Raw genomic sequence first — 71,073 nt, forward strand, 5'->3', positions numbered from 1 at the left:
AGTAGTCAATCTCAAAATTATTGCAATGCTCAAAATTATTTGTGTTTAAGGTTTTCTTCAAAACAGAGCTTACTCACTGATACCTAAAACCTCTTACTATTTTCAAAAGTAACTTATTTGTGGTTACCTTGAACTCCAACTATTCTAACAATTTTTCCTCAAAGTATTTGAGATATCAGGAGCCTTCAGAACATGGAAACAGGAACTACAGTTTTGTATTCTTTGCATATATTTAATACATTAGACAATCAAAAAAATACTTAATATACTCTCCACACAAATTCTATACCCTGTCCTCAATGGATATTACATACTTAACAAACTGTCAACAAAACTAGCAACTATGAAGAAAAATGTTTGGGTTGTGTCTCTTGTAAAACATTGAAGAATTGCAAAATATAATTATATAATTAATATAATAATTAAATACAACATAAGGCATGTCACACTGTAACAGTAGTTATTACTGCAGCAAAATTGCATTGTCCTGAACTGAAATACTAAATAAGGTATGTCTGTAGCTGAGATATTGTCCAAAAAATGAAAATGTGGCAAAGGGGTGAAGCTGGGAAGGCAAATGAAAAATTGTGAGTAGAAACCTTCAGCCAAGGACATTAGTAGCCAACATACCAACAAGCCAGATGGAGGTTTATCATAAGTAGTCCCTCCATTAATTATTGTATTGTACATTGGGCAGCATTTGAGATCAGTTTTTAATGTCACTCTCACCAGACTCTATAAAACGAGTTTGTTTTTCTTCCTTGTTTGCGGCTCAGTAAATACGTATCATTAGCCACTGTCACTTTGGTGAATAATTGTTAACCATCTGTGACATGGACCTTTTATTAGAGGTACCCAATAGAGAAAATCAGGGCTTCCACCTCCTTAACCATTCAACCTATTATACATGCTACAATAATTATTATGAATATGTTATAGTGCAAATGAAAATTCTTTTTCTATAGGGGCTTGTGTTGATTTTGACCTTGGAATGGGAAGTGGAACAATTCCAGATAATAATATAAACGCTTCTTCAGTAGAAAGTGCCAGCACACCAGTAAAAAATGGTCGACTAAACTACTCATCGAGGATCGTCATGGTGTGCAGGAACAAGTGACACCAACCCATATCTACAGATTAATCTACAGACACTTCATATCGTCTGTGCTGTTTCCACTCAAGGGAATTCTCAAGCAGATCTGTGGGTGAAGAATTACACACTACAACTTTCCATCAATGGAACAACTTGGACAGACTACAAGAAAGGTGGACAAATTAAGGTACCTGTATGAGACATACATATTGTGTATAATTCAAGACATCATTGTTCAGAGAACTATTTTCTTACACTCACTTGGAACTGTGAGTATTTCTAAATATAGAATAATGTTGAAGACTTAATCAGAGAATCGACCTTTTTACTTCAAGAAAACATTTTTTGAGGAGATATAAGGATTTGTCTCCTTTTTCTTTTAAAGGTTCTAGATGGAAATCACGACCGAAACTCAGAGGTCAAACATGCTGTTTATGGAGTTTTAACAAAATATCTCCGATTTTTGCCTCAAACTCACCAGGGTGGGGTGTGTATGAGAACAGAATTGTTTGGAGTAACACAAAAGCCAAGTGAGTTTGAAACTTAGTAATTGTTTGCTTTATATGTAATTTTGCACTGGGTTATATTCAGTATCTAAAAAGTACCTAGTACATCAACCTTATAGATTGTCCCCTCATCTATAAAGTAAGATTCCAGCCTAATTAATTCTTAACCTATTAGCTGGGCCATTTTTGTAATACTTGTTATTCTGACTAATTAGCTTTCAAGATACAAATTACTTTGAATTCTCTCATCCATTAAAAAAGTAAGCAACAACAACATAATACCATTTAGTTTTGAAAAATATTGAAATACAAATTACTCAGACAAAGAGTTGACCCTTTAACTCTCAGAAGTGATTAACATATAACTTCTCCCTTTAGTATCCAAACATAGTCCAGCAGACAGGTGGTGAGAATACTCAAACTTATCGGGTACGAGATATTTTCTTGATTGAACAACAAATTCTCATAACCAATTTACAAGGAAATCTGTGGGAGCTAGAGGGGAGGATAAGCAATCAGATCTTGGGAGTTAAAGGGTGAAGATGCTAGAAGTTAATGATGAAAAGATTGTTCATGAAATGTATTTGAAAATGATTTTTCACGTTTAATTATGGATCATTATTTTGCAGTGTGTTATACCCAGGCCATTGGTGTAGCCAGGACTGGTACCATTCCAGACAGCAGCTTCTTTGCCTCGTCAAACTATAATTCAGTTTATACAGCAAAATATGGCCGCTTAAATGGGGTAAAGTCATGGGCACCTCGTGGCAGCAATAATGCTAATGATTACCTTCAAATTGACCTGCTGTTTGAGTATGTCATCTGTGCTGTAGCTACACAGGGAAATCCAAGAGCCAATGAGTGGACAACCAAATACAAGTTAAGATTATCCCTTGATAATGCAAGTTTTATCACCTATCAGGAAAACAGTGCTGACAAGGTGGGTTTAGATGCAGCTATAAATGCAGAGGGTGTAGTTCTTTCTTAGGCCATTAAGTGCTTCTGGCAGATCAATTCGAAGATTTAACTTCTTCCTCAGGCAATTTGGAGGAAGGTGGGAAAGGGAATTGTGTTCAAATTCCTCATCCAAGTACAGGATCTGATGGTCAGTTTTTTGTAAAAGGCAAAATCAATAATGGCGACTTAATACACACTGACCAACATTTTTAAAAGACTTAGACCTTGTAGTCCATTTCTGTTGAGCCATTTTTCTTGCAAAAATGAACTATTTACTAGACAGAATTGACGCCTTCATTCCAAGAGTTTGTTGACACTTTAAGAGTTTGTTTGGTGATTCAGCATTTCCAATGACGAGGATAGAAACAAAAGTGTCTACTTGGTGAAGAATTAGCATCAATTCTCTTTTCAGTGAATCACAGACTGTTTTTGAAACATGTATTGTTCTCTTAACCAGAAACACAAATCTGTGCGCATGCAGCTACTGTTACTTGTACGTATAATTACAGCTCACTTTTAGCATCCTGCATGTATTTGTTGTTAAGTTTGTGACATCTAGAATTATTATCATGTATGTCTTAACATACCATAGTGACTGTAATTTACCTGTTTCTTGAAAATCCATGAGATATTTCCTACCTTATTGCATCAGGGATAATGCATTCAGCTATCCACACAGGTATATGAATATATTATTTTTATTTTGGAGTGCTTCCTCCTACCCACCGGGATGATTTTTCTGTTTCTCATACACAGACACTTATTGGTACTTTTCTAATAAGATACATGAAAAAACTACTCAATTCTGAATGGTTGAGATAAACACAGTTTTCAGGTAATTCAATGCAAACCAGACTGAATAATTCCTTGAACTTTTTAGCCGGACTATGAACTTTTTTGCGCCTCAAAGATGCAAAAATATCATTGTATATTATTGTTTTGATTGTACAGGGTTGTTTTGACCAAACACACAATGTAACTAGCAAGGTTTGAATAAATTATTTTTGCACTTGATGCGCACACTTTGCTTCTGCATAATTATGATAAGCTATCTCGTATTTTCATATAAATTACTAATATGTAATTACATGATTTTTCTCGTGCAATTTGGAATAAATATGCACTTCTAAATTTTTTCAAAGACCACAAATTGCACTTGCCCTATTCGCACAATTTTGTAAGTCTTTGAAAAAATTTACTCATGCTTGTTTATTCCAAATTGCACAGGAAATCATGTGATTACTAGTACTAATAACACATTTTCATACAACAATTGTTTTCAATCCTGCGTCTATATGTAGGGAATAACTAATACTTTATTATAGAAGGTACCATAATGCTGCAGTAGATTACTTAAAGCAATTTTGATTCAATAATTAACACTTAAATGTCACATTTTGTGCCACAAACTACAGGTCTTTCCTGGAAACAAAGATAAAAATAGCATCATAACAAACAGTCTAGAGGAATTTGCAAGTGCAAAGTTTATCCGCTTTCAACCTACAGCATATAGTGGATATAAAGGTCTGAGAGTGGAAGTTTATGGGATACTTTTTAGTAAAGGTATTTATTTGCTCTCATGTTTGCCTCCTGCATGCTGTGATGACAATGAAGATGCAATAATAAGGAAAATTTGGAAAACATTAAGGAAAATTTGGAAATATTACAGAGCTATATTGGAGTTAAACATCATCCAATATTTACTGACCATATAACAGCTGAAAAGTTCTAAGGGTGGAAGTTTATGGAATAGTTCTTACTAAAAGTACTTTCTTGCTCATATATTTGTCTCCCTCGGAGACAAAAATGATGTCACAATAACTCATTATTTGAACAAGACAAGGGCAGGTACATGTAAGTTAATAGAGCTAATTAGGAGTTAAATACTCTCCAATCATCACTAAGCCTTGGTTGCATGAGAATTTGTTTAAGTATAATTTTAGAGCTGACCAAAATTTGACCACCACATCCTTTTTTTTTTTTTGTTCGGTTTGATATGAAATGTCACATTCCTTCTTCTGGAATGCTACCATTTATTATTCAATTTTTTGTTACACTGAACAAAGTTGAGCTTAGATCATGATTTATACCAGGTGTGGTATAATGTGTTGGTATCATTATGGATTCTGGAAGGCTAAGGGTTGTTGTGGTAACAAAATGCTAATCTAATATTTTACAGAGGATCTTTGCACCTGAATAATGAACATCTATTGTAAACATACAGTCCCTACTCTGATGATCCCCGAGTCACTGCTCTGACAAATTTCTAAATGTTATCTAAGTTCACTATGATGGTTGAGTATTTTTTCCTTTCTTAACTTCACATTAAAAATCAGTTAAGGAGTAAAGCATGCATCTGGCAATATTGATTTTAGTTCCATCACAACCTCCTACTGCCTTCAAGTTGACTGCAAGCTCTTCTACCAGCATCACAGCTTCCTGGCAGTTACCACCAGTCTTTGCCAGACATGGAAGAACCATTACAGGATTTAAACTGTTCTACAAAAAGAAAGGTTCTGGTGCGTCAGCAACAAATTTGACTATAAGCAGTGGATCAATATTAAGTAGAACTGTCACTGGGCTTGATAAGTTCGAACAATATGAATTTCAAGTGTTGGCTTCTACCTTTGACGGTGATGGACCAAAGAGCCCTGTTGAGGTGGAACGAACAAAGGAAGCTGGTATGTGATAGGTGAAGGTGAAAGATAAAAGATTATCACAATTTTTGATGAAATAAATTTTGTTAGACCTGCAAGGAGAGAAAAGATCCTCCCATGTGGACTACATTTGTAAACAATTTCAGAAAAGAAACCAGAAAAAATTCAGGCTTCGATGGGATTTGAACCCGTACCTTTCAGATGCCAGATGGGCTCTACTACGGCTACCAACTGAGCTATCAAGCAACACATTGGAAGCTAGAAAATAGATAGAGGTTTCTTAAATGTTTGGTAGCAACATTTAACAGGACCAGTTATTGGCATTAAGTTCTACATTTTTCCAATTGCAGCTCCATCAAAAGCCCCAAGCAGCTTCAAAGTGACTGCCATTACTTCTACAATTATTACAGCATCCTGGCAGTTACCACCAGCAGACTCCAGAAATGGAATAATTATAGGATTCAAATTGTTTTACAAAAAGAGAGGCTCTGCTGGAGCAGCAACCACCGTGACCATTAACAATGGAACAGCATTAAGTAAAGATGTCACTGGGCTTGATGTTTACACAGAATATGAATTTGAAGTGTTGGCCTCTACTTCAGCTGGTGATGGACCAAGGAGTTCTCCTGTAGTGTTTGTTAGAACCACGAAAGATGGTAAGAATTTTAAAACAATGTTCAAGCCTTTTTTAACTGAGTCTGCATGGTTTAGCAACAGCAAAAAAACTTATGAGCTGATTCTTAGATGAGAAAGCATATTCTAACAGAACTTTAATATGTTATTGTTTGATTTGAACTTTTCCAGTTTACATAAGTACATTTGCATCAACCAAGGTAGCTATTTTGTGGTTTGTAATATTCGTGGTGCTGTAGTACACATGTTGGGCAAACAGATTCAAAAGCTGAAATGTTTTTAGACCTTGAGAAGTAAGAACACTTTGCTTTTATATGAATGTTTTCCCTTTTTTAACATCTCACGCACGTGAAGGAAAATGAAAACTGACCAAAAGTGATATTTTTAAAAGCTGTGTATTTGGTGTGTGATGAAATCGAAAGTACATTCTCTCTGTATGGCCAATTCAGAATACCTAATATTAGGGCTGAGTGAAATGGCTGCTTTGCTTAAAATATTGGAAGACAAGTGTAGGGGATATCTAGGGACTACCATTGTGTCCAAGCAGGCCTCAGATGAAATATTGCTCTCATAGCGGTCAAATCCCCAGAAAACAGCCATGAGCTCCCATTCTAGGCCAGGGTCTTTCTTAGCTGACCATAACACTACATGTAGGACATGTAGGCCTGGGGCAAAGTATGGCCCCAAACTCTCCATGGTACCAGGGCACCCTTGTTTGAAGACCACAATTTAGTTATTGCTTATGAAAGCTTTAAGACAACTGCACAATGCTGATAACCTTTTGCAGACAAGTACATTATTGTACTTGAAAACTGTTTGGTAACATTTAGAGATGATCGCGACAACACTACAAAGGCATGGATACTTAATGAAGGTTCATATTACCTCAAGGCAAACTGTACAAAAGGTCTGAGGAACAAAAGAGGATAAATACAACAAAATTGAATGGTTGAAAACAACTAAATAAGTAGGGCTGAAAAAAACCTGACACCAAGCATTACAAAGGAACCTAGGAATGCCAAAAAAGGTTTGCTACTAAACTCTTAGGATCTCAAAGATACATATATTGTGCCATTGTGACTTTTGACCCTACATTTGTAAAAAAAGACTGTTGACTCAAAGAGTTAGGCAAATTGTGGCCGTTCACTTTTTTAAATTTTCGTTTACCTTAAGTTTAAGAGGGTTGCTGAGACAAAATTATGAAATGCTCGTGTTGAGAGCTCTACCCTCTTAAACCTATCTAGTGTTCATTACAGATCATTTGTTCCTGTCAGTTGTAATGCTTTAAATCTTTTTTTAATGTTTAGGTTGTGTTGAGTATAGTCTTGGGATGGAAGATGGAAGAATTCCAGACAGTGGAATAAGTGCTTCTTCTTCCAGCACACCAGCCAAGAACGGTCGACTGAACTACACATCAGGATCATCATGGTGTGCAGGAGCGAGTGACACTAACCCATATCTACAGATTGATCTACAGAAACTTCATATCATCTGTGCTCTGTCTACTCAAGGAAATTCTAAAGCAGATCAGTGGGTGAAGACCTACACACTACAATTATCCACCGATGGGATAGCTTGGACAGACTATAAGGAATTAGGTGGACAAGTCAAGGTGTAAAATACATTCCGTATTAGAGCATTATTTCCAAAACAACTAAGATTTAACATGCATTGATTTTTACATCTATATAAAATCCTTACAAGCATGCAGGAGGCAGTGACCAGTTCTTGCCCCTAAAAAATTATTAAATATAAATGTGTGATACAGGTTGTGATACCAACAGAAATACTGATATTGATGAAAAAAACATAGCTTTCACGCCCTGATTCTGAAGAGTCTGACCATTTTTATTAAGAGCTGCCCATAGTTTCAAAATTTCAATGTTTATTTAATTAATTTTATTTTAAAGAAAGATGGTAACATTTTAGCTATGTGAAGAAAGTGAGAAAGATATTTTTCGTCTTCTCACAAGCGTAGGACAAAGCTAACAAATCTGCGTCCTCATGAAGAATCGAACATTAGACCTTTAGATTCGGCGCTCAAATTCTCAAATCAATTAAGTAGCGGTTGACTATGTTGGTTAAAGATGAAATCGTACATTTCCGTCATTACCACCTATGATGCTCAAATTATCAGCATGTACATCATTGGATTTCTTCTTCTTTAAAAAGGAATGTCGGAGAAGAAAATGAATTCACTGATATTATTTTAATGAGTAATTGCACTTAAATTGAAAATGCGTAGTATCCTCTGTGGGCTAAGCAAATACAGTGTCTTCAGCTAAGCCTTCAGCAAATGATTTTTCAGAGCTGTGAGATTGCTGCCGAGGAGCAGTAAGAATTTTTTTTTTACACTGCTGTGTAAGATTTTTTTTCATATATGGCAAACCAAATGCCGTTATTTTAAATGAAAAAGAGTATTGCTAGCCCTCAATCATCTACTTGTTGAAAATGGGAAGAATAGATTTTCACTCAAAATTTCTGAGGGCACTTTACTACTTGCGGTGACCATGTCTTAAAGAGCGCAAAGATGTTTCCTGCTCCATTTTCATTTTCACCCTTATCAAACAATTTTCAAGGTTTGACTCTTGGCCCTTAAGAGTACTAGCATCTTGTTTCTGGTTACAGTATCACCCCTGAATTAAACACTAAGGTCACACAAATAACGGAACTGATCACAAGCTCTTTGTCATGTCGTACCTTTGGAAATGTAAAGAGAATTGTTTGGGGAATATGTCCACTGATGTTAAGGTGTAAAGGGCTAAGAAGGAAATGATGATAGAAACTCATTTGTTATAAGCTGTGTGAATATCATTATCCCTAAATACAAATTGAGAAAATGGGGGATTATGAGGTGTGACTATTTGTTTTGTTTCTTTTAAGATTCTGATAGGAAATGATGACAAAAACTCAGAAGTAAAGCATGTTTTGTGTGGAGTGTTGACTAGATATCTACGAATCCGACCACAAACTCACCAGGGTGGGGTGTGTATGAGAATAGAAGTGTTTGGGGTGAAACAAAAGCCAAGTGAGTTTGAAATTTAATGTTTCATGATTGCTATGATCTGCCACGTTAATGGACGTTCTTAGATACTCTCTTAATCTTTAAAGAAGGGTTTTAAACCTGATACATTCGTAGATATGTTCTTTTAATGCTAAAAAATAAGCTTTTTGGATACATTTAGTGGCTAAAATGATACAAACAACATTGTATATAAATTATAGTCTAATGATACAGTTTATACAGTCATCAAAAACATCAAACCTCTCATGATAACTTTTAAGTTGCATGCTTAACTATTTATTGTCTCTAATTCGCCAAAGAAAGGGAATAGCTGATAGAAAATGCTAAAATTGAATTCATTTTTGGTGCCTAAATTCTGTTTTAAACTTTTTGAAAAGTCTCTATTCGATTGATATGTACATTAGATCAGTTGTAATTTTTGTAATGTGAAACTCAAATTATTGGGATTAATACCAACTAAGTTGAGGCAATATTTGGTATTCAAATGCTGTAGGATTCAGTTTATTAATCATTTCAATAAATAAGAAACCGTATAATCGTTTGTATCACGATGTAGTCACTTGAGATGTAGATTGTAACATTCCGACTGCTTACTGCTAGTCTTCATTAGGCAATGGAGGCGACTGCTCATGCTTTACCATTTGTATCATGGTGTTCTAGTGTGATTAGGGGATCTTGATCTCCATTGTTCTGATAAGCACAGGTTTCCCAAACTCCTCCCCAAGTAGAAGGCCTGTGAGGCAGTTCAAGTCCACATCGGTTTTACCCTATGTAAAAGGTGTATCAGAGCCTCTTGGCCGTTACCCACAACAACAAGGCACCCGCGCAGTCTTCATGTCCAACACAACACTTAGATTGCATTTACTGTGTATTTCCTGACAGATCGCAGCATTCATTTGGTTATTTTGCAAACAGTCAAGGCTTCATTTTCTCGTATTTTTCCATCACTCTTTTTCTGTATTTCTGTTTTAATATCTTACAGATTGTTTAGAAGTGTCCACAATGTATTATATTGAAAAACATACATGAAATATGCATAGATAGAAAGGTAATCTTTTAATTGTTACCTTTTAGCATGTGATTCACAGCCAATTGGTTTGGCCAGTGGTGGTAGAATTCCAGATGACAGCTTCTCAGCCACTTCAATATATAGTTCCACATATAAGGCTAAATATGGTCGTCTTAATGGAACAGGGGCATGGGCACCTGAGACTAATGGTCGTGATGACTACCTACAAATTGACCTTCTCTATGAGTATGTTATCTGTGCTGTAGCTACTCAAGGAAATCCACCAACTCAATCGCCAGCTCAAGAATGGACCACAGAGTACAAACTAAGATTTTCTTTGAATGGTACCACTTTTTTCCCTTATAACGAAAATAAGGCTGACAAGGTTGGTATGACATGCTCTCGTATGCAAGTATTCATAACAGCCAAAATTAATGCTTGTGGTACAAAACTAGAGCTGCTCACAGCAATAACAAATTTGCTTATACATGTCGTAGAATATTAACAATATTTACCAATGCTCGCATTACCCACAATATACTTCTGTTGCTTGCAAACCATATCGGCATTACTTTTAAGAATTAATAGTGAAATTTTCTAATCAATTACATGTACATGTAAGGATTAAAATGGAGCACACACACCCAAAAGCATGTAGTCTATTAGTTAAATATATGTTTTCATAGGAGTATGATTGTACAAAGATGTAGCAAACACTGACCAATTCTAACTGTTCAATCACGTACTGAAAAAAATTACCACACAATTTAAAGATGAAGAATGAAATGGTTGTGATCTCTCTGACATTCATTATCTGACCTGTGGCATTCCTCAAGGCACAATCCATGGTCATCTTCAAATGACTTGCTGAAGTAGCTCAAGCTCTTTAGTTTTTAACCTAGGATGTATACAGACAATGGGGACTTAACCTACAGATAACAGATTTCAGTTGTACACATTACAGATTCTCATGTTGTGTTCTTTTTCCAAGTTACAGATTTTCATTTTGCAAATTGCAGATTTTCATTTTATCTCATTTGCCAAATTACAGCTAACCATTAAATACATCAATATCACTTTTTGTATAACAGGCCTTTCCAGGAAATTCAGGAAAAACTGACACAGTGAAAAACAGTCTAAAGGAATTTGCAAGTGCAAAGTTTATCCGCTTTCTGCCAACAAAGTATAATAGGTTCAAAATCTTGAGAGTGGAGGCTTATGGAATACTTTTGTCTAAAGGTATTTATTTGTTCTCATTTTTGTCCCTCAGATACAAAATGAAGTCACAATAAGTAATTATTAGGACAATTAAGGCAGAACTGGGCAATTTGCAATTACGAGGGGGATGTTATTGACGAATATCAAAAGTAAATGTTGGAGATGGCTGTGAAATGCCTATCAACAAAGTTGCGAAGCCTAACTCATAACGAACATCATGGAGAAAATATTGTAAATGCGTAAACAAAGTCACCACCTCAGATGATCCTTCGCACTACTCTTAATCAATATAGACTACCCATTAGGTTTACCGTGGCCGTTAATGACATGTTCTTTTTAAACTTCACATCAATTGTTATCTATGAATTCAAGCATACATCTCTTGTTGTTGATTCAGTTCCGTCACAACCTCCCACTGCCTTCCAGTTGACTGCAAGCTCTTCTACCAGCATCACAGCTTCCTGGAAGTTACCACCAGTCTTTGCCAGACATGGAAACATTGCAGGGTTTAAATTGTTTTACAAAAAGAAAAGTTCTAGTGGCTCAGCAACAACCTTGCCAATCAGCGATGGAGCAATATTAAGTAGAACTGTCAGAGTGCTAGATAAGTACACAGAATATGAATTTCAGGTTTTGGCCTTCAATTCTGATGGTGATGGACCAAAAAGTTTAGCGAAAGTGAAAAGAACAATGGAAGATGGTATGTAACAGTTCAGGGATAATGAAAAGAACTGTGAAAGATAGTTCTTGAATTTGCATCTTCATTGCAGGTTTATTGGATAGCAATCTCATGATGAGAGGGCTAAACAATTGAATAGTTTGGAATCAGTTGGTTACTTTAATTCATCAAAACACGATAGCATTTATATTCATGTGGCAAGTTAAGATGTGATAGAATTTTTCAAAAAATTTTACAGCTAATAAAACTAATTAAAAACACTACTGCCCAATTGCAGCTCCTTCACAACCTCCATCTAACTTCAATGTCACTCCAACCTCCTCTACTGGTGCAAGAGTATCATGGCAACTACCACCAGCAAACTCCAGGAATGGAATAATTAAAGGATTCAAATTATTTTACAAAAGGAAAGACTCGTCAGACTCAGGCACCATTCTTCTTATCAACAGTGAATCAATTTTAAACAAAAATGTCAATGGGCTTTATAAGTACACAGAGTATGAATTTCAAGTGTTGGCTTTTACTTCTGCTGGTGATGGTGTAAACAGCTCTGTTGTTGTTAAGAGAACAAAAGAAGATGGTTAGAGAAACTTTTTGGTTTATCTTCTTAAAACGTCTTGACTTTTTAATTAAAGGTCAGATACACTTGCACTTCTCATACAGTTTTCTGATTTGGTGTGAAAAGTGAGAATATATAATTATGAAATATGTGATTTTAATAACTATGATTTAACACACCGTCATATCAGTGAGTCATGAGTGGTAAGGTAATTATTTGAAGATAACTAACATAATGTAAGCATTCTGATTGGCCATCAAATCATGACTATTTACTCAAGAAATTATAAGCATGCAATTATGTTGGCTGTTTTTATTGGTTGCCTTCCTTCTGGATTTAGACCTAGATGGTGTACCCTTAGCTCCGTTGCAAATTTAGAATAATTTCTGGATTTGAGTCTGCCTTTTTTCTTTCATTTGTTCCCGAGTGGCAGTAATATTAAACAAACAAACAAAAACAGAAAAACAAATGAACAGAAACCAATATAGCTACAACACTGATATTCTGTGTCAAATTTGAGTTCCTCACTGGAAGAGGCATCCTACAAATTGAAGTAAAAATATAGTTTGATTCTTTATGTTTACCTCAAGACCACTTACGATTATGGCGTATTTTCAACATAGATTACAGGCTTCGTATGCAACAATTTCAGTATGCTAATTGGTTGAGAACACACCAGTTTATTTCATACAGTGCAGAAAGTTGAAATTAAGTGCAAAAACTGGAAATGAAATTGATTCACAGGAATGTCGCAAATTGCGGACAGGTTAGCAGCAAGTAGCAACTTCTAAATTCAAAGTTTGAAGGAGAGTGCTCAAAACAAACATCTAACAAAGCAAAGACAACTGGCTAAAAGTCCGGAAGACTTGGCTTCCCAAAATGGCTATGACAGAAGTATTGAAACGTACGAAATTCTCGAGAAGTTTAGGTGACAGTTCGTACCAAAGACGGAGAGACTATAAGGGTGTTAGCCTTCGTGTACTGGTTGCTGCTATTAAGTGATTATTTGATTAAAAATAATGAGAAGATGACGATTATCGTTAGGATTACTGTAATTTTTTTTTATAGTCATATGCAACTTCTCAATTACAGTTCCTTCACAGCCTCCTAGTGGCTTTACTCTGGCTGCAACCACTTCTGAAAGTATAACAGCATCCTGGCAGTTACCACCAAAAGACTCCAGAAATGGAATCATCATAGGGTATAAATTGTTCTACAAAGAGAAAGGCTCTTCAGGGGCAGGAAGCTCGAAGCTCATTAACAGTCAGGCAACTCGCTCTCAAGAGGTCACTGGGCTTGATAAGTACACAGAATATGAATTTCAAATTTTGGCATTCACTTCTGTTGGGGATGGACCAAAAAGTACAGTTATTCGTGAGAAAACAAAGGAGGCTGGTAAGAAATAGGATTTTATCTAAGTCCTAATTCCATGAAACTCAGAAAAACATGGATGCCACAAATGTCTCTGAGATGGTATTCCGCCTAAAGAGGGATCAAGCAGTCTTGAGAAAACTTATATAACTTAATTGTTTGCTTGTCAGGTCTGTGATGTGATAGCTATATCTCAACACAATCAACATTCCAAAGTCAAAATTTTATTTCAGGTGTTTATGGCTTCCTAAATTTTGTAAAAACACACCTGCCCCCCGTACATGCATGGTTGTAATGTTACAACACCTCATTGTTAGCTATTAATCGTATGATTTTCAAAAACCGTGAAGAGACCCGCGTAAAACTCTTTTCGCGAGCAATAACCACGCAAAATTTAATATAATGACTAACAGTTAGGGAAAGCGCTACGTTGCCAAAAGGTAGGAGAAAACAGGAGTCGCTGGGGTAGGAAAGGGTGAGTCAGCTCCTCCCGAGGATCCGTTCGAAGAAATTGACCATATCCTTAAGCTGTAAGCGCAAATAGACGGTGTCATGTACTCATGTACGCACTGCTTTGTTGCAAAGGTACATGTTAAACTGTTTTCAGTTTTGTTTTGTTATAGTAATTTGCTGTTCAGTGCTATTGGAAATTACTGTTACGGAAAATTAAAATCAGTTGTGCTGACTCTGAGTATAACTGTTTATTATGTAATTGCATTTACAACTAAAACATGTTTAAATCTGAATTTGCCTCCTTCCCAGGGAGGCATTAATATCTTTCTGGAAGAAAACTTCTAAGTTGTAGCTGCAGGTTAGCTATTTACAGAGGCTGTAGTAAAAAGGAAAATAACACTCAGTCAGATGCATTATTTAAAGATACTAATTGAAATATGACTGCTCTATTGCAGCTCCTTCGCAACCTCCCTCTCAGTTTAATGTCACTGTGGAATCTTCAACCAGTATCACAGCATCATGGCGGTTACCACCAGAAGGCTCCAGACATGGAATCATCAAAGGATATAAACTGTTCTATAAAAAGAAAGGCTCAGACTCAGTAACCTTGACACTGAACAATATAAAAACATCAGAAACAGTTACCGAGCTTGAGAAATACACTAAATATGAATTTCAAGTGTTGGCCTTCACTTCTGCTGGTGATGGACCAAACAGTTCCACTGTTTTCAAGACAACGATGGAAGATGGTGCGAATCAGAAGTGATTTAACCAACATTTGAACATAAAAGTGATGTTACCTATTTAGGGTGATTTCTTTTATGTAAGGTTATCAATTGTATCCTTCATAATATATCTCACACTTAAACATGTGTGAAGATGATACCCAAACTATTTCTTGAATGATATATATTTTTTTGAATCCCAAGTAATCTTTTTTGAAACAGCATGCAGTTATTGTTGATTTGTTCACTCTTAATTAGTGTTAACAATTTTCCTTTATTCTTCCAGCGCCCGATGCACCTACCTCCTTGTCATATACTGATCTGTCACCAAGCAAGTCACATGGTCCAAGAATAACCCTGACCTGGAGTGAGCCTGCAGAACCAAATGGAGTAGTCAGAAGTTACACTTTATTTTACGGTCACGATGGAGTTGCACCAAGAGAGATTTCCGGAATAGACAAAGATGCATTAAGTCACACAGTCGATGTGTTAGGTGGAGTGACGTATCAGTTTAATGTTAGAGCTGTGACTATTAAACCTGGACCAAATGCCACGAAAACAGTAACTACCAAGGAATACGGTAAGCTTTACTTCTTGGTCTTTGAAATGACTTCTTTTCAGAAGTCAAGAACAAGAATGACAACAATGTTAGTTTTACCATACGAAAATAAGTTTTAATATATTCTGTAAATTTAAAAACAGACAGTAGCTGGTCACCCAAAATAACTTAAGGGCTAGTGGGTGACTTCTATTCACTAATTGGAATAAAGACAAAAGTAGGGAAAAGAAGCCGCTACTAGCTCAATTATTTTTGCACGTATCTTCATTGATATTATTATCTATGGTATAAATAATCTAAAAATTATTCACATAAACTACTTTACATATATGAAGTAATAAAAATATCAGGAAATAAGATGAGAATTGTAGAAAATGAATAACTAAGTATAGATGACTGCCATTTGCTGTGAATCAATTAACAAAATGTCCTTTTCTTTGCTAGCTGAAGACTAAATCGATCCTAATTGTTCAACTAATCACTACCGAGAAGGAAATGTCTTAGATTTTAGACTTTTGCAGGTACATTTTTAGGTGACAAAGGTTCAACTGCGACTTAAGTTTATTGTTGTTTTATTCTTGTTGTTTTTCTTCACATTGAGATAAATTAATTCCCCTCTGTGAATAGAATAGAACCTTCTTCACCCTCTCTAGTGAACAAGCCGACTTTTAATATTTCATGCGATATGTCGAAGACATGTATTTTGGGACTGTAGTTGTGTAATTTCGCGTCAGTTTAGCTTTTCATCCTAGAGTAGTTTTATATTGTTGATTTTTTTTGTTTTTTATCAAATAGAGCCCAGTCGTGGACCAGCAGACATATCTTCCTCTGCAGTGAGCTCTGAAAAATTCAATATAACTTGGCTTGGACTGCTAAGAGAAGTAGCCCATGGCATTATCATAAACTATGAAGTCAGACTCAGTGTAGTAGAAAACTGTACAGAGATCAAATCTTTCTATGATTCAACCATTAACACGACCACTACTAATGTTATCGTGACTGGACTCTCTTTGTGTGCCAAGTATGAGGTGTCTGTTAGAGGCTATACTGCTGTGGGGCCTGGACCCTACAGCAACCCTGTAATGGTGCAGACGTTGGGTAAGAAAGTCTGTGGGCAGTTGTAATGAGTCAATTTGTAGGGAGGAAGTAGAATTGAAAGGTGGTAAAAAGTTGTAAGAAAGTGTGGGAAACAGAAAAGTTATGTCGGTTTCGAGCGAAGGCAAGTGATTAAAGAGTTTTTTGAGTGTGTGATAAAAACGTACATGTAACTTCAACATTTTCCTCTACAGTAAGAACTACTGCTGCTGTTGCTGTCATCACCTTACGACTGTTACAGGATGGCTGCTAATTGCGTCAGCTTTGTCTTTTTTTATCTCAGTTAGTTTGTACATACAATTACAAAGGTCCACGGGCAAAATAGGCTTACCTCCGCAGTTGTTTTCAGTGTTTTCAGCTTTGGATGCCTACAATTGGAAAAATCATGTTTATATATATATATATATATATATATATATATATATATATATATAAACACATAAAAAACTAAGTGTTTTTCAAAGCCTGACTTGACAGAGCCTTCTTTCCCTTCTCCCCAGCTGTGGTTTGGTCTAAAGAAACGCCATCTTCGCCATCATTTTCGGCAAATTCAAATGAAGGAGGAATTTCAGTTAAAGTCACGCTTCCACGTTTTCCTGGAAATGCGAGGTACGGCTGACTATGCAATTTAACGCTAAGTTTGGCTGTATTCCTCTGTTACAATATTCATGATGTAACATAATGTTAATTTTCTTTTTAACTCGTGAATTGCGCGCATGCGCAAGAGCGAGTTATAGATACGATGTGGGGAATGGAATTCGCTCGCTCGCTCGCTCGATTGGTCGATTCCTGTAAACTTTTTTTAGATTTTAGGCTTTTGAGTGCATTTTATAGTTTTTGGCGAGCAATAAACAGACGAAATGGCGACCTTTTTTGCTAAGAATAGTGGTGGGGTGAAAAAGAAGCCAGAGATAATCTTAAAAGAGTTTTTTTTTTTCGTTTTAGTTTCAACAAGCGGCGCCAGCGACTGGCAGGCATGCAAGGATTCACACTGAAATAACAGAACAACCTTCGTTTTTCATAAAATTGTAATTTACAATCCTTGAAATTGAAAACAATCCGAAGATTCATTGAAAATATCACTTACTGCGAAGCGCTCGGAGTTTACAGATGTTCAAAAGCTTTTTCTGTTATAGCGTGAGATTGAGGACAAAATTGATCATTACGTTTCGTCGCGTGTGTTTTTCCTGTCTGAAGCAACAAAAGATGCCGGCGACTGACGAAATAACAAGTTAACACGAAAATCAGATAACACCTAAACAAACAATTTTAGCTACCGATTTCAGTGAATTTTTAAAGACAAATTTTCTTTTAAGTTTTTAAGACAATTTGAAGATTCAACATACATACAACGTACTAAAATGCGAAAGTTACACACCACGAAATTGATAACTAGGCCTGAAATGAAATTCTATCTTGTTATTGATTATACGTTGCCTAGCACGTGACTTAGATCTACCCAGGCGGAGATCCAAAATGACGGTGGCAGGCTTGGCTTAATTATATCACTCAAAACTCGTTCCCGTTTGTCTCATTTGATAAAGAGGGAATCGTTAATGTTTTCATTAAGACAGTATTGCCTTGATTTTCTAATATTTACAACGAAAGACAGTAAATTTCACTTTTCACCCACATTTACTTCCAACCTTTTCTTTTGAACCAGAAACAAAAATGATAGACGTTTAAAACACATGACATCATCCACCTTGTCAAATGTAATAGCATGATCATTTCAATTGTAATGCCTTCTTATCCCAACGTTACTTTGTTTCTTTGCTACATTAGCGAACACTGAACTACTGCTCGTACTCTAGATATGACAATCAACCACAAAATTCCCTAAACCAGATAACATTAAACATAAAAAAATCATGTGTCAATTCACGAGTTTGCTCACAGAGCACTTTGATTTACGGTTATCATCATGAGACATCTTGTGCATTGCTATGTGCTGATACGGAAAAGAATTTAAGTAACAATTGACACTATATAAGATACTGTTTACATCAAAAATATCGTGTGACGTACCTTGCAGGTTTTTCCAAGTTATCATCATTACATATAGCTCAAACTATACTGGTGCTGTTAACCCACCGGGAAGATTTAGAACACAAGACATGATGACGTATGAAGAAGCGCACAAATCTGCCGTTCCTGCTGCTTATGTCGCTTTTCAGTTTGGAGGAAATGATTTTGATAAAAATCGAGAGTTTGTTGTCGGAGATGGAGCGGAATCCAGCAGTAAAGAAAGGAGTAAGAGAAGAAGTGGTGATCAGTTTTATTACAACAAACCATTGCAGCCGAATACCAACTACAAAGTGTTCCTCAGGGCTTTTGACTCCAAGGTATTCTAACAAAACTTTTGTCATAAGAGAGGGATGTCCTATTATTTCAATGTAAGAACTGAGTGACAAAACTGACCCATCTACGTACTCCGAATCTGCACCCAGATATCTCAGGAACTTTCCCCTCCCAAACTATTATCTTGCCGTTTTTTACCAGCTCTTTGGTTTTAGTGAATGCAGTGCAATAACAGTAGCTTTTAACAGGCCTGTAATACTCAAGAGATCTGGGTTACTATGCCATACCCAAATGCAGCAAAAAGTTGCATATGAATAATTGGTTTTTTGTGGTTATATTTTGCAGACGGTTTATGTCTCTAGTAACTTTGTAAACATCGACACTAAAGGTAATGTTGTTTTTTTGTTTTTGTTCGTTTGTTTTGTATACTTTTCCTTTGTCAGAGGCATCTAACATTCAGCAACCGAAGTTAACTCAATGTAGATCTATAACTTTCATACTGTGTTAATTGTCTTTCTTAGTTTGTAAGTTTCCAATCAACCGAGGGGCTTTTAAATTATATTTTGGTCGGTAAGGGATGAGCTGCAAAGCCTTAATGCTGTATTTGTGCCTGCTCTTTGTTAAGGAAAAAATACTCCATGTTTATAAAAACTCAGGTAAACCTATCATCAAAGGTCTCCCAAAGACAATCATTACAGAAATTGGCGAACTGGCAGTGTTGACTTGTGAGGTTAGTGGAGACGCTAAGGCTTCTGTTACCTGGACCAAAGATGGACTTGGCAGTATACCTCGCGCTCAGTTCGAGAACAACAAGAAAATACTCATTATAAGAGATGTTGTTCCTGGTGACAGTGGCGTTTATGAGTGTAAAGCAATGAATATGTTTGGAGAGAGCCGTACAGCTACGATAGTTATTGTCGCTGGTAAGTAGAAAGTTTACTACTGTTGCATTGAATATTGGGAAGCAATAACATTTTCATTTCCTTTTGTGAAATAAATCTGTGAAGGAGTAAGTGTTTTTTTGTTATTTTAAATTATGTAAATTTTCCAACCTCTGCCTAAATAAATAACTAATCATGGTTCTTTGAAGCACCACGATAATCACCATTGCAACTAGTCTCAACCTTACCCCAACCACTTATTACCAAGGTATTGACGAATTCGTATGTGTACTGAGTACTAAACAGATGTTAGAAATTTGTAATAGAGGGGTGCAAAAACTAAGGCAACACTCACAACAACTAAAAAAACCACCGTTCAGGGCATGTACAGTGTTGCCACATGTTTGTCACACCCTTGTTCCGTTGTCTTGAGCATGATTTTCTCTAAACTTGTTTTGTTATCATTACGTTTCCCTTTTTTTTCACAAAGTTCCACCCAGAATTATCGAAGAATTTTCCCCTTCTTCAGTGATGTGTGAAAAGCAAACTCCGTGTTTGCTCTCATGTCAAGCAACAAGTTATATTCCGTTTAACTACTCCTGGACTAAAGATGGCCAGGTTCCAACTGATGATGGCATCAAGTTAATGAATAACAGTATCATTGTCACGCCACGGGATGCACAAGATTATGGGCAGTATGTGTGTCACGCTACAAACAGCTTTGGTTCAACAGAGTATAAAATCACCCTGCTTTCTCCTAAGAATAATGAAGATGATGGCGTTAAATACCCTCAAAACGGTAAGTATTCCTTAATCTTCGAACGTACTCAAATGTTTTCTTTTAAAAAAATTTGGAAAGCTTAAAAATTTGAAGTCCAGCGTGGAGTTTATGGGCTTCTAATTACTGTTGTCTGGTATAACCATTCATGTATCAAAAGCAATATTATATGGTGGTCCCATACGCCGACGTTTTTCTGTGTGAAGTTACATTTTCTTTCTTTCATTAGAAAGTTATAATAGTGTAATTATAGTGTAGCCATTCCATATATCATAATTGGTCTGTTACGTTGTAACTTAATCAAAACAGAGCTATATGAACTAAGTTTAGAAAGGCTCAAAGCAATAATATGTCTTTATTTCTCTAATTAATTGTCCTGCTGGTTCGAGGTTAATGAAGGTCATATATGTTAATTGATAACAAAATTTCGAGTTCATAGGCATAAGAAATATCTGGCATTTAATGAAGTAAGACCAAGCGACGAGGCAACAGAAAGTTTGGAACTGGTTCATGTTTCGGGGTTAAAAAACAACGTCGTATTCCTTAGGGTAAACATACTTGAAAAAAAAAACACATCATTGCAGTGAAACAAGGCAACTAAGCAGTCTTGAGTGTTAATAGTTGGTTTGAAAGTCGTTTGTTTTCTTTCACAAGATACACAAAGCATCTTCCTCGCTAGTGTAATCGCATTGTCTTGCATTGTGGTCGTGTTGCTCATTATAATATGTGGGCTGATATGGCAGCGGAGACGAGCTGTTCCTAATAGGAGGACACGGAGTGAAAAAAAAAATGACTTTGATGGCGTCAAATCTTCACCTGATCAAGAGCTACGTGATCAGCACGCTTCAGACCCAGATTTATACATGGAACTCAAACTCAGGCCTTCGAACCAGGAGTCTCATGTTCCTACTGAGTATCAGTCGTTACATGAAGAACCCGAGAACCCCGGATATTACAATATGGTGCTTCAAAAAGATAATGGAGGGAAACAAAATGAAGAAGTGTATGAGGAATTATGCTAATCCCTCTAGTGTATGAGGAATTATGCTAATCCTTCAACTAATTTTGTATCCTTCTAGTTTAGATTGTTCATCTTGTGTCATACACTATGCTTAGTTAAATGCGCATGTTGATTTGTTCTGTATGATCTAATGGCAGACAGATGCATAGATGACGTCACCATAAACAACAGCTTGCTTCTTCTTTGTAAAAAACAAGTAGATTCCATGTTGCCGTGAGTCTGTTCTGTAATAAGTCACAGAAGACGTCAAAATGTGCTAGAAAGATTAGTGCCAGACTCGACTGCGCTTCGTGTGCCACACTTTAGTTCTCACCACATTTTAACGTCATCTGTGATCCATAACAGAACAGACCTACGTCTACATGGAATCTAATTGTTAATTAGAAACGGTACTTCGGTTTGTGAAAGACTTTGTTATTGTCTCGCTTAAAGAAGCACTTAGTAATTTTGCAATGAAATGCATACGTTTGAAGTCTTCTCCTCCTCATTATCGTCATGATCACTCTTACAATCGTAGTGTCGCATTGAGTGCGGTTATCTAACCTAGCTGTAAGGAAGATATACGAGATACAATGGTAACACTAGCTTATTCAATAGATCCTGTTTGTTGTAAAGTAAGGCCTCGAAGACTTCTTCAACGTGCAGTAACCTTTCATTTGGTCCATTTGAAATCAATTTCCTAATCTGTGTTATATTTTACATGTATCGGTATAATTGTATCTTTTGTTATTGATGTATGTGAAATGCCTTACGATGGAATCGCGTATAGCCAAATCTGAATATTTAGCTATAACCTCGAATGAGAAGTAAACGAAATTCGTAACTGTAGGCGAGATCCCCAAGTCAAACGAAACCTCTAAAAAGACGATGGCACATGTACATAAACTTACTTTTCTTAATGAATCCCTGTTATCAAGTGAGATTTAATCTACAACATCTTACATCGGTAGCAGCACGAGAATTCGAATTCAACTTTAAGTGTGCTCTGAACCAGCAGTAAAAATGAAAGAATTAATTATGTCATCTTTTAGAGTCCCTAGATGTAAACAGAGAATGAAGCGTAACAGTGTCATATTTTTTTTTACCAGTACTGAAAGTTGTTCCTTATATTTTACCCCTTGAGGAGGGTTCTCTTTTCTGAGTCATTTATTGGACATAGGGAACGTTTTCATTATATTTTTAAGTAAATTCTTCTTAACTGTAAAGACAATATATTGCAGTTGAAAAATGTTAAGCAACAGAGTATTATTGGTAGGTGTTTGTAGATAAGAGAATGGAAGGTAGTAAAGTATTTTTGTTCCATGAGATATTTTTAACTTATAGAGTATTTACTGATTAAAGAAAATGCTTGGAGAAGTTTTTCCGATGCAATAACATTTTAGTAAGCATTAAAAATACACAGAACTTTAGCAACAGAATAGTTGTAGGTATGAAATAAAGTGTTTTCACAAAAAGATGTGCCTGACCTTGGTATGTCATGTCTCTTTTATCCACTTCTTTTCATGCAATAACATTTCGATGTCAAGTATTTTTTGTCGAAAACCAGACATGTGACACAAAATCCGTTCATTTAATATTCAGTCTTAGCCAGGGTTCAATTCAGTTACTGAAAATATTCACCGTCGCACTTCTACTTGCCACACATTTTGCCTGCTACGCAGCTTGTTGCCAAATACCGTTATTAGTTCGGATGCAGTATCATCCAGTCACAACCTTTATTTTCTACGTTTGATGAGGTTCCCCAGTTTGGATTAACTGCATTGATTGATATCGCCATTCAGCTAGATATGCATGTGAACTTGCACGAGCGGTTAGCGCGAGCGGCACCGCTGCAAAGGCCCAGTTTTTCTGTTGTCTTAGTACCACTGACCACTGCTTGCTAAGAACTGTGACAGAAGGACATTAGTTATACTCTTTTGTTCAGAATAATTGATGGATATAAACTCTATTGACTTATAGAAGCGAGTTTGAAGGTTATGATCTAATGTGGAGTTTGTCTGATTATCCTCTGGATAGCGATTTATTTGTTAGACTAAGTTATCCGCCCTTTATACAACTGGGCCCAATGTGTATTGTGACTATCCTTTGGCCTGTAACACTTCAAGACATTGCATTATTTCTGAAATATGATTGTGCACTCTCTTCTTGCTTTTAATATCACATTGAGTCGGAGAAAACCAAGCTAGATCCACTTTTTCTGTTATCATAGTACTACTGACCTCTGCTTGCCAATCACTGTCACAGAAGAACACAAGTTATACTCTTTTTTTCAGAATAATTGATGATAGAAAGGCTATTAACGTATGTAAGCGAGTTTGAAGGTTGTGACCTATTGTGGAGTTTTTCTGATTATTGCTGCATTTAATACTCTGATACTTTTCCTATGTCGAAAAGTAGCATCATAACAAAGACAGTTTTAACAATGACCGATATGACACAATCTACTGAGCTTCAAGTTTTAAGAGACCAAAGGATGGTTATAAAGTTACTGTAAAAATTTCCTTGTGTATTTGTGTTGTTCTATCTTGATATGAACTCAAAGTCCGGCAAAATTTACCTGATAGCGACTATGAAATGTACATGGTGCGCCCACTTGTCGCCACCGTTAATTGGCATAAATCACTACAATTTTTAAAAAAGTCTAACATAACACTCTTACCTTGTTTATTTATGACTTTATTAGCCGTTTCGATTGTTATATTACGCCTGGGTATTACTTTTTGACAGGAGCTTAGGTTTAGCGTTGTGTTTTCCCCTCTCTCATTTATATCATAAGCTAGTCACGCAATAATTGATACCGACACAAGTGAATATTAACCATGTATTAAGATTTTTGTTTACGTTGAATTTAAAATATTAAAATGTGTGCTTTCTTCACTAATCGTTGTTTCAGCGGCAGCGAAGCAGTTGAAAGCGGGTTGTTGCTTCAACGTTGCTGAAATTTTTGGTGTTCAGACAGGCGAGCAAAGCGTGATGCTCTGGGAATAAAAACTTTTAGGGGCCTTTTACATGATATCCGAATGAGTTTTGTACAAGAACGAGCTCATACCGGTTGCCACATAATAACCAGCGTAACATTTATTCAAAATGAGTCATTTCTGAGCGAGTTTATTGGGGTTTTCATTACAGAACGAAACACTCATTCTGGACGCCCTTTTCTACCATTACAATGTAAACGCGGCACGGCTCTAATATTTGTATGAATCCTCTGTAGGAGCAAGGGAAGCATTGAAAAAGACAGAAAAGGACATAAACATTTGTTTTATCAGGCTAATTTTTACAGTCACTTTATAACCATCCTTTGGTCTTTTAAAAGCTTGAAGCTCAGTAGATTTTGTCATATCGGTCATTGTTAAAACTGTCTTTGATTTGATGCTACTTTTCGACATAGGAAAAGTATGTCGGACAAAAATATTCACCAAAAAATTAATGTTTTTTTGCCAGCTTCAATAACGACAGGGGATTAAGTTTAGATGATAAAAGAAAGGATTATGTTCACAGAAATACTGTTGGTCTGGTACATTCGTTACATGAGGTAACACAACTCTGGTAATATTCATGGTGAAAATTTGCATATTTGAGCGGTCGAACGAAAAAAGTTATTTCTCGAAAACTAAAATAAATTTTTACAAAAAAACTACACCAAAATCATTAGAACATATTGGGCTACAAAATATGAAAGTAGGAGGGAAAACAAATTTGGGTGATTTGCCGCTGTTTGTTTGATGAATGCTGACATTAGCTCTTAAATTTCAAGAATTTATTTCTTAAACTATAGCTGACCCTGCCTTTGTCGAGCGTCTTATTTGTTACCCCCCTGTGGACAAGCACGTATTCAAAGAGATTAATTGCGCAACAAAGACCCTCTAGTATCAGGCTCTAAGAGTTTCGTGTTTCATTTCGCGTCAGTTTCACTTCGAGCGTACACCAAAGATTTTATTTGGTACTGTTTCGTTTTTCTTCCCACCCCCCTCCCGCACTGGCTGATTTTGCGTGATGTCATAGAGTAGTAGAGAGGTTTATTAGGCATATTATTGGCTGATGTTTACTTTTCGTTCGTTGTCTTCAAAAACTTCTCTGTGTGCGAAAAAGCGAGTTGTGTTTTATTTGTGTCAGCGGGCGTAGTTAGGGAATTCGATATAATTTTTATGTCGGTCGATGATTTAGTGGTTTTTTTCTTCCTCTGCCTTTTCCTATATAGACATGGGTATGAAGAGATCTGAGAATGTAAACTAACTGCCATCTCATCTTTGACAAGGCAGTTAGATTTTAACTCATAAACTGGTTATGTACTGAAACTGAAATATGAGCTACAGCCCATAGCATTGTGGGCAATATCAACATATGCAGTCTTCTGTCATCTTGATAACGGACGAAAATGCTCGGCTTACGAAGAGTCTGATTGTTTTGCAGGAATCGCGGGCGATATTACTACAAATCACAAAAAAGCCAATTGTAAATAGTAAGGAGATAATCTTTTTTCGGATGAGCTTTCAGTAACAAAAGACCGGTCAAGCAAAACGATTGTGATACTCGCATACCGTGACTCACTCAATCGAGATGACGCAATTTAATCTTTGTTTCCGGGTAACTTTTCTCGCTGTACTTTTTCCACTGACTTCAGGTGAGTACCATATCATGTTAATATTATAAGAAAGGTTTATTTTTACGTTAAAATTTACATTCAGGGTACTTGGTTGAAGATTTCTTTCACTCATGAGTGCTGTCGCCTCAGGCTTTCTCTCACGGTCTTAGGTTAATCCTCAATGCGGACGACATCAATATCAGAAAGAAACAAGGTTCCGTCGGGATTCGTCTCTTTTTTTATTTGTTCGTTTATCTTTGCCTGAATGTAGCGAAGCGTAATGAAACAAAAGATAAATGGTTTCTTGAATTCCCGAGCACGAGTGCATTTGTCGGCAGTGTGTTTTAAGTGCCGGCGTGAGATTATGGGAAAGAAGTGTGATATGTAAACTAGCAAGTATATATTCGCTGAACAGTAAACAAGTTTCATTGTGGATTTTTACAAGCGGACAGTTAAATTCTTAGCTCGTTCTTCCTATCTCGTCCATATGGCGCGGGGCCGTCGTGGTCGCCCTGCTTCAGTTCGTTCTCATGCTTCGAGAGTCAACCCGGACATTGAAGTCCCTGTTGTCCGGCCGTCCAGGTCAAGAGAACTTCGAAGTTCAGGCCGTCGTAGTTCTCGCTAACATGTTGCAGCTTCAAGCGGTTCTGGTCGTAGTGCTTCGCCTTCGCGAAGGAGTGTCCGCGAGCGTTCGCACCGTAGAAGTCGCTCGGCTTCTCGCAGCCCTGAGCCCCCAATGTGGGCGAAGGAAATCTTAAAGGCCTTGGAGACGAAAACGCAAGAGGTCAAGGTTGTCAGAGAACAGCTCGACTCATTAAAACGCAAGTCTGTGGAGGAGGAGCCCGAGTTCAGATATAAGAGTAACAAGAAACAGTTCAAGTTCAACTCTGACGTCAAGGATAAGTTCAACCAGATTCTAGAGAGGGCTGGGGCGGATGACGCCATCACTAAGATTGCCAACGAAGGTATGTCACTCCTTGATAACAGAAATAAGCTTATTTCTATTGCTGACCGGGATGGCTGGGACGTGGTAGAATATTTTGAGGCGGACCCCCTCACTAAAAATGACGAAGAGGAAAAGAAACTTCGTGTCGCGCGCAAGGAAGCAGAGAGGTCTCGGGAGAAACGAAATCGAAAAAATAGTCTGAGAAGCAAAATGGGAACTCGTTTTAAGTCTCAGTCTACGTCTTCCAAAAGCGGCCCCGGTGCTAACTTTGGCCCATCACATAGAATCGTGGATTTCCGCCCAGATGTCGGTCAGCTTTTGGTTAATCCTCTACCGGAGAAAAAAGCTTCTGTTTATCGCTGCTTTGGTTGTGGCAAAGCGGGCCATTTTATCAAGGATTGTAAAGTGTCCTCTTCCGCTATGTGACTAGCTGACTCTGATTTTGACGAATTTTCGGATCGCGGCGAGGCTGAACTTGACACGGGCGTTTCCTCAGTATTTTGGATTCGAGGCCGCTTGCGCAAGTTTTTGCATGTTTGGCGTTCTATTGGGGCCTCTTCTTTTGTTCTTAGTGTTATTGAAAGCGGTTATAAGTTACCATTTGTTTCAATTTCATTGAGGTATTTCTTTAGTAATCATAAAAGCGCTGTTGATAATAGAGCTTTTGTTTGTGAAGCTATCGAGCTATTGTTGTTGGCGGGTAGTGCGGTGGAAGTCAAGCGTGACCAAGTTCATGTTTGCAGTCCCTTAGGTGTAGTTCCTAAAAAGAATGGCAAACGTCGATTGATTCTCGACCTTCGCTTTCTTAACAAGCACCTAGCCAAGCGTAAGTTTTAAGTTCGAAGACCTTCGAGTCGTGGCGGAAATTCTTCAGCCAGGTGATTGGTTTTTTACTTTCGATCTTCGTAATGGCTACCATCATGTTGACATTTTTCAAGAGCATTGGAAGTATTTGGCTTTTTCGTTTACTTTCGATGGTAAGCCACGCTATTTTTTGTTTTGTTCGCTTCCTTTTGGTTTAAGTACGTCTCCTTACGTTTTCACCAAATTGTTAAGACCAGTTGTTTCACACTGGCGGTCACAAGGCATTAGGATTTCTGTCTATTTGGACGACGGTATCGGCACCGATTCAAGTGAAGATTCGTGTTCTCAGGAAGTGCAACTTGTGCGAGGCGATCTTTATCGCCTTGGCCTGCTAGTGAATGAGGAGAAGAGCAATTTTGAACCACGCCAAAAATGGGAGCACTTAGGCTTTATTTTGGACCTTACCAAAGGAGAATTTAGTATCCCACCAGGCAAGATTGATCACCTGTTTAATCTGATTTCACTGCTTCTTGGCGATGTTTCACCCACGGCTAGGGATGTGTCTCGTATTACGGGTACCCTTATTTCCATGGAGCTCGCTTTAGGTCCAATTGTGCGTTTGCGCACCCGAGCCTTGTACGCAGTCCTTAATAGCGTTCATTGCCTTAGCTGCAAGGTGGCTTTAACGCGTGAAGCTGTAGAGGAACTTTATTTTTGGAGAGATAATTTCTTTCGTTTGTGCGGCAAGCCAATCTGGAGGCCCTCCCCGAAGATAGAGCTTTTGTCTTATTCGGATGCCAGCGATGTGAGTTGGGCGGGATTTATTGTTCAATTTGGTACGCACATCGCTAGAGGGAACTGGTTGGGTTCCGAGGCCCTATGCAGCTCTTCTTTCCGCGAGATTCGTGCAATTAGATTTGTTCTTCAGTCGTTTTCCGGTCTTTTGGCGGGTAAGGAGTGCAAGCATAGATCTGACAATCAGAGCGTCTGCAGTATTTTGTCCGTCGGCAGTAGTAAGCCTCATTTGCAAAAAGAAGCCGTTGCCATTTACAGTTTGTGCCATGAAGCCGGTATTCGCTTTTCTGCGGAATGGATACCTCGCCACTTTAATTTCAAAGCTGATTATTGGTCGAAAGTTGTCGACACCGATGATTGGATGCTCAACCCTGTCCATTTTCGCCAGTTGGATATTCTGTGGGGACCCCACACTGTAGATCGTTTTGCGAGTCATAATTCCTTCCAGTTGCCCAGGTTTTGTTCTCGGTGGTGGTGCCCTGGGACCGAAACTGTTGATGCTTTTACCGTCAGCTGGGGAGGGGAAAACAATTGGTTAGTCCCCCCAGTGTTCCTTATTCCGAGGGTTATCAATCACATGAAGCTGGGTAGAGAGCAGGGCACTCTCATTATCCCCTTTTGGCGGTCTGTTCATTGGTGGCCGTTGGTGTCTCCAAGCCGGGGTTGTCCACCCTTTTGTTCTTGACTGGCAGGAGATTCCTTTACATGAATCTACTTTTCTCCCTGGTTCCGCAGCCGCGGATCTTTTCGGACATGGTTTTCCCTCGTGTAGAGTATTTGCTTTGAGAATTGTGTTTCCTTAGCTTTGCTGTAGAACGTTTTTTTCGGGTATTAGATGAGTACCTTGAACGAGTTGTTCATCCTATTTATTTGTTTTTGTTCTATCTGAGCCTCTTTGGCCTAGGTGTGGGCCTTTGCTCTTTGCAAGTCAGTGGACTTGGAACTGTACTAGTACGCACGAGTTTTGCAGCTGAAGCAAGCTGAGAGGGCACTGCCGACACAGTAGTGTGTTCGTTTTTAGAGTCAAGTGGACTCCTCTATCCTTTGTGTGGATTTGCTTACCAGTTGACGCCGAGTGGGCCAAGCCTCCTTGTGCTGGAGTGTGTGCTGGTGCTGTGTTTACTTGCCATGTGGGCAGTTTCTCGTTGCAGACGATGTGTTTCTTGCGCGTTTAGTGTTCTGTAGCGATTGGATGTTGTTCCTGTCTTTTTAAAGGCCATGTTTTGGACATTGTTGTTTTTCACTTTAGGCTTGTCGCCTTACCAACGGAGCAACGCGGAGATTCAGAGGCTTGTAGAACTGTTAAAGACTGTCATACTTAATGGCTGTGCCGTTTCAACCGTGTCTTCGTATGCAGGGGCAGCCAATCGATGGATTGACTGGTGCAAGTGTTACTCGTTTCCTCCTTTACAGTCTAACCCAACCGCAGTTGCTCTCTACTTAACAAGTCTTTCAGACCGAGGCTTATCTCGCTCGTCAATCCTTGGAGCAGCTTATGGCATTGCATGGCTACATAAGAAACTTGGATGTCCTAGTCCTGTCGACGATCCGCTCGTTTCTCAGACCTTGGCTGGCTTTAAACGCCTCCTGGCTGGTCCATCTAGGAAAAAGCAGCCTATTGAATCTCATCACGCCAGGGCGCTGATTCGTTCCTATGGTCACCCTCGTGCTTCTCTACCGAACCTACAAATGGTGTCGCTGGTTGCGCTTGGTTTTTGTGCTTTCCTACGTTGGTCAGAGCTGCGTGACTTACGTGCCTGTGACTTAAGGTTTTGCGCCACCCACATGTCTATTTTCCTAGACAGGCGTAAGAACGATCAATTCCGTCAGGGATCTGTGGTTAGAGTTGCTCGTTTACCTTCCAGCTCTTGTCCAGTGAAACTGTTAGAGTTATTCCTTGAGCGCGGAGAGCATCAACCATCTCAGTCTTTATTTTGTCTCTGCCAGAAATTGGGTGCCGGGTACAAGCTGCGACAAGCTGCTCTGTCATATTCTCGGGCGCGGGAACAGTTTCGTCAAATGATTTCCGAACTTGGTTTGGACTCGAACGAATTTGGTTTACATAGCCTTCGTTCAGGTGGTGCTTCCCAAGCAGCACGCAGCGGAGTTTCTGGGAGAGTATGGCGTAGACATGGCGGTTGGCGCAGTATCCAAGCCGCAGATGGTTATGTCGGTGAATCTTTGGAAAATACCCTTGTGGTGTCTAGAAATTTGGCTCTTTAATTTTCAGTATGTGATTTGCTTGATAAACATTGCGCGAGTTGTGTTGTTTGTTGCGGTATGGAGGGATTTACATTTGCCTGATTAATTCTGATGGCTTAACGTTGCTCGATGACACAGAATCCTTGCCGCAGGTGGATATGCTTAACAATTTTTGGACAGTACCCTTATGGTATCCAAGCGATTAGCTGTCTATTATACTGTAAATATGTTTTGCTTAATGAACATTGCCTTATATTGTATCCTTATATGCTTTTGCCACTGATTGTGAATTGTCTGCTTATCCCGCACCGCATTTCTGGTTGTCAGTTTTTTGGGTACGGGGAATTCAAGAATTGTTCATTTATCTTTGCCTGAATGTAGCGAAGCGTAATGAAACAAAAGATAAATGGTTTCTTGAATTCCCGAGCACGAGTGCATTTGTCGGCAGTGTGTTTTAAGTGCCGGCGTGAGATTATGGGAAAGAAGTGTGATATGTAAACTAGCAAGTATATATTCGCTGAACAGTAAACAAGTTTCATTGTGGATTTTTACAAGCGGACAGTTAAATTTTGTTCTTCTTTATTGTTTGGTTGGAATCCTGTAGTCCATTTCCTCGTAACGATTTTTAGTTGTGCTTTCCTGATGATTGACAGTCATTATAAGTGGTTTTGTTTATTCAATTTACTTTGGCCGCATCGTACGTGTAGAGTTTGTTTAATTTTTTGGTGTCTAAACAGTGTAAACAGTTGTTTTTGTCTTGTGATTAGTTGGTTAGTTCAATAAATGGGCTAAGAATTGTCTGCTTATCCCGCACCGCATTTCTGGTTGTCAGTTTTTTTGGTGCGGGGAATTCAAGAATTTAAAATGTCATCTTAAAAAGAATAGTACAGTTGAAAATCTATTTGCTAGTACATCAAGCTCAATTTGGAAGCATGGAGAACTATACAAAAGTGAAATTAGACTTTGAATTATTCAGCTATCAGAAATTCAAACGGTTCTGAAACTATTGTGTTTCAACGAAGAAATCGAGTGGTAACGTCTGCTTCTATTTCAGGTTAAAGCAATGTTGGAATTTATTCCACCTTTCCTATCTACTCAAAAGCTTTGAATTTGGACCAGTCTGTACATTTTTGCCTCCCGTCCCCATATTTTACATTTATACTGAAGGTCAACTTCTCTTTGCTCCAAGGAAGGGTCAATGACACAGGTTTCTCAAATTCACCGCAGAAATTTATTTTCCTTTATTTATATCTTCTTATCTGCAGCACAACAGTTTTTGGAAACTTAAATCTTTCCTCGTTTTCTTTAAAAATGGACACCTTGAAAAAATGGCACCCAATGTTTTCAATTTGCAGTTTTAATGATCACATTTAGATTACTTCCCAATTTATAATAGAATTGATACATATTTTTAGAGGCAGACCAACTCTGATAGTTACTATTTGTTACATGGACTTTGCATGAGATATACCTTATTGAGAGATTCAAGACACGTATATGTTTCTCACATCCAACCATTATCCCTGTTACTATAATTATTATGACTGTTATGGTGCATATGTAAATTTTGTTTCCATAGGGGCTTGTGTTGATTTTGACCTTGGAATGGGAAGTGGAACAATTCCAGAGAGTAATATAAATGCTTCCTCAGTACAAAGTGTCAGCACACCAGCCAAGAATGGTAGACTAAACTACACATCAGGATCATCATGGTGTGCAGGAGCAAGTGACACTAACCCATATCTACAGATTGATCTACAGACAATACAATACAATACAATACAATATTTATTTGCCATATACGACATTTACACATGGAAAAAAAAAATGAAGAAAATTGATGACAGAAAATAAATGGCGAGAAAACCTGAAAGAAACCACGAGGCTTATAACAAGTCAGGTTTTCTCACTTAAAATAACTAATCTTATATTAGAATTACAATATGGACTTATGGTAATTAACTTTGACCGCGCACACGTACACACACACACACACGCACACACATATTAAGTAAGTTAGTTAAGAATTACTGCCTTACAGAAGCTAATACTTAGAGAGAAGAAATTCCTTAAGCTTTCTTTTAAAAGAAGCGGAGGAGGGAGAACCAGTTATGTCAGAATTTAACGAATTATAAAAGTTTGGACCTTGAAAGTAAATTGAAAACTTCCTGGTGTTCGTTCTGCACAGTGGCAAACGGAAGGACTGAGCATTCCTAGTATTATAATTGTGGATTTGACTATTCAGTAAAAAAAAGTTATTGAATTTGGAAGGGAGTGTAGAGTTCTCGAATGAAAACATAAAAGTACCTAATTGAAACGAATGGATATCATGAAATTTTAAGAGTTTAAGTTCCTTTAAAATAGGGCCAGTATGGGCAATGTATGTAGAATTGCTTACTATTCTTAACGCACGTTTCTGTAAGGTTACAATTCTTTGAAGGTTTGACTTATAGGTACCAGCCCAAGCTAAATTGCAATAATACAAATATGGAAGGATCATAGAATTGTATAAAGTACGAAGGGAGTGAGTAGAGAGAAAAAACCTAGATTTATGAATAATACCTATAGATTTGGATAATTTATTTGCTGTTAAGGATATATGCGATTTCCAGGTCAAATTGTCATCTAATAAAACACCCAAAAACATGGTCTCAGAAACACGAAGAATAGGCTGCTCATTTATGAAAACTTGAAATTCAAAGGATTGCTTCTTTTGCCAAGGCTTGAATACCATAAAATTAGTCTTGGCTAAATTCAAGGAGAGCCGGTTTGCTGCAAACCAGGTTGACAATTTGTTTAATTCTCTATTTAATGTGTTAACACATTAGACACTTCATATCATCTGTGCTGTATCCACTCAAGGGAATTCTCAAGCAGATCATTGGGTGAAGACCTACACTCTACAATTATCCACAGATAAGACAACTTGGACAGATTATAAGGAAGCTAAACAGGTTAAGGTATGCCACATGGGCTGGTTGAGAATTATATCATATCTTGACTCAATCACTGTTCCTAAGTTTTGATAATATTGACACATTAATATAAAAAAGTCTGCCAAAGGAGTTATAGGTATGCAGAGGATTATTTGTACAATAAATATTAAACAGGTATTCTCCTCATGTTATATGCAAATATCGTGAATTTTGAGTAAATATTTTTCATTCAGCAAATGATATTTTGCATGCCTGAATTTTCAGTCAAGGCCTCTGAAAGAGTATCAGGGAGAAATGGACAGGGAATCTAACAAATTGTTTTGAACTATGTTTTTCTGCCAAATATTTCTGGTGCCATGAAATAGCTTGTCAGAGGATTGCAGAACCAATGATTTCTAATTACTGAGAGATTGTCGCTCTCAATCAAACAATTGAAGTAATGAAATTATTGTGACAGTCACAAGTAAAGTGCAGGTGTAGAAATTATATAGAGTTCACCTTTGAGGGTCACTGTGCTATTTTTTATAATCCAGTGGTTGTATTATGATTTATTCATGTATGATTAGTAACACTGTCCATATGGACCTCTTCTATAAATGTTGGGTCTTATTCCTACACCTACATGTATATTTTTCTGTTTGTATGATGATCAATTTAGCCACCTAGCCCAACCAATAAATTAAAGTATTTCCTGTCATAAAACAAGAAGTAAAGTAATAATGATTATTTTCACCAAGATGAAGAGTTACAATTATAGTTACATTGTACAATCTACCTGAAACTCTATAATGATGAGTTGTGATTATTTTTTTAAGGTTTTAGAGGGAAATAAGGATAGAAAATGAAATGTCAAACATGTTCTATATGGAGTGTTAACAAGATATTTGTGATTCCTGCCACAAACACATCAGGGTGAGGTGTGTATGAGAACAGAGGTGTTTGGGGTGCAACAGAAGCCAAGTAAGTTTTAAAACTTTTGTGTGATCTGATCCTTGTATTTGCTAATCTATGAACAAAGGGTCCAAACCTAGTGGTTCTGTTATTTTGTTAATAATTGCTATTTGGATAAGTAGCTTTAATGATGCAAACCACTCTTTGAGCACTTGAGGAAAACAATCCAGCCATTGTCATAAGCTTCTTATGCTTATCCAGGTGACAGGATGCACCAATTTCTGCTTCATATATAGTAGTGGATAGTTTTATTGCCAGGGCCAGTAGGGTTGTGAGCTAAGGATTACAAGAAAAAATTCCAATTTACCACAAAATTTCCATGATAATATAGCATGAGTGTGGAGTTCCTCAGAGTCAGAAAAGTTAGGGATCAATTCTGGGAAATATGAGCAGTACAGCCCATAAATTCATGACAGCTGTTTGGCTTCACGACAATTTTCCCATGAATATTTTTCTGTATTTTTGTAATAATATCTCACAGATTGTTTGGAAGTGTATTCAATTAACTACACTGAAAACATGCATTGGTTAAATGTGAAGGTTAACTTTAAATTGTTACATTGCAGCATGTGATTCACAGCCAATTGGTTTGGCCAGTGGTGGTAGAATTCCAGATGACAGCTTCTCAGCCACTTCAATATATAATTCAAGATATAAAGCTAAATATGGTCGTCTTGATGGACCAAGGGCATGGGAAGCTAAGACTAATGATCCTGATGAGTACTTACAAATTGACCTTCTCTATGAGTATGTTGTCTGTGCTGTAGCTACTCAAGGAAATCCCCCAACCCATTTGCGAGCTCCAGAATGGACCACAGAGTACAAACTAAGATTTTCTTTGAATGGTACCACTTTTTTCACTTATAAAGAAAGTAAGACTGACAAGGTTGGTATGTCATGCTCTCATATACAAGTATTCATAACAGCCAAAATTAATACTTGTGGTACAAAACTAAAGCTACTCACAAGAACAACAAATCTGCTCATACATGCTAACATTACCCACAATATACTTATGTTGCGTACAAACCATATTGACATTACCTTTAAGAATAAGTAGTGATATTTTCTCACCAATTCCATGAACATGTATGGATCAATATGGAGTACACACACCGAAAAGCATGTAGTCTAGTGGTTAAATGTATATATTCACAATGCTATGAGTGTTAAAAGATGTAGCAAACACTGACCAATTCTAACTGTTATAACCACATAAAAAAGTGCCATAAAATGGTGAATGAAATGGTCCTGATCTCTCTGACAGTTGTTATTTGACCTGTGGCATTCCTCAAGGCACAATCCCTGGTCCTCTTCGAATGACTTGCTGAAGTATCTCAAGCTCTTTTGTTTTCAACTAAGGATGTATGCACTTAACCTACAGATAACAGATTTTCATTCTACACATCGCAGATTCTTATTTTGAGTTTTTTTTTTACAAATTACAGATTTTCACTTTGCAAGTTATAGATTTTTATTTTGCAAATTGCAGATTTTAATTTTCATCTCATTTCACAAATTACAGTAAATTATTAACTATGCTAAGTTTCAATACGTCAATATCACTTTTTGTATAACAGGCCTTTCCAGGAAATTCAGGAAAAACTGACACAGTGAAAAACAGTCTAAAGGAATTTGCAAGTGCAAAGTTTATTCACTTTCTGTCAACAAAGTGTAATAAGTTCAAGGCTTTGAGAGTGGAGGCTTATGGAATACTTTTCACTAAAGGTAAAACTGCAATAAGCGTGTAAGTCTCCTGGCCTTTAATAACAACACCACAAACGAAATTCGAATGAAGATTTATTGTAGCCCAAACTGTACTGCAAAACTACGATATCAAAAATACGCTAGAACATGCGGAAAATAAAACTATAGAAACTTAGAAAGGCGCTAATGAAGATGAAACAGCACAGAAACGCTAACGAGGGCGCGAAAACTGACAGAAAGGAATAAACACCTAAATTAACGCCAAAAAAAGGCTAAACAAATGGACGAAAGGAAGTATAAACTAATTTGCGTACGCAAAGGAAAAACAAATTACGCAAGAACGAATAATAGAAAAAATGTTACACTTGGATCTTACAAAAGGTATTTATTTGTTCTCGTTTTTGTCCCTCTGATACAAAATGAAGTCACAGTAACTAATTATTAGGAGAAATTAGGGCAAGATTGGGCAATTTTTCAGAACTGAGACAAACACTCTCCGATACTTAATTGTTTTTTGGTTTTAATGAGAATGATGTAAGTGTACCCTATGTAATTTTAGAGCTGAGCATTAGGGAATTGAACAATCATCTCCTACAAAACTGAAGAGCATGACAAAGTTTGACTTGTTGTTTGTTAGATTGTCGGTTTGAGTTTTAATTGTTAATTTTGTTTGTTCTTTGTACTGATAAAAAATTAAGACAATTATGAAACTCCCTTTCAAAGGAATTAAGATGAAGTGGGAGGAGAGGTAGCTGAAGGGGGTAAAATATTCCTCTTTTTGGTCCTTGGTATAGTATAGTGTAGTGACCTTTTTAGTGTTCATTCTACGATACAGAGAAGGCTGAAGGAGAGCTGAGGATGTAGTTTCATGATTATGACTATGAGGATTTCTCTAAAGTAAAATTAAGGAAAGGCAAATTAAAGTAATGACGGTAGTCATACAAAAATATAAATTTGTGAATTTTTGTAAGGAATTATATTTCTACATATTTATTTCAGTTCCATCACAGCCTCCTACTGCCTTCAAGCTGACTGCAACGTCTTCTACCAGCATTGTAGCCTCATGGCAGTTACCGCCAGTCTATGCCAGACATTCAGCTATTACAGGGTTTAAACTGTTTTACACAAAGAAAGGTTCTGGTTTGTCAGTTCAGTAACAACCTTGACTATAAGTGGGGAATCGACATTTAGTAGAAATGTCACAGGGCTTGATAAGTACACAGAATATGAATTTCAAGTCTTGGCTTTTTCTTCTGATGGTGATGGACCAAAGAGTTCTGTTGAGGTGGAAAGGATAATGGAAGATGGTATGTGACAGATTAGGAAGAATGATTATCTCATTGCTGTGTTTATGGTTTGTTGTATATCTATTAAGTAAGTGCTATTGAATAGGTGACCAAAGGAATAAGTAGCTGTTGTTACCTTTGATCGAATTAATTTTTTTACTCTATCAAGCTTTCAAAACATACTACCAGTACCATACAAACAACTCATTCATGACATAAACATTACGAACGAACTGAACAGAACGACCTAACTTCACAAACAGATCGAGACTAATCAATCATAACTAACTTACGCCACTTGAGTCTTACAGCCAATAACATGATGGTGAAACTGACTAATCAGTTTATACAAAGCGGACTAAGAACATTTGACTGACAACAACTGTTCACTTGACTCTGATGATGACTTCTGCTCAGGTTGTTGAAATGTCAGTTACCACTACTGACAACAGTCCTTCTCAGGAGTACGCTCACCTTGACAATCAAACTACACTATTACATTTTACCCCTGGGTTCAAACCATTTACTGGTTAGAGGCTTCTGTGTTTGGTGGTAACATTTAACAGGACCAGTTATAGGCATTAAGTTTGCCATTTTTCCAATTGCAGCTCCATCAAAAGCCCCAAGCAACTTCAAAGTGACTGCAATTAATTCTACAATTATTGCAGCCTCCTGGCAGTTACCACCAGCAGACTCCAGAAATGGAATAATTATAGGATTCAAATTGTTTTACAGAAAGAGAGGCTCCTCTGGAAAAGCAACCACCCTGACCATTAACAATGGAACAGCATTAAGTAAAGATGTCACTGGGCTTGATATTTACACAGAATATGAATTTGAAGTGTTGGCCTTTACTTCAGTCGGTGATGGACCAAAGAGTTCTCCTTTACTGGTGGTGAGAACCATGAAAGATGGTAAGAATTTTAAAACGGTGTTCAAGTCTTTTTAATTGAGTCTGCATTGTGAACATAGCAACAGCAAAAAACTTATGAGCCGATTGTTGAATGAGAAAGCATATTCTAACAGAACTTTAATGTTTGATTGTATGATAAGTACATTTGCAGTAACGAAGGTGGCTTTCTTGTGGTTCATAACATCAAGTGTGTTATAGTATAGTTGCACATGTTTGGAAAAGACAAGTGCAAGGGATATTTATGGGCTACCACTGTGTCCAGGGAGGCCTTAGATGAAATATAGCTCCCATAGCGGTCAAACCTCTAAAAAGCAGCCATGAGCCTTCATTCTAAGCCAGAATATTTCTTAGCTGATTATAAGACTACTTGTAGGTCACGTGGAACAATGTATGGCCCTGAAGTCGTTGTGATACCAAGGCACCCTTGTTTGAAGACAAAAATTTCGTGACTGCTTATGAAAGCTTTAAGAAAGCTGCACAGTGCTGATAAACTGGTAATAGTGAACAATGGTTCTCATTCTCGGTTGAAAGCAACTTAATCAGTAGGGCTGAAAAAACTTTAAACCAAGTTTTACAGAGGAGCCTAGGACTACCAACAAATGTTTGCTACTAAACTTATGATGTTCATTTTATAAGGAAGACTGTTAACCAGACGAGTCAGCCAAATTGTGGCCATTCATTTTTTTAACTTATCATTTACCTAAATTTTAGAAGAGTTGCAGAGATATATGTTATTTGCTGGCTAAGGGTCGGTCCGTATGGTGAAAAACTGTGACCGAGGTCTTGAAAATGCTGCCGAGTCCAGTTTTTCACCATACAGAACGACCCTTAGCCGGTAAATAACATATTTATTTTTTAAACTTAACAAATTAAAACTCTTTCTGAAAGAACCCAAATGATTTAGGGCTGTAAATATGGCAAGATCTTCCATAAACTGAACAATTTTTGAGCGAGTAAATGGTAGTTAAAATAGAGTTGATGCAAATTAAAGAGAGATGCCTCACCGAAACATTTTCATTTGCGTAACGATAAAGGTGATTTAAAAGGCTTCCAAACAAACTTTGAAACATTATTTTTACAAGTATCTGTCACAATCTGACACCTGTCAATTAGAGAATGCGTAAGAAGAAAAAAAAGCGCAAGAACTTTTGCAAAACAACAGAACTAGTTTGGCAAGGACTGTCATGGCAATGTTTTCTTCAAAAACAGTCTATGATCTAACGGAAAGTATTACTCACTCTCATCAACGATTAATTCACGTACGAAGATTTACCTCTGTTCATCAAGTAAATGGCGAGGAAAGTAATTGTGAGTAAATTCAAATTTTTTATCTTGAAGTTTGAGAGTTTGCTTGTTTGTTTGCTGCAATGGCGTGTGTAAATGTGGTCTTTCCTCCACAAAAACTAAATTCGAATGGCGCACTCCAACGAGACACAAGGGGATTTAATGCAGGCTTTTTCTTAATAAATTCCTTCAGTTTCTGTCGTGCAATTTATGGTACAAATGTCTAAATTTAATGGACTTGCAAAGACTCACCGAGAGCGTATGTTGTAGAAATGAACTTACTACGAACAAACTGTTTGAGAAAATTCGGATATTAAATGAACGAAAGTTCCATCGATTAGTTCAACTGTAACCAAATACCTCACGTTTTAACTTTCAAGGTATTTTTTGCCAACGATTAAAATTAATTGCAGACAGTTTTTAGGCTGCTTGTCAACCAACGTAATAACGCTATTGCTTATACAAATTCATTCTGAAACCAATATTTTTCTGTCAACCAGAGTGATTTGACAGAGAGAAAGGAGAGGATTCATAAGTTATTTATCGGCTTGAGGTAGTGGCCGACGTGGTTGCTTAAAAATACTGCCCAGCCAGAAAAACAAGATATATTTATGAAAAATGGCAACGAAAGGTGGGATGCACTGGGCGACTCACGAAAGCGTTACCGTAGCCCGTGGGCAGAGATAGGAAAATACTGACTGGGTAATGAACCAATTAGATTGCAGGATTCGTCACTGTACCCTCTTAAAAAAAATGAAGAAAATCATTGGATGTGTATGTTGAGAGCTCTACCCCCTTAAACCTTTCTAGTATTCATTACTGGTTATTTTTCCCTGTTATTTGTAATGCTTTAAATAGTTTTTAATTTTTAGGTTGTGTTGAGTTTAATCTTGGGATGAAAGATGGAAGAATTCTAGACACTAGAATAAATGCTTCTTCTTCCAGCACGCCAGCCAAGAACGGTCGGCTGAACTATGTATCAGGATCATCATGGTGTGCCAGAACAGGTGACAGTAACCCATATCTACAGATTGATCTACAAACACTTCATATCATTTGCGCTGTGTCTACTCAAGGGAATTCTCTAGCAGATCAGTGGGTGAAGACCTTCACTCTACAATTATCCATAGATGGGACAACTTGGACAAACTATAAGGAATTAGCTGGACAGGCTGAGGTGTAAAATACATTCTGTATTGAAGCATTATTTCTGAAACAAATAAGATTTAACATGCATTGACTTTTTCATCTTTATCAAATCCCCATAGGCTTTCACTAGGCAGTGACCAGTTCTCATCCCTAAAAAATTATCAAATATAATTTGTGATACGAATTGTGATACAAACAGAAACACTGACATTGCAGGAAAAAACATAGCTTACAAGCCCTGCTTCTTAAGAGTCTCTGAGCTGCCCATAGTATCAAATTTTTTAATATTTATTTAATTAATAATAGTTAAAAGAATGGAAAACTTTGACTTTGGTGAAGTTTCTATCCCCATTGTTCCAATGAGTACTGGTTTCCCAAACTCCTTCCCAAACAAAGAGCATGTGAGGCAGTTCAAGTCCACAGCGGTTTTGCCCTATGTAAAAGGTGTATCAGGGCCTCTTTACTGTTGCCTACCACAACAAGGCATCGATGCAGTCTTTAAGTCCGACACAACACTTAGGTTGCATTTATAGTGTATTTCCAGACAGATTGCAGCATTCATTTGGTTATTTTGCATATTTTCTCATACTTTTCCATCACTCTTTATCTGTATTTCTGTAATAGTATCTTACATATTGTTTAAAAGTCTATTAAATGAATTGTATTGGAAACATACATGAAATATGCAAAGATATGAAAGTAATCTTTCAATTTTTACCTTGCAGCATGTGATTCACAGGCAATTGGTTTGGCCAGTGGTGGTAGAATTCCAGATGACAGTTTCTCTGCCAGTTCAATATTTAAAGCCATATATGCAGCTAAATATGGTCGTCTTAATGGAAAAAGGGCATGGGAACCTAAGACTACTACTGATCCTGATGATTACCTACAAATTGGCCTGCTCCATGAGTATGTTATCTGTGCTGTAGCTACTCAAGGAAATCCACCAACCTAATCACCAGATGCTCAAGAATGGACCACAGAGTACAAACTGAGATTTTCTTTCAGTGGTATCACCTTTTCCCCTTATGAAGAAATTAAAACTGACAGGGTTGGTAACCAGTCATTTCGCACAAAAGACTTTTCGCACAAGTCTTTTAGCACAAGTTTTAGACCGTTCGCACAATTCTTAGTGGTCATTTCGCACAATAATCATAAGTGAGAAACATCAATATAAAAGGTATACTGATTGATACTGATTAGACATTTCACCTTGACCGAGTAGCGAGTTAAAATTTACATGATTCGTCGGGTAACATGGCCGTGAACTTGAATTTTATGTATTTACACAGAAATTTTGTAAATAGGTCTTTTCTCCTTTTAAATAAAAAGTGAAACAGTTTGCAGGTTTTTACTTTGACTTCAGCGGAGGGAGGATTGATGACAGTTACTTTCGAAATCAACATGGCGTCCTTAGCGTTGGGTTGTCATGTTCGTTTGTCTGTAGTGGATGATGTACTGTCAAAACAAAAAGGTTTTTCGTTTAACAAAGGAAAAGCAAAAGAAGTAATCGTTCGAATGGGGAGTTCTTTACATTTTCATAGAGAGAAAGATTTGTTCCTTTCTTCAAGTAAGAATAGTGATCGTGTTCACAAGCGTTTCGATCTAGTTGAAGTTATCACGTAAATAAATGTCTACGTTCTCGCCGTTGAATCTTAATGAAAGTGACATGTGAAGGTGAGATATCTTATCAGTATCAATTAGTATACCTTTTATATTGATGTTTCACACTTATAACTGTTGTGCAAAATGACCACTAAGAATTGTGCGAACGTTCCAAAACTTGTGCTAAAAGACTTGTGCGAAAAGTCTTTTGTGCGAAATGTCCTGTATTCACAAGGTTGGTTTGTTATGCTCTCATATACAAGTATTCGTAACATACAAAAATTAGCACTTGTGGTACAAAACTACTCACAGCAACGACAGATTTGCTTATTAATGTCATAGAATACTTACAATATTCACCAATGCTAACATTGCCCATAATATACTTATGTCACTTACAAACCATATCAACATTACTTTCAAGAATTAATGGTGACATTTACTATAATCAATTACATGTACATTTAAGGGTCAATATGGAGTACACCCACCAAACACCTTGTAGTCTATGAGTTAAATATATGTTTTGATAGGAGTATGAGTGTACAAAGATGTAGCAAACACGGACCAATTCTAACTGTGCAATCACACTTTCTTAAAAAAATACCTTAAAATTTAGAGATCAAGAATGAAGTGGTCCAAATCTCTCTGACAGTCATTATCTAACCTAACCTATGGCATTTCCTAAGGCACAATCCCCTGGTGTTCTTGAAATGACTAGCTCAACTATATCAAGCTCTTTAGTTTTCAACTAAGGATATATGCACTTAACCTACAGATAGCAGATTTCCATTCTGCACGGTACAGATTCTCATTTGGTGTTCTTTTTGCCAATTTCATTTTCATTTTGCAAGGTACAGATTTTCATTTTACAAATTTTTAAATAATTTTATCTCATTTTGCAAATTACAGTAAACCATTAACTATGGCAAGTCTCAACACACCAATACCACTTTTTGTATAACAGGCCTTTCCAGGAATTTCAGGTAAAACTGACACAGTGAAAAACAGTCTAAAGGAATTTGCAAGTGCAAAGTTTATACGCTTTGTGCCAACAAAGTATAATGTGTTCAAGGTTCTGAGAGTGGAGGCTTATGGAATAGTTTTCACTTAAGGTAGTTATTTGTTCTCATTTTTGCCCCTCAGATTACAAACTGAAGTCATGATAGCTAATTGTCAGGTAAATTAAGGTGAGATTGGACAATTAACAGAACAGTTACCCCTGCGAAATGGCTTTTGGAATTCCTAGGAATTCCTAGGATTTTCCTAGGAATTCCTAGGAATAAAGGTGTGAATTTTCACGGTAAATTCGGACTGGGAATTCCTAGGAATTCCTAGGAATTCCCAACCATAACAACTCTGGTTCTAAAAACCTAGAAATTCCTAGAAATTCCCAGAAATTCCCAGAAATTCCCAGAAATTCCCAGAAATTCCCAGAAATTCCAAGTTTATAGCCAACAGGACTTGGAATTCCTAGGAATTCCTAGGAATTCCTAGGAATTCCAACTCAGAGAACCAATGACTTTCCCTGAAAAGCTGTAAATCTAAAAAATTTCTAGGAATTTCTGGGAATTTCTGGGAATTTTTGGGAATTTTTGGGAATGTTTAAGAATTACTGGGAATTTTAAGCAAAAATTTGAGGCTAATGATATAAAATAAATACTTTAAATTAAAAAAAACCCAGCTAAAATTCAAGTATTCAATGAAATTTACTTAGAAGCTTAATTAAGGCTTACATGTAAAATATTTTTGATTAAATAACATCAATGTGTGGTAATGTTAGGATGGAATTTGATTTATTTTTCTTTTCTTGAAAACTTCATACGGATTAATCCTCAATTACAGCTATTCATATAAAATAGTTCTAATCAATCATTAAATTTGGTTTGACACAAATTGTGAATAAAATCTGTTGATTCTTTTCCATAAATGATGATCTTCATTTGCTTAAAATCTTAAGTTATATTTGAAAACCAAGCACTCTTGGGAGTGAAGGGGCTAATTACAGACAAATAAAATTGATTTTTTGATTAAAATCTTGTTGTAACTGTAACAATAAATTAGAATGAAGTTATCCTAAACTGCAACCTTAGCTGCTGTTTGTACTGTTTGTATTTTTTTTCCTGGGCTCACAATGAGTTGGCCTTGAATGAGGTTGTCAACAAGAACCTTGGATATTTTGTATCTGGATTCCTTGACATCTGAATTTGAAAAAAAATAATATATTAAAATATGTATATTTAAAGCTCAGACCAGGCTTTTAAGATGGCTATGAGGAAAAGGGCATTCATTGGATTCTCAAATTGAGAAATCTCTGTTATATTGAGTGACTTTTATATTGGAGTTAGTACATCTCTCTCATGGATTTTACTAAAAAAGGGCTGAATACATTATTTTGTTTTTACCAAGGAGGGCTTCTTTATGTACTAAGGTTTGTTTAATAACAGTTCCTATTATGAATCTTGAATGTTCCCAAACGTGACTAGAGGAATCTTGAAACCTTACTGATAGGTTTATTTCATTGTAAAGTATAAGCTTAAGAAACTGCGGCATGCAAGTGACCGATTCGATTCTCAGAATTATTCTAGTTTCAGTTGCGCCGAGCGTTACGTAAGCTTAATTCAACCCGCTACATCTATTCTTTTATAAGATTTTGATCACGTAACGAATATCGCAATTTTTACTCACCACAAACTTTCAAAATCGTAGCTTTACAGATGGCCACTCGACCCTTGTTTGTACCAGTCAATATGTCAACTGTGGAGTTTACATGAAATAATTCATATTTGTACTGCGGTTGTAGATGAAAGTGAAATGTGATCATCGCAGTAAATTTCCAATTTAAGCAATTGGAAAGAAGAAGCCTGAAAAAAATCAGGGCTTCAACGGGATTCGAACCCGTGACCTCCGCGGAGGTCACGGGTTCGAATCCCGTTGAAGCCCTGATTTTTTTCAGGCTTCTTCTTTCCAATTGCTTAAATTGGAAATTTACTGCGATGATCACATTTCACTTTCAATATGTCAACTGTTGTCCCTTCTTTTAACTCCACGGCGCCAACGACTTTCTTTTCTTTTACAACACTCACGCTATTCTCGTTTCCCATTGAACCACAATAAAAGCTATCTTTAGAAATGTTATATTAAGCAAAACAGTTGAGAAAAGCGATCAACCGATCCAAAGTACATTCAAAGATGAGCGCCAAATGGAGTCTTCTTTGTTTCCGATCACGGGCATGATCACGTGGATCTTTTAGGACTTGTCATTGGCTAGCAAAGTGAATCCGCTGGCTTGCCGATTGCAGTGTTAAGAGAAGCGCCTAACTTTATTCTGACTTCTCCGACCGGTTCTCTGCTTCCAGAAGATGGATAGCTTGGTGATACAAATAAAGATGTGAGCTCACTCTATGTAGAAATAATCGAAAAGAATCGATCGTATTACAAATGCACGATTTGTGGCCGAAAGTTGTCGAGGAAACAAGGACTCGAAACTCACTTGAGTTGTGTTAATGGCCAAGGTGAGAAATAACACAAGCCAATCACAGTTTTGAATGCGACTACAAATCGTCTTTTACCCTCATACTTATAAAAGAAGGAAACCACATTCGGAAGTATAAGAGATACATAGATGATCCCAGTGTACCAGTACCTAAATCTACAAAGCTTGACCGTAGCAAGCGTTCAGCAACACGTTCCAACACCGCCATCTCGATTCCTCAGTCAGTCGTTTCCAATGAACTTAAAGCAGTATTGACAACAGAGTAGAGTGCGTCTTACAAAGGAGAAACATTTGTACAAGAGACAGGAGTAGCTATATGCGATTACAGAGGTGCGTTGGAACTCTAGTCCACAAATAGTTATGCACTGCCTGAAGTATAAAACAATCTTGTTGATAGCTGACAGACAGAGAAGAACAACAAGTAAACTTAAGAGCTGTTATTATTGAAGTGTGACTATCACTTTTCATTTTTATATAAAGAAGGACTTGCAATTTGCACCAAAAATAAAAAGATGTAATATTTTTTTGGGAGATCCAGTGATTGGGACATTTAAGAAATTAAGTTATGAAAGGAAACTTGGTTGGTACTTCTCACTACTAACAAGTCTTGTTGACAAATATTTTCAGATCAGAGTTTCAAATAAAGTAAATTGAAGACATCATATAAAAGGTGTTTTTCCTCTAAGGGAACATTGACTACCTCTGTCTTGTCTGCATGCCAAATGTTTGCAAAGTGTGTGGATGATCCACAAGTATTGGAACATATACAAAACATTTTTGTAAGAGTTCCAATACTTGTGGATCATCCACACACTTTGCAAACATTTGGCATGCAGACAAGACAGAGGTAGTCAATGTTCCCCTTTTCTTACAAAAATGTTTTGTAAGAATAAAAACAGCAAAACAAATTACAGCAATTAGTCATGAAAATAGAGCAAAAAAACTGAGAAAAAAAAGCAGCAACAACAATCATGAAAAAAGAAAGATTAATTAGGTGTTGAATTTGTTTGTCTAAGGCATGAAATTTCTACTAAAAGTATTGTCAACAAAAAGTCTGACAGCGTTTGAGGCAACTGAGCTTGACTGTTCCAAGGTTTTCTAACAAAGGCAACCAGTAATGTAGGTTAGGGAAGTAAGATAACAATGTAATTATTGTTAATTATTGTGGAAGTTGGCAATTTCCATTTAACATAACTGACAGCTGGTTCATGAGAAAATCCATATTAATGTCAAGATTTACTAAAACTTAGTTTGAGTAATAAATTTCATGATCTTTAAGTTATAAACATGTACATGTATGTATATCTCTTGGTAAGTTTTGTATAGCCTACCTTTTATTGAGCCAAAGTTTTAAGCCTCTGAAATTACTCTTTTTCTTAAAACCTTCACATTCAAGGTATTGATAATTTCTTAGAATTTATGTGGACCTCAGGGTATTAAAATTGCCTCAAATTCAATTCCCAGAAATTCCCAAGAGTTCCACACTTCTTAAATTATAGGTAGTTTGTAAAGCTGAGAATTCCTAGGAATTCCTAGGGATTCCAAGTCCTCACAAAACTGGAGTCTTCCTTTGCCAGAAATTCCCAGTAATTCCAAGCTTTTTAAATCAGAGTTAATTTGCATAGTTGGGAATTTTTGAGAATTCCTAGGAATTCCTAGGAATTCCCAGAAATTCCCAGAAAACTGGGAATTCGGTTTGCAAGGGTCATTTGCATAATTGGGAATTTTTGAGAATTCCTAGGAATTCCTAGGAATTCCCAGAAAACTGGGAATTCAGTTCGCAAGGGTATGATTGTAGTTGTACAAAAATATAAATGCCTCCCATAGCAGGGTTTTGGAAAAGAAAGATACAGTTTAATTCTGTTGCATTATTGTACAATAAATTGCTACATATGATGGACAATGAAGTTCTGCATTGCTAAATGAAGTGTTATTCAGATACATGTGTATCGTTGATAAATTTCACATTACTTATCTGCTAAGCATGGAAGCATACATTGTGCATCTCATTGTGTCTATTTCAGTTCCATCACAGCCTTCTACTGTCTTCAATCTGACTGCAACGTCTTCTACCAGCATTGCAGCTTCCTGGCAGCTACCACCAGTCTATGCCAGACATGCAACTATTAAAGGGTTTTAATTGTTTTACACAAAGAAAGTTTCGGGTTTGTCAATAACAACCTTGACTATAAGTGGGGAATCGACATTGAGTAGAAATGTTGTAGGGCTTGATAAGTACACAGAATATGAATTTCAAGTCCTGGCTTTTACTTCTGATGGTGATGGACCAAATAGTTCTGTTGAGGTGGAAAGGACAATGGAAGATGGTATGTGACAGATTGGGAAGAATGATAATCTCATTGCTGTGTTTATGGTTTGTTGTATGTTGTCAAGCGTGTGCAGTTGAGTAGGTGACCAAAGGAATAAATAACCATGTTGTTACCTTGGATTAAATCGATAATTTACTCTATCAAAACTTTCAAAACATAATAGCAATAAATTTGAGTTGACAGGTGAAGATTTTACAACAAGTGAGCTTAAGAAAAAATATCCATGCAGTTACTTTTGATTGATTCAATTATTTACTATATAAAAACTTTCAAAACATAGAAGCAATGAATTTGAATGGAAAAGTAGAGATTTTACATTAAGAATTTAGATTTTTTTTACAAATAAGCATACTGATCAAAACACTGTCCAATTGCAGTTCCTTCACAATCTCCATCTAACTTTATTGTTAGTGCAACCTCTTCTACCAGTGTTGGAGCATCCTGGCAAATACCAGCTGAAAATTCTACAAATGGAATAATCAATGGCTTTAAATTGTTTTACAAAAAGAGAAGTTCTTCAGGGCCAGGAACTGTCCTTCTTATTAAAAGTGCAGCAGTTTTAAACAAAGTTGTTGATGGGCTTGATAAGTACACAGAATATGAATTTGAAGTGTTGGCCTTCACTTCTGCTGGTGATGGAAAAAACAGCTCTGTGGTTGTTAATGGAACATAAGAGGATGGTAAGAGTTGTCATTTGTGATTTAATCAAAGGCTAGATATGTCCTCTCTTCTGAAGGGTTATTAAGAGAATATTGAAAATAGATATGTAACCAGAGTTTTGTGAGGGGAAAGACTATGACTTAATTATAGTATACAGGAAACTATTTCAACATAACTAACCAAATGATTGCATCTTGATTAGCAATTATAGCATTTCAATTTGCTCATAAAAATTATCCATGCGGGAAGATGTTGGTGATTCTGATTGTTTTTTTTATTAGCAGCCTTCCATATGTATTTAGACCCCAAGGGTGCACCTATTTTGTGTAAGAGGTTGATACTAATTTATGGATGACGATCCATGACCATCTTTTTTTGGAACCTCATCCATTTCTAAATCCATTTTTTTTTCTACCCAAGGAGAGATTTTAACAATAGAGGTGAAATGTCATCAGATACCCTTTCTTTCAAAAATGTTGTCTCAAAACAGATTATATGGCAATTAAATTAGCTTATTTTGAATAACATGTTTTGAAAATGTACCAGAATTTAACTGGGTACATCATGTACAAAATGCTAATTTTTCTCAACATATTTGAATAATTAAGCACCCTGAAAAGATTTCTGCTTAATGATGAAGGAAAGGTAATGATGAAATGATATCTTCATGATGTAATAAATATGATTTAGAAATTATTATGATTATTCTCCTAACATAGATGTATCTTCCTTATTACAGCTCCTTCAAAGCCTCCTAGTGGCTTTAATCTGACTGCATCCTCTTCTACTAGTATTACAGCATCCTGGCAGTTACCGCCAGCAAATTCCAGAAATGGAATAATCAAAGGATTTAAATTGTTCTATCAAGAGAAAGGCTCTGCAGGACCAGGATTGATGCAGCATATAACAGATGAGTCAAAGCGTATTGAAGTTGAACTCTTCATTGACAAGATGTCAACGTATGTCCCAATCATTTGTTCCCTTCTTTTTCATTTTAGACACTTGAAGTAAGAAAAAAAACTTAGATATTAGTTCTCTGTCTTGATCCAGTCTTCTTTCTTTTAACCCTTGACCCTTATAAAATCATGAACTGTCACAAAACCCCGTCGTTCTTAATGGCTGTTCTTCTGTTATTTTTTATTCAAGTGAAGAAAATGATGGAAAATCTCTTCAAACGTTAGTTTTTGTAAGATAATTTTTTGATACTCCAATTGATGCTTCCAAGGAATTTTCATTATTCTGAGTGTCATGCGATTTCTGGCAATGAAGTTTTGGTGTTGTTCAGATTGTTACCATGATAGTTTTCAATCTGATTCCAATGATTCCAAAAAGTAGTTTGGGTCTTGCAAAATCATATAAAAATGGAACTATTAATATTTGTATCCGAAGTATTGTTCCCCATGTTATGATCAGTATTAGGTGGAAGCTATACATACCTGTTAAGCCAAGTAGTTCTTATCATATGGTTATGTTATGTAGTCTATTTTTTAACATTCAAACAAAATTTTTAGGAAAATGCCACTGCAATTTACTCCTGGTTTGAAGTAGACTGAACTGTTTTTAATTTTCTCTCATGTTATTTATATTCGTATTAAGAGAGATTTCTTAAAAGATAAAACGGTAAAAACGAACGATAAAATCCGACGTTTCGGAGTAGTCGTGACTCCATTATCAAGGTAAAAGTTTAAAACATGCAAATAACAGAATTTAAGCGATGTGGCGCGAAAAATTAACATAATAGGTGCGAAGATTATACAAATACTTTCGCACGAATAGAGTCCGATTGCACGTTCAGGTTTGGCTTTAAAGTTCTTATATGAAGCATTTCGTACAATAAGCAGTCAAATTTGTTCCTGCACTTCTTAAGAACTTCGAAGCATTTCAGTAGGTCCTGAGGGATCGTCCCGTGTACGTTCTTGCAATGTTTGGCAATGGCTGAGGACTGTTGTTTATGTCCTTTTACACGATTGTGTAAATGTCCGCGTGTGTATCCTATATAACCTGCATCGCACAGGTCACATTGGTATTTATAAACAACACACTGTTCATTTACGATCGATGGCTTTGCTTCTTTCACATTCAGTTCTTGATCAATTTTTCGGCTGACAAATACGGGCTGGATGTTGGTGTTCACTTTTAGGCTCAGATCCTTGAGTTGTCCTTTCACAAAATTTGCTGAGGTTTGGTCTTTAAATGGTAGAGCCACTCGAATTGTGTCGTCCGTCTCTTTAGTTGGTAATAATGGTCGCTGCTGGTCACAAACCTTTGAGTCAACGAAATTTTTGGTGGCAGAGTCGACGAGGTGTTTGGGGTACTTTAAACGCGAGAATACTGTCTTCAATCGGTCACATTCGTCTGAGAAGTGTGACCAAGAAGAAGATAAACGATGTGCTCGACCCAGCATAGTTCGGAGTAAACCCTGTTTGTACCGATTGTCAACGTGACTTTGGTAATGTAAGAGGAGACTTGAATTCGTGGGTTTTACGTACACCTTTGTCTCTATTTGAGGCGATCGGTTCAGTAACTGGATGCCCAACCTTTTTTCGAGTGGTTCTACCATTTAAAGACCAAACTTCAGCAAATTTTGTGAAAGGACAACTCAAGGATCTGAGCCTAAAAGTGAACACCAACATCCAGCCTGTATTTGTCAGCCGAAAAATTGATCAAGAACTGAATGTGAAAGAAGCAAAGCCATCGATCGTAAATGAACAGTGTGTTGTTTATAAATACCAATGTGACCTGTGCGATGCAGGTTATATAGGATACACACGCGGACATTTACACAATCGTGTAAAAGGACATAAACAACAGTCCTCAGCCATTGCCAAACATTGCAAGAACGTACACGGGACGATCCCTCAGGACCTACTGAAATGCTTCGAAGTTCTTAAGAAGTGCAGGAACAAATTTGACTGCTTATTGTACGAAATGCTTCGTATAGGAACTTTAAAGCCAAACCTGAACGTGCAATCGGACTCTATTCGTGCGAAAGTATTTGTATAATCTTCGCACCTGTTATGTTAATTTTTCGCGCCACATCGCTTAAATTCTGTTATTTGCATGTTTTAAACTTTTACCTTGATAATGGAGTCATGACTACTCCGAAACGTCGGATTTTATCGTTCGCTTTTACCGTTATTTATATTGGTATCTTAAAACAGTTTATGCACAATTTGTATACTGCATAGGCCAAGATGGCTTTCGTTTCCCTTGCTAGATTACAAAGCACTTCTTTGACTTCCTTCAACAAAATACAAATGCTGGTGAATCATTGCAGGGTCAACAAAAATTTGATGTCGATACAACAAACATTCCAAACATATACTGACAGTATGTCAGGTGTTCATGGTTTGAAGAGTTTGACTATAAAACACCTGTTCCTGCTTATACATAAACATTTAATGTTAGAACTGTGACTATTGAACATGGACCAAATAGGACAATTACTGTAACTACAAAGGGATACGGTAAACTTCACTTTCATATCTTGAAATGACTTCTTTTCTTAAAAACAAGAAAAAAAACCATGTTACTTTTACCACACTAAAATAAATTTTTATACATTGTGTTAATTCAAAGAACAAACAGTAGCTGGTCACCCAAAGTAACTTAATGGCTAAACTAGTTGGTTACTCCTTTTCATTAATTGGAATAAACACAAAAGTAGGGGAAAAAGTGGCAATTGGATAAAGTATTTATGCCTCTATCTTAACTGAATATAGTACCAATAGTGCAAAAAATCTAAAGATGATTCGCCAACACTAATTTACATAAATGAAAGAATAAAACAAATCAGGAAGTAAGATGAGGATTGTTGAAAATGAGCAACTTAGGATAAGTGATTGCCATTTGCTGTGAGCAATTAACAAAAATTATTGTTCTTTGTTAATTGAAGACTTAAATAATCCTTATTGTTCAGCTATCACTTGTGGAAAGGAAATATCTTAGATTTTAGACTTGTCCTGGTACATTTTTGGGTGACAGAGGTTAAACTGTGAGTTAAGTTTATCGTAAATTCTTTGTATTTTTCTCCAGATCGTGGTGAAAATATTTCCCCTTTGTGAATAGAACACTTCAACGTTTTTTTCTAAAAATAAGTAGTGCTGTCCTCTGATAAGTTAGAGGTTTTTTACTCTATTTCTTAGCACCAAGTGGTGGCCCAGAACCTCTTTCACTCTCCCCAGTGGACAAGACGACTTTTAACATTTCATGGGAACCTCTACCAAGAGAAAAGAGTCACGGAAAAGTTATTTTGTATGAAGTCAAGGCCGTCTTCTTGAGGAAAGGAAATTTGCGCAAACGATCTGTCATTAACAGCCCCTCTGTCAATACGTCGGTGACATATGTTGTCCTGTCTGACTTGGAACTTTGTGTTAAATATAATGTCTCTGTTCGAGCTTACACAGCAGAAGGGCCTGGACCTTATGGCGAACCTTTGGAACTGGAAACATCAAGTGAGTTTGATGAGGTTATTATGAAAATTGTATTGGTTTGTGACATGATTGGTGAAAAAAAATACTAAAAAAATTATTTTGTTTATTTTATGATTATTGACAATTTTTAAAAAAGCAAAACTTGTAACATCCATCATATGATTAGATTCTTTCCTCAAGTTATTCTGACTCAATAACTTTTTCAATATACAAGGCCTTCCTTTTACTTTTTTGTTCTCTAACATAACACTACAGGACCTGACGCACCAGGGGAGTTTAAAGTAACAGACTCAGGAACAAACCAGATTACCCTGGCGTGGAAACAATATGATAAAAAGGAAACAATTGTCTATGCTGTAAGTTGGATTAAAATTACCGTATTTGCTCCCTTTGGAAGAAATTATTTCGCATGTAATTATAAGTAGTATGTATACCGTACATAGTTAGACATGTCTTGAAATAATAATAATAATAATAATAATAATAATAATAATAATAATCGAAATATTTATCCAGGATAACCCTTCAACACAAAAGTACTGTTATCAACGGGGTTCTGCTGATTAAGAATTTAAAACTAAGAAATATGAAATTATTAAAATATCTATAAGATAGTGCCTATAGTACTATCTATAGGCAAACTTAATGTTTGTGTGAGATGTTTTATGTATATTCATATTTTTAGTGCTGATACTAATAAATGTGTAATGACGATGCCAAAGGGAATTCCTTAATATGTTTCATAAGCAGGATTTTGTTTCAATATGAAATCTACTTTTCAAAAGAAAAAAACAACTCTTATCTTTGCTAGATTTTCAAGAAACTTTAACCCTTGTGAATGGCTTGATTCCAAGTCAAACCAATTGTATCTTAGTCACAACGTCATATATTTACAAAAAGGAAGTCCTTTTTATATATTTTGACTCAATTTAAAAAACAAAAGTAACCAGGCAAGTAACCCAAAATGAGAACAGAGTCATCATTTCAGCTGGAAACTATTGACTTTACTCAAATCCCATCCCAAGACCATTCTTGAAATCGCATAATTTATATCAAAACAAAAAGTCAAAATCACAATTTTATCGGAATATTAACTGTTCCTCGAAATTCAAAATTGCTATATAAAAAAACTTTGTATAATTTAATTTGTCCAAGCTTACTTCCTATCAGAGATAGGAAGATATGCGAATCATCTTTAGTTAACGTAGATTCTATAATTCGGCTTGAATTACAGAAACAATAAATTTGAAGTAATTTGATATCGGAGCCTTTTGTACTTAATCGTGTAGGTGAAGTACACTGTAACAAAGTCCTACAATAAAACGTTCAGAGATGAGCAGACTATAGAAGCAATAAAGGCAACAACACAGAAAGTAGAAGGGTTGATTCCAGGCACCACATATAAATTTAGAGTTCATGGCACCTCTGTTTGTGGCGAGAGCGCTTCCGAAGTCGTCTCAAAGATGACAGATATGATGGGTAAGTTTCCAAATTCTTTGAGGCCAACCAATCATTGTAATAGGTTATCTATGAAACTATCTAAGAAAACATTCGCTCTGATGAAGGGCCAACGCTCGAAACGTCAGCTTTGAAACTCTTAACGGCGGCCAATTTACGTTATCATCTCAGTTGACAATACAAAATTACCTTGATATACTCTCACACCGACGTAGCCCAAAGATTCTTCAGAAACTTACCGCCTTGGATCATTTACCCATGACACTCTTACATTTCCATTTTAATCAAAACTGATGATATCAAAATTTTTCCAATTTTTTGTTTTAGATAGATCTGCCCACGCTTGCTTGAAGGGAGTTTAACGCTATCATGTGGTTCTTAGTGTAGGATAGCGGTTTATCCGTTGGATAGCTTTATCTACCCTTTGAACAAATGGACCTTGTTTTCGATGTTCGCGTGCTTTCGAAGTGAATTGGTGAGAGTGATTTTTTCTTTTTCTGCTGGTGAAAAAAAATAATATTAAAACTGGCGGTTGATAATCAATAGTGCTCAATTTCTTTAAAGAAATAGCTTTAACGAGAACATTTAGTTACGTGTACATTGATCTTCCGAAAAGTCTGAGGTCTGGGGGTGTGCTTTTTATTGTAAATATTTAAGTAGTATTGATAAGCTCTTTGCCAGGTATTATAAGTTAGGTTCCTGCTTAAAGCGGCATAGTATCTTGGATATTCGTCATGATAGAGATATGAAATTATGGCGAGGGATCTCTTCCACGAACACTGCCTTGAGGGATCTTTTACCTCCCCAGAGGACACGGCAGTTGAGAAGTAGGTCGCATAATTATATTTTACCTAAGGTCCAGACAAGTCGTTTTAAATCTGTGTTTATAAATAACGCAATTGCAATTAATCATTATTTCTTCATGTAAATTGTTGCACGTCTGTTTGCGCAATGAATTCTTAATAAAGACCTTTTTTATTATTATAACCCTTTACTGTACAAGAGTGTTGTTGTGGTTCAGAAGCTCTTTTTTTTCCTTACCAGCTCCTGAATCCCCACATCCACATAATATAACCGATGTTGAGGTTTCTCAGACAGCTGTGAATATTTATCTGTGGCATGTTAAACAAAAATATGGTCGAGTAATGCAATTATTAATAACAATGTGATTTTCTAAAGAACCAGAGGTGGAATAGATCCTGCATTAAGATATAAGGTAAGATTACCTGCCGCTTCTCGATAAATGAGGTCACGCTCCCTCCACGAAGGCTGGATTCGTGCGTGCGACAGAAATTAAACTTAAGAGGCGTTAGTTATTTAATAATTTTTCAAAAAGGTTCATTAAAAGTGTCCTTTAGGAAATCAAATTTCCTCCCAATAGTTGTGTAACTGGGTTTATTGACCTTTTTCTGAGTCGATTTTTAAGAGTAGCTTGCTAGACAGTACCTTTCTCCTCCTAGTGTATGTAAACACATACACCAGGAGGTTATGTAATCGAACCACACAATAACTTGGCAGTTCCTTTGCTCTCGATTCAGTGGCCTCTTTGATTTTAAAGCACGTGCTCTTTTTGTTTTTGTAAAAAACGGTCCGTAAAAATTTCAAAAGAAAAAAAAGGAACTCGGCCAATATCCAATATTCAGCTTTGTTAATAACCCATATATTGACACATTGTAGCAAAAGAGTTATCTTTTTATTGAACCAAAAATGTTCGTGTGGTTAAAACGAGCGCGCGATAACTAGTCGTTGTATTCTTCAAGTCACGGCAAACTCCCATGGGCAAATAGTAGGCACTAAATTGACCAATCAGAGCGCGCGCTTTACGTTGGTCATGTTTCAAAATGTACTTGGAAATTCTAAAAAACCCAGTGATTAAATTATTACTGCTACGTCCATAGCATCATCAAGGGGTGAAATCCAAACTGATGAAAAAACCGACACGCAAGCTTCCGTAACAACTATAAATACTTTAAAGAACTAAATGTATCATAATTTAGAAATTAACATAAACTTATTTAAAAATAAGATTTACATGCATTGACGATATTCCTACAAACTATACAAAGACGAGCTTGGTTTTGTGGCGAATGTGTAATTTTTTTGATTTCTCATAAATGGGTCTGATATTTCCACACCCGTTAATTTACACGTATTCGTTTGGTTTTTCCACGTCTCATCTCGACGCAGTTATTTTCGCACTTTATGCAAATTACGCAGCCCTCAACATCTCATGTTTCACGCCCATTTTGGCAGTGTGTCATATTTTGCGTCATTCCTACGACTGTTTTGTCTCTTGTGCATTCCTTCAGCATTTGATAGGGTTTTTTGTCTCGTGGTATCTTCACAATTATTTTTCCCGTCTTATATGTTAATGCTTTTTTGTCGTTTTTCTGTTCCTTAGGAATTTACTTCTTCTTCACGTGCGAATTAAAGAGTAGTTAAATTGAATGCTGACTAAACGTGTTTGAGTGAAGAGGGCCCTTGACCCTTCACTTGAATAGTAAGAAAACAAAGAAATCTTGCGTGACCGCATACCGTGACACACAATCGACAATTATTACTGGGATACCTGTGGTAGCCCAATCATAAAATGCCTTTGTTTTTTACTGGGATACCTGTGGTAGCCCAGTCATAAAATGCCTTTGTTTTTTTGTCGTCTTTTTTTTTTTTTTTTTTTTTTCCTCCGCCACAAAATGGAAAAATTGCGCAATAGTACCCAGAGGTCATTGGGCCCTCAACACCATGACAACTAACTGTGATCCAATGAGGTGTTCACATACTGATCACGCGTGTTATCCCTCGACACCATGACAACTAACTGTGATCCAATGAGGTGTTCACATGCTGATCACGCGTGTTATCCTGATGATGATTGAGGTTGTCATGCACAGACAGGGCCGGGTCACATGACGAACACGAGATTTTGCTCATGAAACTCTTTGGTCAGTTGTATTGCATTTCAACGTATTTGGATTGCGATCTCCTGGAGCATTGTAGCGCAAACGCGCAAAATACTTACAGACGCATATACAAGTGGTATTAATCGCGGCTAATCCACACTGAAAGATGTTATTGAGCGGTAATTTTGGAACGGATTGAGTCGCGAACGCTTGAAAGCCATGAAAGCCTTGAATGCCTTGAATGTCTTGTATGCTAAGTATGCCAATGTCTTAGTTGAAAAACGTTCACTTGTTGTAAAAAGCAAAATCTGAAATCTGAAACCAAACTGCATATACTCTATGCAATCTATTGAACAACGCTACTACCGTGAGACTGAAGAACATAACTATAATGGATGCAAACTGCTTGTGAAGAAAGACGACATGTTGGATTCACTTGATGGCAAGGAACGTAGCTACGATAACAGTACGAATGATATTAATTTCACGATCAGAAAGGTGAATCTTATGTTTGTTTTCATTGTAGTTGTATGGATATTCTTTTTTAATAAATACGTGATCCAAAACCCTGTGTTTTTTTGTGTATAATGTTGTTATGTTAAATATTGTTTACGCAATTGTCTTGTCACAAGCGGCCCAAGCTCACGTCTCGAGAAAAAGCCAACGATTAATTCAACACGCGTTGTGTGACTCGGTGTTAAGTTACGAGAGGAACTGCACGTTTTAAGGAATAGTACAGGGAACGAAGTATGGTCGATTTACAACGATACATATTTCGAAATATGAACATTTTTCTCGTAAAATCAATAAAACTTACTCATACCCTGTGTATCCGTTGTATTTTCTGGCGATTTCTACCGTTTTAAGCTTGCTTTACCATCGCTGTTGTTCACATCATCTACTTTTATTACGTTGATAAAATCTGTACAGACATCACACCAACCAACTCGCGCGCAAAGTAAGAAGACTATATTGAAGGCTTGAAATAATATTGCGATCGATTTTCATCATGAAATGGGCCAGGAATATTCCACAATAGTGCAAATAATCGTGAAGGCGGATTGCAGAAAAGCGATTGCGTGACGCTCGATAAGCTGTAAGATGACATGTTATTATATACCAGACGTAAAAACTCTTCAGATTCTTAGTCTGCATTTTGTACCCACTCTGCAGTCTGCAGTCTGCAGTCTATATTTTGTATCCGGTCTGCAGTCTGCTGTCTGCATTTTTTACTAACAGGTATCCGTGGCGCCAATACAGTTAAATTTTGGTTACATTTATTCGCAAAACACACATAATCTACCACAAAATACTGTGAGATAGGTAATTCGACATTTTCGTTCTTTCCCACAATAATATTCTTCTCTCCTTTTGTAAGAATGTAGACATCACCCACAATGTTTCAAGTAATCCACCCACCCTACAAAAAAGGAACTCTTGCACGCATAGCATGCCTATGTTTTGAAATAGGTGTATGCCCTTGGCCAGACTTGAGTGCACTATTTCAGTATACTAGTCCGACACCCGTAGTATCACTACACTTGATTCCAAGGATCCAGTACCATCTAGGTATCCCAGTTACCCTGCTCACAGGGTCTAGTTTTGTCGTCTTTTTTTTTTTTTTTTCCTCCGCCACAAAATGGAAAAATTGCGCAATAGCACCCAGAGGTCATTGGGCCCTCAACACCATTACAACTAACTGTGATCCAATGAGGTGTTCACATGCTGATCACGCGTGCTATCTTGATGATGATTGACGTTGTCTTGCACGGACAGGGCCGGGTCACATGACGAACACGAGATTTTTGCCCATAAAACTCTTTTGTCAGTCGTTTTGTATTTTAATGTGTTTGGATTACGATCATCTAGAGCATTATGGCGCAAACGCTCAAAATACTTATAGACGCATACACAAGTCGTATCGTTCGCGGCCAATCCACACAAAAAGATGTTATTGAGCGGTAATTTTGGAACGGACTGAATCGTGAACGCTTGAAATCCATGAAAGTATTGAATGCCTTGTATGTCTTGTATGCTAAGTATGCCAATGTCTCAGTTGAAAACGTTAACTCGTTGTAAAAAGCAAAATCTGAAATCTGAAACCAAACTGCATATACTCTATGCAATCTATTGGACAACACTACTACCGTGAGACTGAAGAACAAAATTCAAATGGATGCAAACTGCTTGCGAAGAAAGACGCCATGTTGGATTCACTTGATGCCGGGGAACGTAGCTACGATAACAGTGCGAATGGTATTAATTTCACGATCAGAAAGATGAATCTTATGTTTTTTTCCATTGTAGTAGTATGGATATTCTTTTTTAACAAATACATGATCTAAAATCCCGTGTTTTTTGTGTATAATGTTATTATGTTAAGCATTGTTTACTCAATTCTCTTGTCACAGGCAACCCAAGGTCACGTCTCGAGAAAGAGCCAACGATTAATTCACGAACGCGTTACGCGTTGTGCGACTCAGAGTAAGTTATGCTAGGAACCGTTGAAAATTCGAACACGTTATAAGGAATAGTATAGGGAACGAAATATGGTCGATTTACAACGATAAATATTTCGAAATATGATGATTTTTCTCGTAAAATCAATAAAACTTACTTATACCCTGTGTATCCGTTGTAGTTTCTGGCGATTGTTGCCGTTTTAAGCTTGCTTTACCATTACTATTATTCACGTCATCTACTTTTATTACATTGGTAAAATCTGTACAGACATCACACCAACCAACTATGTTGAAGGCTTGAAATTATATTACGATCGATTTTCATCAAGAAATGGGCCAGGAATTTTCCACAATAGTGCAAATAATCGTGAAGACTGATCGCGGAAAAGCGATTGCGTGACGCTCGGTAAGCTGTAAGATGACATGTTATTATATACCAGACGTAAAACTCTTCAGATTCTCAGTCTGCATTTTGTACCCACTCTGCAGTCTATATTTTGTATCCGGTCTGCAGTCTGCTGTCTACATTTTGTACTAACAGGTATCCGTGGCACCAATACAGTTTATTTTTGGTTACATTTATTCGCACAACACACATAATCTACCACAAAATACCTGTGTGTGAGGTAATTCGACATTTTCATTCTTTCCCGCGTTAATAATCTTCTTTCCTTTTGTAAGAATGTAGACCACTTACAATGTTTCAAGTAATCCACCAGCCCTACAAAAAATAACTCTTGCATGCATAGCATGCCTATGTTTTGAGACAGGTGTATGCCCTTGGCCAGACTTGAGCTCACTATTTCAGTATACTAGTCCGACACGCGTAGTATCACTACACTTGATTCCACGGATCCAGTACCATCCAGGTATCCCAGTTACCCTGCTCACAGGGTCTACTTTTCGCACTTTACGAAGGTTTGAATAAAGGCTTAAAAAAAATTCAACTTCTTGAAAAAAAGCGGATAGTTCCAAAGGCAATCTATTGTTTGCGCTATTGTTTTCTTCTAACAAAAGACTGTATGCATAATGAAGTATGGGGCTGTGCGGAAATTTTGCCTAAAGACATCTTGCGTGACCGCATACCGTGACACACAATTGAAACATGGCGCAGTTTAATCTCGAGCTTTGTTCCTGTGTAGTTGTTCTCGTTGTATTTCTTCCTCTGGCTTCAGGTGAGCACCATATCATATCAAATCTACTCGAAAGGTTTGTTTTTATTTGAATACTACATTTAGCAGAAATAGTGGGATATGTTTTTCAGTTTTGAGAGCTGGAGCTTAAGACTTCCGCGTACCATCGTAACTTAATCGCTAATGCTGTCAGCATTAAAACCAGATTAGAGTATTGTTTATTAATCTTGGGACAGATACCAAGCTCTCTTTAAAAACAATCCTTTCCAAAGCATGTTTGGGAATGTGACCAAATAATTGAATAAATTTGGGTTTATTCGCTACATTTACTAAATGCTAAAGTACGTTCAAGCGACTTGTGAACATTCAGTTCAAACAGTCCCAGGGGGTAAAACGACGCCAAGAACCTTTCTGTCGAAAAATTCATTCTCGTCCATGAAAACCTTGGGTTTTGAAGCTAATAGAACAACCTGGTAGATAATCATGCTGAGGGTAAGTTTTAAAGTAATACTAATACAAGTCATTTAACTGAGATTCTGTCGTCGAACATATTTATTGCGACCGTCGTCAACTAAACTTCTACGCATGCCTCAGGCATTGACTGATTCCATGTCTGCCTCAGAAACGTGTCTTTTCCAATCTTGCGAAAATATTAATAATACATTATGCTTACATTACAGCTTAAGGAGAGCAAACAGATAATTGAAATTGTCTGCCTTTTCCAGTATTTCCCCATGAAACAATCATTATTCATTTCCGTTTCTCAAGCGAGGAAGGTGCACGATTCACACGCGCGCATGCCCATGCAGGCGAAGGAGGCCGTTCCCTTTTGCCCCCGCGAGTCACACTCATGGCTTCCTCTCGCCCAGTTTTCCTTGTTGTTAATGATATGCGACCGTGGCGATAAAATATCGAGCGTCGGACAGAAAGCGAATAGGTACCACTGCATTGACTGACTGGCTTCGCAAAATACCTATTTACAGTTACCGCACTTCTTCGAATAAGCGCCCACTCTTTGAGAAGTGTCCTCTCTCGAATAAGCGACCCCCTATCTCACTTTCTTCAATTACTAGTAGGTATACGAGGAAATCCTGTTTCTATTGCCACTTTATCTATAACATTTTAGGCTTCAACTACCGCCGCATCAGGACAGGAGAGTAGATTCTTTTCCGTTCCAGTTATGTTTACCTCCATGTGCTTGCAGAGTTCCTTTACAATTTTTAAATAAGCACACGGGCCTTTCGTTACAGAAATACGGTTCTTTGAAATACTTTAAATAGAGTTTGGGTTGAAAGTTGCAAAACAGCAATGAACTACTAAAACCTAAAACCTACATACTTCAGCTGGAATAAAAATGTTTTCACTGTGGATGAAATCAAGTAGATCGTACATGAAAATTCTAAAAATCCCATTGATTTGACTATCACTGCCACATCCATAGCATCAAAGGGTGAAATTCAATCTGAACGACAAACCAACACAAACTTATGTGATAACTATAAAAATACTGCAAAGAGCAAAATGCATTATTTAGAAATAAGCATAAACTGATTGAAAGCTCCAGATTTACATGTCTTAGCGATAACGCTACAAATTATGCAAATACGAGCTTGAGTGGCGAGGAAACAGACATGTTTTGTCGCATGAGCTCTTTGTTACAAAAGGTTGGTCAAGCAAAACAATCGTGACCACATACCGTGGCACACTCAATCAAAACATGACGCAGTTTAATCTCGAGCTTTGTTTCTGTGTAGTTGTTCACGCTGTATTTCTTCCTCTGGCTTCAGGTGAGCGCTGAAATTGTGCATTTACCCAAAAATTCAACTTATCTTTCTTCTAAGGAAGGGTTAAAAACCCTGTTTTCCTGTGTCAAGTTATTTCGTAAATAAACCATCAGGCGGTTGGTATGTCTGTAGCTGAGATATTGTCCGGAAAATAAATATTTGGCAAAGAAGCGAAGCTTGGATGGCAAATGAGTAATTATGAGTAGAAACCCTCAGTCAAGGACATTATTAGTCGACATACCAGCAAGCCAGATAGAGGTTTATCATTAAACAATCCCTTTATTAATGTATTGTATATTGAGCAGCATTTAGATCCCTTTCTAATGTCACTCTCACTAGATTTTAAAAAACGAGTTCGTTTTTCTTCCATGCTTTGCGGCTCGTTAAATATGCACCATTAGCCACTTGTTAACTATCTGAACCTTTAACTAGAGGTACCCACCAGAGAGAATCAAGGCTTGCGCGTCCCTTTTACATGCAACCCTTTATCCCTATCACAATTATAATTATGAATATATCATAATGCAAATGTAAATTTTGCTTTTATAGGGGCTTGTATTGATTTTGACCTAGGAATGAGTAGCGGAACAATTCCAAATAGTAATATAACTGCTTCTTCTAAACAAAGTGCCAGCACACCAGCCAAAAATGGTCGACTGAACTACACATCAGGATCATCATGGTGCGCACGAACAAGCGATACTAACCCATATCTACAGATCGATCTACAGACACTTTATATCATCTGTGCTGTGTCCACTCAAGGGAATTCTCATGCAGATCAGTGGGTGAAGAATTTCACACTGCAATTATCTACAGATGGGACAACTTGGACAGACTACAATGAAGGTGGACAAATCAAGGTATATAGGAAGTAGGATGTGGTCACAGTTAGTTGTATGCCAATAGAACATGCTTGTAAATTCTAACAATACGGAATATCTTACAGGTAAAATGATGTCTCGTCCTGAGAATTTTTTATCTCAATAGCATTTACACTATTTGTATTCATATACCTACTACGTTCTTAATTTGAGAAAAATGTTATTGATGGCATGTGACTATTTGTTTGCTTCAAGTTTCTGAGAGGAAATGATGACAGGAACTCAGAAGTGAAGCATGTTGTTTATGGAGTGCTAACAAGATATCTGCGATTCCTACCACGAACATACCAGGGTGGAGTGTGTATGAGAACAGAGATTTTCGGAGTGAAAAAAAGCCCAAGTGAGTCTAACACTTTAATGTGTTTTTGCATGTGTGCTATTATCATGTTATCATTATTACTGCCATATTGTGAGAGTAGTCTAAGATACTCTTTTAACATTTACACAAGTTTTTCAAGGCATGTAAAAGGAGACTAGCTGATAGAAAAGGGCTGAGTTTTAATTAATTGTTTGGTACTCAAAGCGTCATTATGAACCTTTAAAAATCTTGTAATCTTTAATTGTAGATCAAGTGCGTTTTTTGTGAGGTGAATAATGCAAATTAATGGCTTTAAAGTATCGGGTAAAAATACAAACTAAGTTGAAGAGAGAGTAGGTCTACAGATCATGTACACGTTATTTGTCTGATTACTTGAATTATTAAACATGATTTGTATAAAGATACATGGAGCCTCATCGTGGTCTCGACTTATATTTTATTTGGTAAACGAACGAAAACAACACTGAAATCTACATGCCTTATGCTAACACGTCCCACGGCGCATGCATAAGACCGCAGACCTAATATGATTACAATTTGCATTGCACTATGAAGGCTGATTCTAAATTATTACCTTGTAGCTTGTGAAATGGAGGCCATTGGTTTGGCGTTTGGTGGTACAATTCCAGATAGCAGCTTCTCTGCCTCATCGCATTATGATCATAGGTATAAACCCTCTTATGGTCGACTTAATAGAAATAGCATGGGTTGGGGACCCAAAACTAAGTTCGATCCTGCTGACTACCTCCAAATTGACTTTCTGTATGAGTATGTTATCTGTGCTGTTGCTACCCAAGGAGCTAATGGTATCAATGAGTGGACAAAAAAATACGAGATTCAGTTATCAGTGGATGGTACCACTATGGTTACCTACCAAGAAAACAATGCAGACAGGGTAAGTTTATATAAAAGTCATGTGAATATTCATGTAAGTTACAAAAAAGCCAATAGTATATAGGTCCTAGAACACTGTCTCAATTTTTTGAGTCAAGTGGAGGGAGGTAAAAGAAGTGTGTACCTGGTGAAGGCTCAGTCTTGTTGTTTAATAAAGTATGTAGTCTATAGCAAAGAAAATAAAAAGATTGTGTGAAAGGGCTTTCGAAAAATCTTATTTTTCGGTGTTTGTCCAACCAGTGGTTTTCATATTGTAAGCTCTCTCGAACTACATGTACCTCTCCCTTAGGCTATTCACCAGAAATGGTATACAGGGTCAGATACCGGTGTTTTCGAGTTAGTTTTGTAACAATAGTGACTAGGTCTTTCAATAGCTATTATAGACGTGTACGTAACTGATACTTAATAGTGGTCAATGAAGCAGTATTATCAAGAATATTTTGACACAATTATTTCACATTTTGTACCACAAACTACAGGTCTTTCTCGGAAACTCAAATCGAAATGGCATCGTAAAAAACAGTCTTTCCATAGCCATTAAAGATATGTAGATAGCTGATATTTAAGAGCGGTCTGTGAAGTAATAGTATTAAGAACATTTTGAAATAATGATTTCAAATTTTTTACTAAAAAACTCCAGGTCTTTCCCGGAAATTCAAACCAAAATGGCATTGTAAAAAACAGTCTACAGGAATTTGCAAGTGCAAAGTACATCCGCTTTCAACCAACAACATATAACAGTTGGAAGACGCTGAGAGTGGAAGTTTATGGAATACTTCTGACAAAAGGTATTTATTTGCTCTTGTTTTTATCTCCCCCTGAGACAAAAATGAAGTCATATTATTCAAATTATTTGTGGAAGACAAGCCTAGGTAATCGTGCAGAGCTAGCTAACGACGAGTTATAAACTATCCAATATTGATAGAGCCTTGTAATTGGTCAGGTGAAAATTTTTTTAAAAACAACTCTATAGCTGACCATAAGAGATGAGAGAATTTGAAAATCAATAAATTTTAGGTTTTTTTAAACCTTGAATCCACTCTGCTCAGATCCTTCAGGTTCTCTCTATGCTAGATTAAAAACAAAGTTTTGCTTTGATTATTATTCGTGCTTGATATGAAACAGTGTCTGATGTGATTGTAGCATTGTACATTGTAGATTCTGGAGCCCAGTGGGTTTCCATTGCAACAGAATCATTTCTCTCCTTTTATGACACATCTTCACACTCGGGATACAAATAATGTATATTTAATGCATATACATAGTCCAATATCTAAGGCTCTCTAAGGTCATTAGGGTGATTAATTTACATTCATATCACTAAATCAACTAAAAATTACAACAAGCAACTGCTGTTGTTTATTTCAGTTCCATCACAACCTCCGGCAGCCTTCAAGTTAACTGCAAGCTCTTCTACCAGCATCACAGCTTCCTGGCAGTTGCCACCAGTCTTTGCCAGACATGGAAGAAACATTACAGGGTTTAAACTGTTCTATCGAAAGAAAGGTTCTGTGGGGTCAGCAACAACCCTGACTATAAGCAGTGGATCGACGTTAAGTAGAAATGTCACCGGGCTTGATAAGTACACAGAGTACGAATTTCAAATGTTAGCCTTCACTTCTGATGGTGATGGACCGAAGAGCGCTGTTGAGGTGGAGAGAACAAAAGAAGATGGTATGTGATAAGTGAGAGTGAAAGATTAACACGACTTTTATAAATAAATTAATAAGAACTGCGGATAGCATCAAGGAAAGAAATGATCCTGCCAGGTCGGCTGTAATTTCAAGCAATTGCAGCAAAGAAGCTTGTTACTGATTCAGGCATCGATGGGATTTGAACCCACTTCCCCCAGATACTAGATGGGTGTTGCTACCAACTGAGCTGTAAAGTTACAGGTTAGGAGCGAGGTAATTTTTCAAAGGCTTCATTGTTTGGTAGTAACAACTAACAAGACCAATAAGGCATTTAAGGAATATGAATTTGAAGTATTGGCCTTTACTTCAGTTGGTGATGGACCAAGGAGTTTTCCTGTAGTGGTGATGAGAACCATGAAACGTGGTAAGAATTTTAAAAAGATGTTTAATCTTTATTGTCATTGTTTAATTTTACATTTGCAGTAACCAAGATGGCGTTTTGTGGTTTATAGTATTCGGGGTGTTGTAGGGTTAGTTATACATGTTTAGCCCACAGATTCTGTGCTGAAATGTTTTTAGGCATTGAGAAATTAAAAAACTTTGCCTTTATACAAACTTTATGCCTCTTTTAAGATCTCATGCACTTGAAGGAAAATGGAAAGGAACGGAAAGTGACATTTTGAAAGCTGTGTATTTGGTTTGTGATGAGATCAAAAGTATATTCTCTCTGTATGGCCAATTAAGAATACTTATTTAAGTTCTGAGTTTAATGGCTGCTTTGCTTAAAATAATGGAAAACAAGTGCTAGGGATTTCTAGGGAATAACAATGTGTTGGAGGCAAGCCTTAGATGAAATAGGGCTCTTAGAGCGGTCAAATCCCTAGAAAACGGCCATGAGCCCTTACTCTAGGCCGATGTCTTTCTTAGCGGACCGTAAGACTATATGGAAGTCATGTAAGCCTAGGACAAAGCATGGCCCTGAACTTTTCATGGTACCCAGGAACCCTTGTTTGCAGACAAAAATTTGATGGCCGCCTATGCAAGCTTTAACTGAACCGCTAGAACGGTGACAGTAAACTCTTAAGACAAGAGCATGATTGTACTTGAAAACTGTTCGGGAATGTTTGGAGATGACAGCTACAACACTACAGAGGTTCAAGACAGCTGTTACAAAAGGTCTGACAAACAAAAGAAGATGAATCCCACAAAATTTTCCATGAATAGTCGAAGAAAAAAAATTAATTGATAGGGCCGAGGAAGGCGTGAAGAGAATCGCTGCAAAGCCACCGAAGAAAACTTGAAATCAAGCATTGCAAAGCAACCTGGGACTGCCCACGAATGTTTGCAACTGGGCTGCTTAAAATCTAAAAGATACATTTCATTATTGTGACAAAGTTGCGATAACGATATTGCTATCATCGAAAGGGAAGTTCTACTCGTCCAATGTAAAAACTGATTAATAAAACTGACCCATCCATCTATTAATGGTATATATTCAGATATCTCAGGAGCTTTTCCCTCCTAAATCATCATCCTGCTGTTGTTACTAACTTTTTGATCTTGGCGAAAGTTTTACTAACAGTTTTTAGCAAGCTTGTAATGCCATACTCAAGCGCACCACATGGTTGCATATGAATGGCTAATTTTTTGTGGTTTTATTTTGCAAACTTTGTAAGTGCAGCCTTATTTCGTAGACATCGATATCAAAGGTGTTGTTCCTTCCAGGTGATACTATTTGTGTTTTTTTGTCTTGTTTTGTTTTATTTCCTTCATATGTTTTTCTTATTCAGATATTCGGAGACGTTAAGCACTCAGTGAGCACACTTGAGCCTAATTTCATCTAACCTTTGATTTGTTTAACAATGAAAGGCTAAAATACTGATTTGGTTGGTTGTCTGTTTTGAAGTTGGCCATCAACTGATAAGATTTTTATGTTATTGTTTAGCTGAGAAGAGAGGCTGCAAAGCCAGCATGCTACTTTTTGTCCTGAGCTTTGTTTAGGAATAACTAATCCATTTTTATCAAATCTCAGATAAGCCTCACCTAAATGATCTTCCTGAAAGAACCATTACAGCAGTTGGCGACTTGGTGGTGCTGACTTGTGATGTTAGTGGTGACCTTGAGGCTTCTGTCACCTGGACCAAAGATGGACTTACCAGTACACCTAGCGCTCAGTTCAAGAACAGCGGCAAGATACTTATCATACAAGATGTTGTCCCTGGTGACAGTGGCGTTTATGAATGTAAAGCAATGAACTTGTTTGGAGAGAGCCGTACATCTACGGTACTAATTGTTGCTGGTACGTAGAAACTGATTCACAATTACATTAAAAATTACATAACAATTGCTTAATCATTTCTTCTGTGAGGTAGATTTGTGGAAGAGTAGGTGTATTATTTTTAACAATACGTCAGAAAATTTGCCAACCTTTACCAAAGTTAATGACCAAGTATGGTTATGCTGAGCACCACGATGATTACCATAGCAACTCTTATAAAACGTACTCCAGCCTCTTATTTACAGGTCACTCAATAGCTATTGGACTTGAATGTTAAAATAGAATTTTAAAAATTACCAGTAACAACAAGGCAAACGACCACTCAAAGTGCAAACTAAACGTACATCATGGTAGTGTCCCCATATGTTTGTCATACCCTTCCCCGTTTTGCATGAGCATGATTTTGTCAAAATTTCTTCTAGTCTCAATACAATTTTTTATCTTTCCACACAGTGCCACCCAGAATTATGGAAGAGCTTTCCCCTTCTGAAGTCATTTGTGAAAAGCAAACTTCGTATTTTCTCTCATGTCAAGCATCAAGTTATACCCCATTTAACTACTCTTGGACGAAAGATGGCCAGGTTCCAACAAGTGATAACATCAAGTTGATGAATAACAGTATCATCGTCACGCCACGGGATAGACAAGATTATGGGGAGTATGTGTGTCACGCTACAAACAGCCTTGGATCAACAGAGTATACAATTACTCTGCTTTCTCCTAAAGATAATCAAGATGATGAGGGTAAATATTCCTCCTAAATATTCGAACATTCTTAAATGTTTTCCTTTCAGAAATTTTGGAAAGCCCAGAACTATTAAGTCCAGTTAAAAGTTTTGGGGCTTCTAACTACAGTTATTTTGTATAAGCATTTATGTATGAAAAGCAATATTTTTTGGTTATCTCATGCGCCGACGTTGTTCTGTGTGAAGTTACATTTTCTTTCTTCATTTCTTCACATCATAGTGTGCAATGCAGTTAGATCATACCATATATCAAAATTGGCCTGTTAGGCTGTAACTAAAGAAAAAAAGAGCTATATATAACATTGTTGAGAGGGCTCAAGGCTAAGAAAGAATAAGAAAATTATGGGATTGAATGAAGAACGACCTAAAGACGAGAACGTTTGTTAAAGTATTTAGGTTTCGGGGTTAAAAGAAACTTCGTATTCCTCAGCGTGAAATTACTTTAAAAAAAACAACAACAACAACTAAACTATGTTTTCAGTGTTGGATGGTTGGTTCTAAAGTCGTTGGTTTTCCTTCGCAAGGTATACCACGAAGCATCTTCCTTGCTAGTGTAATCGCACTGTCTTGTGCTGTGGTTGTGTTGCTCATGATAATTTGTGGGCTGATATGGCAGCGGAGACGAGCTGTTCCTAGTGAAAGGATACAGGGTAAAGAAAAGGTTGACTTTCACGGCGTCAAATCTTCACCTGATCGACAGTCGAATGATGAACAAGCTTCAGACCCAAATACGTATATGGAACTCAAAGCCAGGCTCCCGAACCATAAACTGTCTCATGTTCCAACTGAGTATCAGTCGCCACAGGAAGTACCCATGAACCCCGAATATTACAATATGGTGCTTCAGAAAGAAATTGGCGGGAAACAAAATGAAGAAGTGTATGAGGAAATATGATAATCCCCAAATAATTTCCTCAAGAACAGACATGACTACAATTGGTTTCTGGTCAAGGCAGTTTATCAGCCAATTTACAGCAGT

General features: G+C 37.0%; 7 protein-coding genes and 1 pseudogene across 9 annotated transcripts in view; 7 read left to right on the plus strand and 1 right to left on the minus strand.

Annotated features, from left to right (window-relative positions):
- Window positions 1–1,481: 1,481 nt before the first annotated feature.
- On the plus strand, window positions 1,482–22,974 carry LOC149037119 (protein sidekick-1-like). Of its 3 annotated transcripts, none has more exons than XR_016180936.1 (21): window positions 1,482–1,623; window positions 2,229–2,539; window positions 3,972–4,119; window positions 4,932–5,237; window positions 5,564–5,869; window positions 7,154–7,458; window positions 8,730–8,874; window positions 9,946–10,265; window positions 10,972–11,119; window positions 11,496–11,798; window positions 12,055–12,357; window positions 13,429–13,731; window positions 14,616–14,909; window positions 15,172–15,465; window positions 16,240–16,542; window positions 17,040–17,148; window positions 18,575–18,792; window positions 19,186–19,228; window positions 19,497–19,763; window positions 20,212–20,520; window positions 21,154–22,974. XR_016180936.1 is itself a non-coding variant. In XM_089186892.1 (21 exons), the coding sequence occupies exons 1-21, from the start codon at window positions 1,587–1,589 to the stop codon at window positions 21,519–21,521; spliced, it is 5,232 nt and encodes a 1,743-aa protein (XP_089043018.1). In that variant the 5' UTR covers window positions 1,482–1,586; the 3' UTR covers window positions 21,522–22,974. The 3 variants fall into 3 exon arrangements, 1 of the variants encoding a protein (XP_089043018.1); XR_016180937.1 differs by having other exon boundaries at window positions 19,466–19,763; window positions 21,154–21,529; XM_089186892.1 differs by having other exon boundaries at window positions 18,575–18,884.
- Window positions 22,975–25,971: 2,997 nt separating this feature from the next.
- LOC149037120 (discoidin domain-containing receptor 2-like) lies at window positions 25,972–32,852 on the plus strand. Its single transcript, XM_089186947.1, has 2 exons — window positions 25,972–26,144; window positions 32,432–32,852. The coding sequence occupies exons 1-2, from the start codon at window positions 26,081–26,083 to the stop codon at window positions 32,704–32,706; spliced, it is 339 nt and encodes a 112-aa protein (XP_089043073.1). The 5' UTR covers window positions 25,972–26,080; the 3' UTR covers window positions 32,707–32,852.
- LOC149037121 (uncharacterized) lies at window positions 27,478–30,873 on the plus strand (annotated as a pseudogene).
- A 3,950-nt stretch (window positions 32,853–36,802) lies between the features above and the next one.
- LOC149037122 (uncharacterized) lies at window positions 36,803–41,112 on the plus strand. Its single transcript, XM_089188401.1, has 4 exons — window positions 36,803–36,827; window positions 37,446–37,586; window positions 38,341–38,646; window positions 40,802–41,112. Exons 1-4 carry the CDS (start codon window positions 36,803–36,805, stop codon window positions 41,110–41,112), a joined length of 783 nt encoding a protein of 260 aa, XP_089044527.1.
- Window positions 41,113–48,377: 7,265 nt separating this feature from the next.
- LOC149037123 (neogenin-like) lies at window positions 48,378–49,309 on the plus strand. The gene is made up of 2 exons (XM_089186950.1): window positions 48,378–48,506; window positions 48,887–49,309. Exons 1-2 carry the CDS (start codon window positions 48,497–48,499, stop codon window positions 49,180–49,182), a joined length of 306 nt encoding a protein of 101 aa, XP_089043076.1. The 5' UTR covers window positions 48,378–48,496; the 3' UTR covers window positions 49,183–49,309.
- Window positions 49,310–50,843: 1,534 nt separating this feature from the next.
- On the minus strand, window positions 50,844–51,635 carry LOC149037124 (uncharacterized). Its single transcript, XM_089186937.1, has one exon. The coding sequence runs from the start codon at window positions 51,571–51,573 to the stop codon at window positions 50,920–50,922; it is 654 nt and encodes a 217-aa protein (XP_089043063.1). The 5' UTR covers window positions 51,574–51,635; the 3' UTR covers window positions 50,844–50,919.
- Window positions 51,636–52,501: 866 nt separating this feature from the next.
- LOC149037125 (contactin-3-like) lies at window positions 52,502–55,552 on the plus strand. Its single transcript, XM_089188402.1, has 5 exons — window positions 52,502–52,517; window positions 53,288–53,623; window positions 53,858–53,958; window positions 54,892–55,081; window positions 55,388–55,552. Exons 1-5 carry the CDS (start codon window positions 52,502–52,504, stop codon window positions 55,420–55,422), a joined length of 678 nt encoding a protein of 225 aa, XP_089044528.1. The 3' UTR covers window positions 55,423–55,552.
- Window positions 55,553–63,914: 8,362 nt separating this feature from the next.
- Window positions 63,915–71,073, plus strand: part of LOC149037126 (uncharacterized) — an 8,188-nt gene continuing 1,029 nt past the window's right edge. Inside the window, exons 1-9 of the mRNA XM_089188404.1 lie at window positions 63,915–64,202; window positions 64,419–64,563; window positions 65,124–65,437; window positions 66,077–66,224; window positions 66,805–67,110; window positions 67,375–67,494; window positions 69,103–69,369; window positions 69,802–70,092; window positions 70,619–71,073. The exon at window positions 70,619–71,073 is cut by the window's right edge and continues 1,029 nt beyond it. Of these exons, the coding sequence (XP_089044530.1) occupies window positions 63,915–64,202; window positions 64,419–64,563; window positions 65,124–65,437; window positions 66,077–66,224; window positions 66,805–67,110; window positions 67,375–67,494; window positions 69,103–69,369; window positions 69,802–70,092; window positions 70,619–70,989 (2,250 nt within the window). The 3' untranslated portion in view covers window positions 70,990–71,073. The remainder of the gene's footprint in view (window positions 64,203–64,418; window positions 64,564–65,123; window positions 65,438–66,076; window positions 66,225–66,804; window positions 67,111–67,374; window positions 67,495–69,102; window positions 69,370–69,801; window positions 70,093–70,618) is intronic.

Source organism: Pocillopora damicornis, chromosome 11, assembly GCF_964200805.1.
Source record: "Pocillopora damicornis chromosome 11, jaPocDami1.2, whole genome shotgun sequence".
NCBI lineage: Eukaryota > Metazoa > Cnidaria > Anthozoa > Scleractinia > Pocilloporidae > Pocillopora > Pocillopora damicornis.

What these genes read in the sequence shown, in the direction of transcription:
- LOC149037119 (XM_089186892.1), top strand. Translation starts at nt 1,587, where the DNA reads ATGAGAACAGAATTGTTTGGAGTAACACAAAAGCCAA. An exon ending in GAAAAGAACAATGGAAGATG is followed by an intron (nt 11,799 to 12,054) that starts GTATGTAACAGT and finishes GCCCAATTGCAG; the next exon opens with CTCCTTCACAACCTCCATCT. An exon ending in TGTAAACATCGACACTAAAG is followed by an intron (nt 19,229 to 19,496) that starts GTAATGTTGTTT and finishes ATAAAAACTCAG; the next exon opens with GTAAACCTATCATCAAAGGT.
- LOC149037120 (XM_089186947.1), top strand. Translation starts at nt 26,081, where the DNA reads ATGACGCAATTTAATCTTTGTTTCCGGGTAACTTTTCTCGCTGTACTT. An exon ending in ACTTTTTCCACTGACTTCAG is followed by an intron (nt 26,145 to 32,431) that starts GTGAGTACCATA and finishes TTGTTTCCATAG; the next exon opens with GGGCTTGTGTTGATTTTGAC.
- LOC149037122 (XM_089188401.1), top strand. Translation starts at nt 36,803, where the DNA reads ATGTTACACTTGGATCTTACAAAAG. An exon ending in ACACTTGGATCTTACAAAAG is followed by an intron (nt 36,828 to 37,445) that starts GTATTTATTTGT and finishes TATTTATTTCAG; the next exon opens with TTCCATCACAGCCTCCTACT. An exon ending in GGTGAGAACCATGAAAGATG is followed by an intron (nt 38,647 to 40,801) that starts GTAAGAATTTTA and finishes TTTAATTTTTAG; the next exon opens with GTTGTGTTGAGTTTAATCTT.
- LOC149037124 (XM_089186937.1), bottom strand. Translation starts at nt 51,573, where the DNA reads ATGCTGGGTCGAGCACATCGTTTATCTTCTTCTTGGTCACACTTCTCA.
- LOC149037125 (XM_089188402.1), top strand. An exon ending in TTTGGAACTGGAAACATCAA is followed by an intron (nt 53,624 to 53,857) that starts GTGAGTTTGATG and finishes ATAACACTACAG; the next exon opens with GACCTGACGCACCAGGGGAG. An exon ending in AGGAAACAATTGTCTATGCT is followed by an intron (nt 53,959 to 54,891) that starts GTAAGTTGGATT and finishes TTAATCGTGTAG; the next exon opens with GTGAAGTACACTGTAACAAA.